Source organism: Halictus rubicundus, unplaced genomic scaffold (assembly GCF_050948215.1).
Source record: "Halictus rubicundus isolate RS-2024b unplaced genomic scaffold, iyHalRubi1_principal scaffold0031, whole genome shotgun sequence".
Classification (NCBI taxonomy): domain Eukaryota; kingdom Metazoa; phylum Arthropoda; class Insecta; order Hymenoptera; family Halictidae; genus Halictus; species Halictus rubicundus.
In genome coordinates, this window is record NW_027488572.1 from 1,432,470 (window position 1) to 1,504,558 (window position 72,089).

Here is a 72,089-nt window from a genome sequence, read left to right on the forward strand (position 1 = left end):
AGGATAGAGGATAGGATAGGATAGAGGATAGGATAGGATAGAGGATAGGATAGGATAGAGGATAGGATAGAGGATAGGATAGAGGATAGGATAGGATAGAGGATAGGATAGGATAGAGGATAGGATAGGATAGAGGATAGGATAGAGGATAGGATAGAGGGTTGGATAGGATAGAGGATATTATAGGATAGAGGATATGATGGGATAGCGGATAGGATATAATGGAGTATAGGATAGGAATGAGGATAGGATAGCGTTGAGGATAGGATAGGATAGAGGATAGGATAGGAAAGAGGATAGGATAGGATAGAGGATAGGTTAGGATAGAGGATTGGATAGTATAAAGGATAGGTGAGGATAGAGAATAGGATAGCATTGTGGATAGGATAGGATAGTGGATTGGATAGGATAGAGCAGACGATAGAGGATAGGATAGGATAGAGCAGACGATAGAGGATAGGATAGGATAGAGGATAGGGTAGGAGATTGGATAGGATAGAGGATAGGATAGGGTAGATGATATTATAGGCAAGAGGATAGGATATGATAGAGGATACGATATTATAGAGGATAGGATAGTATAGAGAATAGGATAGGATAGAGGATAGGTTAGCGTAGAGTATAGGGTAGGATAGAGGATAGGATAGGATAGAGGATAGGATAGGATAGAGGATAGGATAGGATAGAGGATAGGTTAGGATAGAGGATAGGATAGGATAGAGGATAGGATAGGATAGAGGATAGGATAGGATAGAGGATAGGATAGGATAGAGGATAGGATAGGATAGAGGATAGGATAGAGGATAGGATAGGATAGAGGATAGGATAGGATAGAGGATAGGATAGGATAGAGGATAGGATAGAGGATAGGATAGAGGATAGGATAGGATAGAGGATAGGATAGGATAGAGGATAGGATAGGATAGAGGATAGGATAGGATAGAGGATAGGATAGGATAGAGGATAGGATAGGATAGAGGATAGGATAGGATAGAGGATAGGATAGGATAGAGGATAGGATAGAGGATTGGTTAGTATAAAGGATAGGAGAGGATAGAGGATAGGATAGGTTAGAGGATAGGATAGAGGATAGGATAGGATAGAGGATATGATAGAGGATAGGATAGAGGATTGGATAGGATAGAGGATATTATAGGATAGAGGATATGATACGATAGCGGATAGGATATAATGGAGTATAGGATAGAAATGAGGATAGGATAGCGTTGAGGATAGGATAGGATAGAGGATAGGATAGGATAGAGGATAGGTTAGGATAGAGGATAGGATAGGATAGAGGATAGGATAGGATAGAGGATAGGATAGAGGATAGGATAGGATAGAGGATAGGATAGGATAGAGGATAGGATAGGATAGAGGATAGGATAGGATAGAGGATAGGATAGAGGATAGGATAGAGGATAGGATAGGATAGAGGATAGGATAGGATAGAGGATAGGATAGAGGATAGGATAGAGGATTGGATAGGATAGAGGATATTATAGGATAGAGGATATGATGGGATAGCGGATAGGATATAATGGAGTATAGGATAGGAATGAGGATAGGATAGCGTTGAGGATAGGATAGGATAGAGGGTAGGTTAGGATAGAGGATATGATAGGATAGAGGATAGGATAGGAAAGAGGATAGGATAGGATAGAGGATAGGTTAGGATAGAGGATTGGATAGTATAAAGGATAGGTGAGGATAGAGAATAGGATAGCATTGTGGATAGGATAGGATAGTGGATAGGATAGGATAGAGCAGACGATAGAGGATAGGATAGGATAGAGCAGACGATAGAGGATACGATAGGATAGAGGATAGGGTAGGAGATTTAATAGGATAGAGGATAGGATAGGGTAGATGATATTATAGGCAAGAGGATAGGATATGATAGACGATACGATATTATAGAGGATAGGATAGTATAGAGAATAGGATAGGATAGAGGATAGGTTAGGATAGAGTATAGGATAGGATAGAGGATAGGATAGGATAGAGGATAGGATAGGATAGAGGATAGGATAGGATAGAGGATAGGATAGGATAGAGGATAGGATAGGATAGAGGATAGGATAGGATAGAGGATAGGATAGGATAGAGGATAGGATGGGATAGGATAGAGGATAGGATAGGATAGAGGATAGGATAGGATAGAGGATAGGATAGGATAGAGGATAGGATAGGATAGAGGATAGGATAGGATAGAGGATAGGATGGGATAGGATAGAGGATAGGATAGAGGATTGGTTAGTATAAAGGATAGGAGAGGATAGAGGATAGGATAGGATAGAGGATAGGATAGAGGATAGGATAGGATAGAGGATATGATAGAGGATAGGATAGAGGATTGGATAGGATAGAGGATATTATAGGATAGAGGATATGATACGATAGCGGATAGGATATAATGGAGTATAGGATAGTAATGAGGATAGGATAGCGTTGAGGATAGGATAGGATAGAGGATAGGATAGGATAGAGGATAGGTTAGGATAGAGGATAGGATAGGATAGAGGATAGGATAGGATAGAGGATAGGATAGAGGATAGGATAGGATAGAGGATAGGATAGGATAGAGGATAGGATAGGATAGAGGATAGGATAGGATAGAGGATAGGATAGAGGATAGGATAGAGGATAGGATAGGATAGAGGATAGGATAGGATAGAGGATAGGATAGAGGATAGGATAGAGGATTGGATAGGATAGAGGATATTATAGGATAGAGGATATGATGGGATAGCGGATAGGATATAATGGAGTATAGGATAGGAATGAGGATAGGATAGCGTTGAGGATAGGATAGGATAGAGGATAGGATAGGATAGAGGGTAGGTTAGGATAGAGGATATGATAGGATAGAGGATAGGATAGGAAAGAGGATAGGATAGGATAGAGGATAGGTTAGGATAGAGGATAGGATATGATAGAGGATACGATATTATAGAGGATACGATAGTATAGAGAATTGGATAGGATAAAGGATAGGTTAGGATAGAGTATAGGATAGGATAGAGGATAGGATAGGATAGAGGATAGGATAGGATAGAGGATAGGATAGGATAGAGGATAGGATAGGATAGAGGATAGGATAGGATAGAGGATAGGATAGGATAGAGGATAGGATAGGATAGAGGATAGGATAGGATAGAGGATAGGATAGGATAGAGGATAGGATAGGATAGAGGATAGGATAGGATAGAGGATAGGATAGGATAGAGGATAGGATAGGATAGAGGATAGGATGGGATAGGATAGAGGATAGGATAGGATAGAGGATAGGATAGGATAGAGGATAGGATAGGATAGAGGATAGGATAGGATAGAGGATAGGATAGGATAGAGGATAGGATATGATAGGATAGAGGATCGGATAGGATAGAGGATAGGATAGGATAGAGGATAGGATAGGATAGAGGATAGGATGGGATAGGATAGAGGATAGGATAGGATAGAGGATAGGATAGGATAGAGGATAGGATAGGGTAGAGGATAGGATAGGATAGAGGATAGGATAGGATAGAGGATATGATAGGACAGAGGATAGGATAGGATAGATAATAGGATAGGATAGAGGATAGGATAGGATAGAGGATAGGATGGGATAGGATAGAGGATAGGATAGGATAGAGGATAGGATAGGATAGAGGATAGGATAGGATAGATAATAGGATAGGATAGAGGATAGGATAGGATAGTGGATAGGATGGGATAGGATAGAGGATAGGATAGGATAGAGGATCCTAACAGGGGGGAAGGCGCCACGTCGTCCGTTGCGTGGTGCCTTCGGATAGAGTAGGTACGGGAGGGGGCCGCGTCCCCCCCTGGGTGGTATGCTAAGGCGGGGGCACACCGGATTGACATGCGCGCGCAGAGCACGGGTGCCCCCAGGAGTCTAGGGACGGACGGGGAGGAGTTAGTGGGTATACTCGGCGTTGCACCAACCAGCCGAGGAGTCCCACATAACCCGGACCCCCCCCCCCCCCCGGGGGGTTCGGGTATCCGTAACGAGATTACCTCCTCGGAAAAAAAAAAAAAAATAGGATAGGATAGAGGATAGGATAGGATAGAGGATAGGATAGGATAGAGGATAGGATAGGATAGGATAGGGGATAGGATAGAGGATTGGTTAGTATAAAGGATAGGAGAGGATAGAGGATAGGATAGGATAGAGGATAGGATAGGAAAGAGGATAGGATAGGATAGAGGATAGGTTAGGATAGAGGATTGGATAGTATAAAGGATAGGTGAGGATAGAGAATAGGATAGCATTGAGGATAGGATAGGATAGTGGATAGGATAGGATAGAGCAGACGATAGAGGATAGGATAGGATAGAGGATAGGGTAGGAGATTGGATAGGATAGAGGATACGATAGGGTAGATGATATCATAGGCAAGAGGATAGGATATGATAGAGGATACGATATTATAGAGGATAGGATAGGATAGAGAATAGGATAGGATAGAGGATAGGTTAGGATAGGATAGGATAGAGGATATGATGGGATAGCGGATAGGATATAATGGAGTATAGGATAGGAATGAGGATAGGATAGCGTTGAGGATAGGATAGGATAGAGGATAGGATAGGATAGAGGGTAGGTTAGGATAGAGGATATGATATTATAGAGGATAGGATAGGAAAGAGGATAGGATAGGATAGAGGATAGGTTAGGATAGAGGATTGGATAGTATAAAGGATAGGTGAGGATAGAGAATAGGATAGCATTGTGGATAGGATAGGATAGTGGATAGGATAGGATAGAGCAGACGATAGAGGATAGGATAGGATAGAGCAGACGATAGAGGATACGATAGGATAGAGGATAGGGTAGGAGATTGGATAGGATAGAGGATAGGATAGGGTAGATGATATTATAGGCAAGAGGATAGGATATGATAGAGGATACGATATTATAGAGGATAGGATAGGATAGAGAATAGGATAGGATAGAGGATAGGATAGGATAGAGTATAGGATAGGATAGGATAGACGATAGGATAGGATAGAGGATAGGATAGGATAGAGGATAGGATAGGATAGAGGATAGGATAGGATAGAGGATAGGATAGGATAGAGGATAGGATAGGATACTATAGAGGATAGGATAGGATAGAGGATAGGATAGAGGATTGGATAGGATAGAGGACAGGAGACGATATAAGATAAGATAGGGGATTGGATAGGATAGAGGATAGGATAGGATAGAGGATAGGATAGGGGATTGGATAGGATAGAGGATAGGAGACGATGGAGGATAGGATAGGATAGAGGATAGGATAGGATAGAGCAGACGATAGAGGATAGGATAGGATCGAGGATAGGATAGGGGATTGGATAGGATAGAGGATAGGAGACGATGGAGGATAGGATAGGATAGAGGATAGGATAGGATAGACGATTGGATAAGATAGAGGATAGGTTAGGATAGAGGATAGGATAGGATAGGATAGAGGATAGGATAGGATAGAGGATAGGATAGGATAGAGGATAGGATAGGATAGAGGATAGGATAGGATAGAGGATAGGATAGGATAGAGGATAGGATAGGATAGAGGATAGGATAGGATACAGGATAGGATAGGATAGAGGATAGGATAGGATAGAGGACAGGATAGGATAGAGGATAGGATAGGATAGAGGATAGGATAGAGGATTGGTTAGTATAAAGGATAGGAGAGGATAGAGGATAGGATAGGATAGAGGATAGGATAGGATACGATAGAGGATAGGATAGGATAGAGGATAGGATAGAGGATTGGATAGGATAGAGGACCGGAGACGATATAAGATAAGATAGGGGATTGGATAGGATAGAGGATAGGATAGGATAGAGGATAGGATAGGGGATTGGATAGGATAGAGGATAGGAGACGATGGAGGATAGGATAGGATAGAGGATAGGATAGGATAGAGGATTGGATAGTATAAAGGATAGGTGAGGATAGAGAATAGGATAGCATTGAGGATAGGATAGGATAGTGGATAGGATAGGATAGAGCAGACGATAGAGGATAGGATAGGATCGAGGATAGGATAGGGGATTGGATAGGATAGAGGATAGGAGACGATGGAGGATAGGATAGGATAGAGGATAGGATAGGATAGACGATTGGATAAGATAGAGGATAGGTTAGGATAGAGGATAGGATAGGATAGGATAGAGGATAGGATAGGATAGAGGATAGGATAGGATAGAGGATAGGATAGGATAGAGGATAGGATAGGATAGAGGATAGGATAGGATAGAGGAAAGGATAGGATAGAGGATAGGATAGGATAGAGGATATGATAGAGGATAGGATAGAGGATTGGATAGGATAGAGGATATTATAGGATAGAGGATATGATACGATAGCGGATAGGATATAATGGAGTATAGGATAGTAATGAGGATAGGATAGGATAGAGGATAGGATAGGATAGAGGATAGGTCAGGATAGAGGATAGGATAGGATAGAGGATAGGATAGGATAGAGGATAGGATAGGATAGAGGATAGGATAGGATAGAGGATAGGATAGGATAGTGGATAGGATAGGATAGAGCAGACGATAGAGGATAGGATAGGATAGAGCAGACGATAGAGGATAGGATAGGATAGAGGATAGGATAGGATAGAGGATAGGATAGGATAGAGGATAGGATAGGATAGAGGATAGGATAGGATAGAGGATAGGATAGGATAGAGGATAGGATAGGATAGAGGATAGGATAGAGGATAGGATAGGATAGAGGATAGGATAGGTTAGAGGATAGGATAGGATAGAGGATAGGATAGGATAGAGGATAGGATAGGATAGAGCATAGGATAGGATAGAGGATAGGATAGGATAGAGGATAGGATAGGATAGAGGATAGGATAGGATAGAGGATAGGATAGGATAGAGGATGGGATAGAGGATAGGATAGAGGATTGGATAGGATAGAGGATATTATAGGATAGAGGATATGATGGGATAGCGGATAGGATAGGAATGAGGATAGGATAGCGTTGAGGATAGGATAGGATAGAGGATAGGATAGGATAGAGGGTAGGTTAGGATAGAGGATATGATAGGATAGAGGATAGGATAGAAAAGAGGATAGGATAGGATAGAGGATAGGTTAGGATAGAGGATTGGATAGTATAAAGGATAGGTGAGGATAGAGAATAGGATAGCATTGTGGATAGGATAGGATAGTGGATAGGATAGGATGGAGCAGACGATAGAGGATAGGATAGGATAGAGGATAGGGTAGGAGATTGGATAGGATAGAGGATAGGATAGGGTAGATGATATTATAGGCAAGAGGATAGGATATGATAGAGGATACGATATTATAGAGGATAGGATAGTATAGAGAATAGGATAGGATAGAGGATAGGTTAGGATAGAGTATAGGATAGGATAGAGGATAGGATATGATAGGATAGAGGATAGGATAGGATGGAGGATAGGATAGGATAGAGGATAGGATAGGATAGAGGATAGGATGGGATAGGATAGAGGATAGGATAGGAAAGAGTGTAGGATAGGATAGAGGATAGGATAGGATAGAGGATAGGATAGGATAGAGGATAGGATAGGATAGAGGATAGGATAGGATAGAGGATAGGATATGATAGGATAGAGGATAGGATAGGATAGAGGATAGGGTAGGATAGAGGATAGGATAGGATAGAGGATAGGATAGGATAGAGGATAGGATGGGATAGGATAGAGGATAGGATAGGATAGAGGATAGGATAGGATAGAGGATAGGATAGGATAGAGGATAGGATAGGATAGAGGATAGGATAGGATAGAGGATAGGATAGGATAGAGGATAGGATAGGATAGAGGATAGGATAGGATAGAGGATAGGATAGGATAGAGGATAGGATAGGATAGAGGATAGGATAGGATAGAGGATAGGATAGGATAGAGGATAGGATAGGATAGGATAGAGGATAGGATAGAGGATTGGTTAGTATAAAGGATAGGAGAGGATAGAGGATAGGATAGGATAGAGGATAGGATAGAGGATAGGATAGGATAGAGGATATGATAGAGGATAGGATAGAGGATTGGATAGGATAGAGGATATTATAGGATAGAGGATATGATACGATAGCGGATAGGATATAATGGAGTATAGGATAGTAATGAGGATAGGATAGCGTTGAGGATAGGATAGGATAGAGGATAGGATAGGATAGAGGATAGGTTAGGATAGAGTATAGGATAGGATAGAGGATAGGATAGGATAGAGGATAGGATAGGATAGAGGATAGGATAGGATAGAGGATAGGATAGGATAGAGGATAGGATAGGATAGATAATAGGATAGAGGATGGGATAGAGGATAGGATAGAGGATTGGATAGGATAGAGGATATTATAGGATAGAGGATATGATAGGATAGCGGATAGGATATAATGGAGTATAGGATAGGAATGAGGATAGGATAGCGTTGAGGATAGGATAGGATAGAGGATAGGATAGGATAGAGGGTAGGTTAGGATAGAGGATAGGATAGGATAGAGGATAGGATAGGAAAGAGGATAGGATAGGATAGACGATAGGTTAGGATAGAGGATTGGATAGTATAAAGGATAGGTGAGGATAGAGAATAGGATAGCATTGAGGATAGGATAGGATAGTGGATAGGATAGGATAGAGCAGACGATAGAGGATAGGATAGGATAGAGGATAGGGTAGGAGATTGGATCCCCGGGCGGAGAGGGCGACCGCTGCGCTCGGTCGCCTTCTCCCGAATCTCGGGGGACCCTGTGGACGGGTGCGTCGTCTGTTCGCGGTGGTGGTGCGAGTTTTGGTCCTGTACGGAGCCCCTGTATGGGCGCGCGATGTCTTGGCTAGGGGGCGCAGTGGCGGCACACGGTCGCTGCTGCGTCGCATCGAGCGCAGGCTGGCCATAGGCATCGTGCGGGGGTACCGCACCATTTCATACGCGACGGCGATGGTGATGTCGGGGCTGATCCCCCTCGAGCTGGAGGCCCGCGTGTTGGCGGATGTGCATACGCACTCCAGGGAACTCCGGCTCCGGGGGGTGGCCCCGGATCAGGCGCGGCTCATGGTGGATGAGCTCAGGCGACATGCTCGGCGGCACGCAGCCCGGGAGTGGCGCGATAGCCTTCCCGGGACGAGGGAGGGCGAGAGGCGGGCCGTTCGGGCCATCCTCCCGGTGTTCGATCAATGGAACGGGGGATGGATGGGGCATAGGGTCTCCTACCGTGTGACGCAGGTGTTGAGCGGGCACGGGTGCTTCGGCGACTACCTGTGTCGCATCGGGAGGGAGACCGAGGAGGCGTGTCACCACTGCGGCGAGCCGCGGGACACGGCGCAACACACTCTGGAGGAGTGTCCGGCATGGGGGGGAGAGCGCCGTGCCCTGCGGCGGGCGGTGGGCCACGACCTCTCGCTCCCGGCTGTCGTCGCTGCGGCAGCCGGTGGCAAAGAAGCGTGGAGGGGGTTCGCTTCCTTCTGCGAGCGGGTTATGCTGCGGAAGGAGGCTGCGGAACGGGATCGGGAGCGTAATCACGATCCCGGCCGAAGGGGGGGAGGCGGCGCAGGGTACGCCCCGGGGGCGTACCCCAGTTGCGACGCCTCTGACGCGAGCGGGGACGCCCTTGATGATCTCGAGGCGGGGGATCGGATATCCCCTTACACTCGGTCACCAACGGCGTCCCCGGAGGCCGCCGGGCATCTCGGGCGGGGGCCCGGATGCTCATCGGGCGGCCTAACAGGGGGGGAAGGCGCCACGTCGTCCGTTGCGTGGTGCCTTCGGATAGAGTAGGTACGGGAGGGGGCCGCGTCGCCCCCCTCCCCGGGTGGTATGCTAAGGCGGGGGCACACCGGATTGACATGCGCGCGCAGAGAACGGGTGCCCCCAGGAGTCTAGGGACGGACGGGGAGGAGTTAGTGGGTATACTCGGCGTTGCACCAACCAGTCGAGGAGTCCCACATAACCCGGACCATCCCCCCCCGGGGGGGTTCGGGTATCCGTAACGAGATTACCTCCTCGGAAAAAAAAAAAAAAATAGGGTAGGAGATTGGATAGGATAGAGGATACGATAGGGTAGATGATATCATAGGCAAGAGGATAGGATATGATAGGGGATACGATATTATAGAGGATAGGATAGGATAGAGAATAGGATAGGATAGAGGATAGGTTAGGATAGAGTATAGGGTAGGATAGAGGATAGGATAGGATAGAGGATAGGATAGGATAGAGGATAGGATAGGATAGAGGATAGGATAGGATAGAGGATAGGATAGGATAGAGGATAGGATAGGATAGAGGATAGGATAGGATAGAGGAAAGGATAGGATAGAGGATAGGATAGGATAGAGGATAGGATAGGATAGAGGATAGGATAGAGGATTGGTTAGTATAAAGGATAGGAGAGGATAGAGGATAGGATAGGATAGAGGATAGGATAGAGGATAGGATAGGATAGAGGATATGATAGAGGATAGGATAGAGGATTGGATAGGATAGAGGATATTATAGGATAGAGGACATGATACGATAGCGGATAGGATATAATGGAGTATAGGATAGTAATGAGGATAGGATAGCGTTGAGGATAGGATAGGATAGAGGATAGGATAGGATAGAGGATAGGTTAGGATAGAGGATAGGATAGGATAGAGGATAGGATAGGATAGAGGGTAGGATAGGATAGAGGATAGGATAGGATAGAGGATAGGATAGAGGATAGGATAGGATAGAGGATAGGATAGAGGATAGGATAGAGGATTGGATAGGATAGAGGATATTATAGGATAGAGGATATGAGAGGATAGCGGATAGGATATAATGGAGTATAGGATAGTAATGAGGATAGGATAGCGTTGAGGATTGGATAGGATAGAGGATATTATAGGATAGAGGATATGATACGATAGCGGATAGGATATAATGGAGTATAGGATAGTAATGAGGATAGGATAGCGTTGAGGATAGGATAGGATAGAGGATAGGTTAGGATAGAGGATAGGATAGGATAGAGGATAGGATAGGATAGAGGATAGGATAGGATAGAGGATAGGTTAGGATAGAGGATAGGATACGATAGAGGATAGGATAGGATAGAGGATAGGATAGGATAGAGTATAGAATAGGATAGAGCATAGGATAGGATAGGATTGAGGGTAGGATAGGATAGAGGATACGATAGGATAGAGGATAGGATAGGGGAGTGGATAGGATAGAGGACAGGAGACGATAGAAGATAAGATAGGGGATTGGATAGGATAGAGGAAAGGAGACGATAGAGATTGGATAGGATAGATGATATTATAGGAGAGAGGATAGGATATGATAGAGGATACGATATTATAGAGGATAGGACTGGATAGAGGATAGGATAGGATAGAGGATAGGATAGGATAGAGGATAGGATAGGGGATTGGATAGGATAGAGGATAGGAGACGATGGAGGATAGGATAGGATAGAGGATAGGATAGGATAGAGGATTGGATACTATAAAGGATAGGTGAGGATAGAGAATAGGATAGCATTGAGGATAGGATAGGATAGTGGATAGGATAGGATAGAGCAGACGATAGAGGATAGGATAGGATAGAGGATAGGGTAGGGGATTGGATAGGATAGAGGATAGGATAGGGTAGATGATATTATCGGCAAGAGGATAGGATATGATAGAGGATACGATAATATAGAGGATAGGATAGGATAGAGGATAGGATAGGATAGAGGATAGGGTAGGGGATTGGATAGGATAGAGGATAGGAGACGATGGAGGATAGGATAGAGGATAGGATAGGATAGAGGATAGGATAGGATAGAGGATAGGATAGGATAGAGGATAGGATAGGATAGAGGATAGGATAGGATAGATGATATTATAGGATAGAGGATAGAATATGATAGAGGATACGATATTATCCAGGATACGATAGGATAGAGGATTGGATAGGGGATTGGATAGGATAGAGGATAGGAGACGATAGAGGATAGGATAGGATAGAGGATAGGATAGGATAGAGGATAGGATAGGATAGGATAGAGGATAGGATAGGATAGATGATATTATAGGAAAGAGGATAGGATACGATAGAGGATACGATATTATAGAGAATAGGATAGGATAGAGTATCGGATAGGATAGGACAGAGGATAGGATAGGGGATTGGATAGGATAGAGGACAGGAGACGATAGAGGATAATATAGGATAGAGGATAGGATAGGATAGAGAATAGGATAGGATAGATGATATTACAGTCAAGAGGATAGAATATGATATAGGATACGATATTATAGAGGATAGGATAGGATAGAGGATAGGATCGGATAGAGGATAGGATAGGATAGAGGATAGGATAGGATAGAGGATATGATAGAGGATAGGATAGAGGATATTATAGGATAGAGGATATGATACGATAGCGGATAGGATATAATGTAGTATAGGATAGTAATGAGGATAGGATAGCGTTGAGGATAGGATAGGATAGAGGATAGGATAGGATGGAGGATAGGTTAGGATAGAGGATAGGATAGGATAGAGGATAGGATAGGATAGAGGATAGGATAGGATAGAGGATAGGATAGGATAGAGGATAGGATAGAGGATAGGATAGAGGATAGGATAGAGGATAGGATAGAGGATAGGATAGAGGATAGGATAGAGGATAGGATAGGATAGAGGATAGGATAGAGGATAGGATAGAGGATTGGATAGGATAGAGGATATTATAGGATAGAGGATATGATAGGATAGCGGATAGGATATAATGGAGTATAGGATAGGAATGAGGATAGGATAGCGTTGAGGATAGGATTGGATAGAGGATAGGATAGGATAGAGGGTAGGTTAGGATAGAGGATAGGATAGGATAGAGGATAGGATAGGAAAGAGGATAGGATAGGATAGAGGATAGGTTAGGATAGAGGATTGGATAGTATAAAGGATAGGTGAGGATAGAGAATAGGATAGCATTGTGGATAGGATAGGATAGTGGATAGGATAGGATAGAGCAGACGATAGAGGATAGGATAGGATCGAGGATAGGATAGGGGATTGGATAGGATAGAGGATAGGAGACGATGGAGGACAGGATAGGATAGAGGATAGGATAGGATAGAGGATTGGATAAGATAGAGGATAGGTTAGGATAGAGGATATGATACGATAGCGGATAGGATATAATGGAGTATACGATAGTAATGAGGATAGGATAGCGTTGAGGATAGGATAGGATAGAGGATAGGATAGGATAGAGTATAGGATAGGATAGAGGATAGGATAGGATAGAGGATAGGATAGAGGATTGGATAGGATAGAGGACAGGAGACGATATAAGATAAGATAGGGGATTGGATAGGATAGAGGATACGATAGGGGATTGGATAGGATAGAGGATAGGATATAATAGAGGATAGGATAGAGGATTGGATAGGATAGAGGATAGGAGACGATGGAGGATAGGATAGGATAGAGGATAGGATAGGATAGAGGATAGGATAGGATAGAGGATATGATAGAGGATAGGATAGAGGATTGGATAGGACAGAGGATATTATAGGATAGAGGATTGGATAGGACAGAGGATATTATAGGATAGAGGATATGATACGATAGCGGATAGGATATAATGGAGTATAGGATAGTAATGAGGATAGGATAGCGTTGAGGATAGGATAGGATAGAGGATAGGTTAGGATAGAGGATAGGATAGGATAGAGGATAGGATAGGATAGAGGATAGGATAGGATAGAGGATAGGTTAGGATAGAGGATAGGATACGATAGAGGATAGGATAGGATAGAGGATAGGATAGGATAGAGTATAGAATAGGATAGAGCATAGGATAGGATAGGATTGAGGGTAGGATAGGATAGAGGATAGGATAGTATAGAGGATAGGATAGGGGATTGGATAGGATAGAGGACAGGAGACGATAGAACATAAGATAGGGGATTGGATAGGATAGAGGAAAGGAGACGATAGAGATTGGATAGGATAGATGATATTATAGGAAAGAGGATAGGATATGATAGAGGATACGATATTATAGAGGATAGGACAGGATAGAGGATAGGATAGGATAGAGGATAGGATAGGATAGAGGATAGGATAGGGGATTGGATAGGATAGAGGATAGGAGACGATGGAGGATAGGATAGGATAGAGGATAGGATAGGGTAGAGGAATGGATACTATAAAGGATAGGTGAGGATAGAGAATAGGATAGCATTGAGGATAGGATAGGATAGTGGATAGGATAGGATAGAGCAGACGATAGAGGATAGGATAGGATAGAGGATAGGGTAGGGGATTGGATAGGATAGAGGATAGGATATTGTAGATGATATTATAGGCAAGAGGATAGGATATTATAGAGGATAGGATATTATAGAGGATAGGATAGGATAGAGGATAGGATAGGATAGAGGATAGGATAGGATAGAGGATAGGATATGATAGAGGAAACTATATTATAGAGAATAGGATAGGAGAGAGGATAGGATAGGATAGAGGATAGGATAGCAAAGCGGATAGGATAGGATAGGATACAGGATAGGATATCAAAGCGGATAGGATAGGATGTAGGATTATATAGGATAGAGGATAGGATAGGATAGAGGATAGGATAGGATAGATGATATTATAGGATAGAGGATAGAATATGATAGAGGATACGATATTATACAGGATACGATAGGATAGAGGATTGGATAGGGGATAGGATAGGATAGAGGATAGGAAACGATAGAGGATAGGATAGGATAGAGGATAGGATATGATAGAGAATAGGATAGGATAGATGATATTATAGGCAAGAGGATAGGATATGATAGAGGATAGGATAGGATAGAGGATAGGATAGGCTAGAGGATAGGATCAGATAGAGGATAGGATAGGAGAGAGGATAAGATAGGATAGAGGATAGGATAGCAAAGCGGATAGGATAGGATAGGATAGAGGATAGGATAGCAAAGCGGATGGGATAGGATGTAGGATTGGATAGGATAGAGGATAGGATAGGATAGAGGATAGGATAGGATAGGACAGAGGATAGGGGATTGGATAGGATAGAGGATAGGAGACGATGGAGGATAGGATAGGATAGAGGATAGGATAGGATAGAGGATAGGATAGAGGATTGGTTAGTATAAAGGATAGGAGAGGATAGAGGATATGATAGGATTGAGGATAGGATAGGATAGAGGATAGGATATGATAGAGGATAGGATAGGGGATTGGATAGGATAGAGGATTGGAGACGATGGAGGATAGGACAGGATGTAGGAGTGGATAGGATAGAGGATAGGATAGGATAGAGGATAGGGTAGGGGATTGGATAGGATAGAGGATAGGAGACGATGGACGATAGGATAGGATAGAGGATAGGATAGAGGATTGGTTAGTATTTAGGATAGGAGAGGATACAGGACAGGATAGGATTGAGGATAGGATAGGATAGAGGATAGGATAGGATAGAGGATATGCTAGGATAGAGGATAGGATAGGATAGAGGATAGGATAGGATAGAAGATAGGATAGGATAGAGGATAGGATAGGATAGAGGATAGGATAGGATAGAGGATAGGATAGGATAGAGTATAGAATAGGAAAGAGCATAGGATAGGATATGATTGAGGATAGGATAGGATAGAGGATAGGATAGGATAGAGGATAGGTTGGGGATTGGATAGGATAGAGGACAGGAGACGATAGAAGATAAGATAGGGGATTGGATAGGATAGAGGGCAGGTGACGATAGAGGATAAGATAGGGGATTTGCTAGGATAGAGGACAGGGGACGATAGAGATTGGATAGGATAGATGATATTATAGGATACAGGATAGGATAGGATAGAGAATAGGATAGGGGATTGGATAGGATAGAGGATAGGAGACGATGGAAGATAGGATAGGATGTAGGATTGGATAGGATAGAGGATAGGATACGATAGAGGATAGGATAGGATAGAGGATAGGATAGGCTAGAGGATAGGATAGGATAGAGAATAGGATAGGGTAGAGGATAGGATAGGATAGAGGATAGGATAGGATAGAGGATGAGAGCGAATCGAAATCTCACCGAGCAAACATCGTAAGAGAGTATAGAAACGCGAAAATTTCAACCGCACTCGCGAGTTTTACTTTAATTTATTCCTACTCGATAGAATTAGTATGAGTACATATAAAAGTAAAAAGTGAGTGGAAAGTTTAAAGTCAAAAGGATTATAAAAGCCGATAAGTGAATAAAGACGCGAGTTACACGGAAACCGGGTCAAAAGCCCCTCAGGGGCGGATAAACTGCTTTAATTCGAAATTAAATAATTGAATAACAATTGTATAATTCGTAAGAAAATAGCAGATCATTAAGTATAGAAACTCGAAAAACCAAACGCGAATACCTGAAAAAGAAAAAGAAAAGATTAAACTCTTAAAAGATAAAAACAGGAATACTTACGTGAAAAAAGATACTTTCAGCAAAATCCGGGTAACGGGAGTGCCGAAAAGCCGAAAAACTGCAACTCTTCGGGTAAAATAGCACCGTGCATCTACCTCGGGAACAGCTATACCTGAAAAGAAATAAAAAAGATTAGAAACTCGTTAAAAATAATAGAAATTTCAATTAGATTCGAAAAATTAATAATTAATTAAAACCAGTGAAAAAAGGTGTAGAAAAAACGACCAAGTACACTCGAGACATAGTTACCAAGAACTTTCAAGTGTCTAGTGACGTGAGAGAGAGAGAGAGAGAAAGACAAAGAACAATAGAGGATAGAGAACACCCGAAAGGCCCGGCGGTAAAGGTCCACACACAACGTGAGGGGTCGGTCTAACGGTCAATCTAAAAGTAAGGTAGGAATTAGAAAGAACTTATACCACAGAGGGATAGCCAGGGTAATAAGTACACCGGATATAAAGTTTTAGAATATCGGACAGAAACGGGTGGAACTCGAAAATAGGCCGATCATAATAAAATTTTAGGAGGGTCTATTTCGGAGGGTGGCGAGTCGAAGGGGGCCGGAAAGGAGAAGTTATTCTCCCCCCTGAAAACCTTTTTGCTCTACACCCACCCATTTCGGAGATATAGCGATTAGCAGGCTTATTTTACGGAATTTAGGGAAACGGACCAGACGAAAGTAAAGTGCTCGCCCGTACCTTTACAACGAGCCGCTGAACGCCGGAATCGGTTATAGTTTAAAATTAGCGTGCATACCGGGTGACCAAATAATTTCGGATCAGAAAAAATTCTGAGTATGTGGGTCGACTCGGTAGGAGTGTGTAAGGGGTGTTTTTGATCTGGGGAACGTAGTTCCCCAAGGCAAAAAATTTTTTCGAAACCCCCCCCCCCCCTTTTCGAGATAACAGCACTGACAAGGGGAAGGAGCCGATTTTCGAAAAAACTTTCAACGAGGCAAATTACGCATACAGCGAGGGCTTTACAACCATATAAGAATAAGTGGGGGTTAACTATCCAAAAACCCCCACTTCCCTCTTGCGAAATCCTGAATTTAGCAGAATTTTAGCATTCTTTAGCGTTTTTTCGTCACGTTCAGACGACTGCAGACAAGTCGAAGCGTTTTTAGAATTGTTCCCGTCGATCGCACGAGATTTTTCCAAAAATTCTAACAATTTTGCGAAATTCGTCAAATTTCCGAAGTTAGCAGGCAGAGAGAACTTTGCAGCCGTGAAGTAGATTTCTGCGGACCTCGGCGATTCTGTGCGATTTGTAGATAACATAGGTTAGGTTAATAGAAAAATTAGAATTACAACTGTTTGCGTTAGTTTTTTGGTTTTTAGTTGATAGGTTTAGCTAGTAAAGTATTAGAGTTTAGGTTTTAGATTTGTAATCCTAGTGTTAATCTCGAGTCTAGGTACTTTAAGTGTTAGTATATATAAAATAGATTAAGTCTAAGCGAATCGATTAGAGTAAATTAAATTAAGTACATGCGTAACCAGCGATAATAGATTTTTAACGATTTTTGTAGAAATTGAAAAGTCAAATAGAGGCAAATACCTTTAATTCTCCGTGTCTTCCGACTTACTGCCTTCCCCTACCTACAAATAATACAAATAAAATGTAATAAAATAAAATAAACAATAAAATACAATAGCTTAATAAAATTAAAAACAAGAAATCAGTAATAGAAATAGTATTAAAATCAAATCATAATAGCTTAGCTCTCTATTAGTAATAAAAAAGCAACAAATTGTCAGATAAATTACCCTTCAAAAGACAAGATAGTAGATAAAAACAAGATAGTAGTAGTTATACAAAATAAAATAAATAAAAAAGTTAGCAAAAATAATATACTAATAGCAGAAAAAGATACTAATAGCAGAAAACATTCGTAGTTAAAAGCTAAAATACAAAATTTAAAGTCTTATAGATACAAAAACAGAAAAAAAGGCATTAAGGAAAGAGAGGAAAGGTAAAGGGTAGGTTAAAAAACGCCGGGAAAACGATAGGTACTGAAGGGGAGAGACAGGGGGGGTTTAAGATACCGAACCGTAACGGCCGACCCCGAGCGAAAGCGAGAGGACAAAGTAAGAGACAGCCTAACACAATAACACGCTCCGAGGACGATAACGACCGCCACCACGGACACCCACAAACAAAGACACACATACAGCATTCACTTGACACATACGTTAGCACAAACAGAGAATACGGTTTCAAATCAATGCGACAGTAAAAGAAAAATAGCATACCGAAAAGAAAACGAAAGAAAGAGAGAACAAAATAAGTAAGAAGATGGATGAGGAAGAAAAGTTCCTCACACCAATGCAACCAGCAGCAAAAAGCAATGTCTTTAAGAAAAGCTCTAAAATAAAGCATAGCGCGGAAAAGGAAAAGGATAGATCCTTGATTAAAAGACCAAGAGAAAACGAAGAGGAAACCGACACAGACTCGGTAATCTCGGACGTAATCCTGGTCGGAAGTACGGCTTTAAAAAAGAAACGACTAGAAGATATAACTCTCTACGCAATCAACCAGACCGACGACGAAGAGAAGGATGAGGAAGACGACGTATTAAAACTAATAGGGCAACTAATAAAAATCCTCAAAAAAACTAAAAATTCAACACGCGAGGTTAAAAATTATTGTGCGGACCCACTAACGGAGGTAAAAAACGTGACGAAATGTCACGCCAGCCAAGCAGACAGACAACTCGAAGAGGCGATCACCAAGCTAAAAAATATTGAACTTTTAATAGAAAATAAACAACTCAAAAATAGTATACTGCATAGAGATATGGGAACCCAATGCTCCTTAGCTAAAAACGAAAATAATGTTCCACCGAAACCCGAAAAGCATAAAAAGACAGCAGAAGGACTGAAGAAAAGATTAATGTATGAAAGTGAAGCGGAAGAAGCAAGCGGCAAATTGAACAAGGAAATCGACCATGATAAAGAGAAAGAAAACGAATGGAAGACAGTCGAGAATAGAAATAAAAACGAGGAGAAGAAAGCTTTAAGGAAAAAGAAGAAAGAAGAGGAAGAAGCAGCAGAAGCAGAGAAAAGGAAACGGGAACAAGAAAAGGAACGAGAAAAAAGAAACAAGCTTCCTCCGCCTCCAAAATCGGAAGCTATAATCATTAAAACATCAGAAACAAGGACCTTCGCGGATTTATTTAAGCAACTAAAGGCCAATGCTGGAGATAGATTGAATGGAATTCATACAGTAAGAAAGTCCAGGGGAGGAGATCTCGTTATAGAGATGGAAAAGGGTACCACTGGCGGAGATCTGGAAAAATTCGCGAAGGACACCCTAGGGGGAGAGTGCAAAATCAGGAGAATGGCCCCCAAGGTAGTGTACGAAATAAAAGATCTCGATCCAACAATCGACAGAGGGGAACTCCAGGAGGAACTCGAAAAAATTCTAGGAATTCAGAAGGATGAAATAGAGGTAAAAAATATCCGATTCGGATACGGAGGAACTCGGATGGCCATAGTTGCCCTTCCGGCTAAAATATTGGAAAAATTGGGACAGGAAAATAAATTAAAAATCGGCTTTACAAACTGCAGAGTCAAAAGGACTCAGAACATTCTAAGATGCTACAAGTGCCACGCTTTCGGGCACTTATCGTACAACTGCACGTTAGATCTGAAGGGTCAAGAACTCTGCAGGAGATGCGGGGCAATAGGACACCAAATTAATGGCTGTGAGGCAATAAGATGCTGTGTCCTCTGCATCCGAGAAGGGATACACGCATCGAAGGCCGAACATGTTGCGGGGGCGGTAAACTGCCCGCAATATAAAAAATTTTTGGAGCAATCAGCTAGGAGTAACGCATAAAATTCAATTTAAAATTATTGCAAATTAATCTGAACCATTGTAGGCTCGCTCACTGCTTGCTAACACAAACAGTCGCAGAAACGGGGGTGGACATCGTTCTGATTTCAGAGCCACTTTACAATCCAGGAAACTGGATTTACTCAACTGGAAGTTCAGCAGCAATCTGGGTCACTAATACAAACGGCTTTAAAAGACAAGAGGACGGAGACAGGGTACAGGAAGACTACGTTGCGGTAAGAATTGATAACCTCACGATAGTAAGTACCTACATTTCTCCAAATATCTCTACGGATCTGTACACATACAAAATAAAGAAACTAATGCAGTTTGTCGACCAGGAACGCCTGAAAGGAAAAAGAATTTTGTTAGGAGGAGACTTTAATGCTAAATCCCCAGCCTGGGGATCTGTAGAACAGAATCTTAAAGGAACTATAGTATTGGAAGAAATGCTAAGGATAAACATCTTCCCCTGTATCCCTGAGGGAGGACACACCTTTGAGAGAGGGAAATCCACCTCAAATCTGGATTTCATAGCAACTACCCGGGACCTACAAGAAAAAGACAACAAAATCATTAATAAAGTACTTAATAAAGAAACAGCATCCGATCACAAATACTTGTTCACAGAGATTCAAACTAAGGACGAGATGCAAAGGAACAAGGGAAGTCAAAGCAATAAATGGAAATTAACGAGAACAGGACTCCTCAGGCTGGGGACGGCGCTGCAAAGATCTATCATAGAGGAAGGACTCAACGAAGCAAACTATTTTAATAAAGACGAGGAAACTAAGTTTCTAAACAATATTTATAAAATCTGCGACGAAGAGCTAGATAAACCCGAATCAACGCATAGAAAGGTTAAAAGTAATATCTGGTGGACTCCTGAGTTAAAGAAAGAAAGAGATAAAACCCAGAAACTTAGAAGGTCAGTCCAAAAAGCGAGGAGGAAGGGTAAGGACGACGAAAGGGAGGCCTTAACCTTCCTATACAAACGAGCTAAGAAGAACCTACAAAGACTAATTTCCAAACAGAAAGAGATATCATGGAACGAACTATGCGAAACTATTAATAAGGACATATGGGGCAAGCCCTATAAAATAATCATAAGACAGGTTAAAAAAGACAATCCTCCAGCCTCTCTCTCAGCAGAGTGTGCAGCAAACGTGATGGAGGGATTATTCCCACAAGATTTTAGACAACCTGACGAGCAACCAAGTGGAAACAACGGAAGCAAGAACAATGAGACAGAAAGGGAAAATAGCCTGAGAAACCAAGAGGAGACAATCGGAAGAAACATACCCGAGGTTACCTCGGAAGAAATCATAGCTGCTTCCAAATTGCTGAAATCCGGAAAAGCCCCGGGAAAAGACGGTATGCAACCTGAAATTATAAAACTATTAGCAGAAACAAGGCCGGACAGATTTGCTGCCCTCTTCAAGGGCATTCTAATTAGAGGGAGTATACCACAGCAATGGAAAGTAGCAAGAACAATTCTTCTTAGAAAAGAAGGTAAGGACCCTTCCTCCCACTCTGCCTACAGACCAATTTGTATTCTAGATGCTGTGGCCAAGCTCCTGGAATATGTCATCCGGGCGAGATTACATGGAGAGCTAGGAGAAAGACCTTTCAGCTCAAATCAATTCGGATTCACTAAGGGAACATCAACCATACATGCAATGGAAATCGTCAGGAAAGCGGCAATTGAGGCCTCGGCAAAAAACAGATTTGCGGTCATGATCGCCCTTGACGTAAAAAACGCCTTTAACTCTTTGAGCTGGAAGGCAATCGACAACGAATTAAAAAACAGGAAAGTATCCGAGTATCTCGTCCGGATAATAAGTGACTATTTCAGGGGCAGAATGGTAGAATACGAAGCATCGGAAAAATCAATAGAACTGAATATGAAAATGGGAGTCCCTCAAGGCTCAGTCCTCGGCCCTTTTTTGTGGAATTTGGTGTACGATGGACTTCTAAATAGATCGACACCGCCGATGACACAAAAGATTGCCTTCGCAGACGACTTGGCCATTATTATTCAGGCTTCTACCACCAATAGACTCAAGCTTAGAGCAGAAGAAATCGCTGAGGACACCAAACAGTGGATGACCACGGCCGGACTGTCGGAAGACAAAACAGAAATCATGTGGCTGAATTGTAAATATGTTGACCCGAACCTTTGTTTCAGAATAGGAGACGCTGAGATAATACCGAAGAATGAATTGAAATACCTCGGAATAATCTTCGAATCCAATAAAAGTTTTAAAAAACAAATCGAGAAGGCAACTAATAAGGCCATAAGAACGATGTCTGCCCTCAGCAGGATTATGACAAATAAAATGAAGACTAGACAAACAGGAAGAAAGCTGTACTTTATGACTATGGAATCGATCGTGTTATACGGAGCACCAATATGGGCCGAAGCTGCGGAAAAAATTTTCTTTAGAAGATTACTCAGAAAAACGCAAAAAATGGGGCTTACAAGAGTAGTAGCAGCCTATAGATCGGTACCGTTAGAAACTTTAGCAGTCTTAGCGGGGATCCCCCCCTGGGATCTCAAAGTATTGGAAAGAAGAAGAATCTTCGAGGAAGAAAAAGATATGACGTCATTTTTGAGAGAACATGGGCCTAACGCCGCGGAGAATAGAGGACAAAATCCACCACCAACTACTGGCATAGAGGAAGAAACTACGGAAGAAATCGTTGAATTAGCAATTTCCAGGTTCAAAAAACAAATCAGGAAACAAAATAAAGAAATCACTCTCCAAAAGTGGCAAGATGAATGGAACCACAACGTTGTAGGCCGATGGACACACAAACTTATTCCTGATATAGATAAATGGGTAAATAGGAAACACGGCGAGTTGAACTTTTACCTAACACAAGCCCTTACCGGGCACGGAGTCTTTAATTTGTTTAGAAAACGCATTGGCAAAACCGAATCAGATGAGTGCTGGTTCCATCCGGGAACCACTGACACACCGGAACACACTATTGTCTCATGCCAGAGATGGACGGAGGAGAGGAAGCCGCTCTTGGAAGCCCTACGAACCGATGCGGAATCTCTGTCTACGGAGAAAATAATGGACGGTATCCTAGAGAGCGAACCTACTTGGAAAATATTTATGGTCCTCTGCAGAAACATCCTAAGCACGAAGGAAGAAGAGGAAAGAAGAAGAGAGAAAGAGCTGATAGACAATCTGATAATAAGAGGTACAGACGAAGATCTGGAATCTGCCGATGCCGAAATCATGGGAGACCTCTAGATAAGTATTAATCAGATCCTAATTTGCGACTAGTAAAAATAAATATTAGAAAGTATGATACTCGCTAAAATAAATGTAATCTCTCTGTGTTGCAGCGCTTCCCGGGGGGGGGGGGGGACCGAGGAGCGGAGGACATCGCGGGAAAAGGAGGCCTCAATAGACGGTGGAGGATGCCGAAGGTCAACCGACGCCTGTGAAGAAGCGAATACGCGGGACCAGGCTAGGGCGACAACAAGGAGATCAACCACCGCTAAGTAGAGGGAGAAACTTCCAAGCTCAACGCAGACAACCCTTCAGCATCTCGGCTCCCCCCCCCTGGCCCCTCCACACTCCCCCGGGGACGCTGTAGCACGGAGCAGACGGTGGAAGGCATTGAAGCTAAAGGACCAGCGGCGTATTACTTGCGGCTCCGGTTGCAGCTTCCTAGGCGCCACTTACCGACTCCGGGCAGAGCGCGACACCGCGAAAAGTAGGATAAAGTAGGAATCGCGCGAGAAAGCGAAGATAGCGGGCGAGAAGTGACAAGGTAAATCAGGGGCATACTCCCAGCGGCGTATTGCTTAGCACTAAGCGACAAGATGGCGGACGACGCTATCAACACGTGGCGAATTGTATTTTATTAAATTATAAGGGTTAGGGGAACTTTTAACGTGCCAGATTGTAAACCCGACGTTTTTTGGAAACGGCGAATTTTTTGATATAGAAAAAACAACTGAAAAGGGTCTATTTTAAAAGATATTTTCAAGAGGGGGGGGGGGGCTAAAAAATTAAGATGAAAATAAAAATTTGCACCTTTCTAAACGCCCGCCAAAAATTTGACCAGATAAAATATTAAAAATCTTGATTTTATAGCTAAAAGAAATTTCGTGGAGCACAGAATACGCGGCTCAGGCCACGGTAATAGTATAATATGTACATAGTCGTTTCCAGAACACGGGCGGGTAGCACGAAGAAAGTTTATTAGGAGGAAAGTATTAACCGGATAGCATAGAATATATTTTAAAATTAGACAGTTAGGCAATATACTAACCGAAAATAGAAGAAGAAATAGGACACTTGCCCCTCTGTTTCCATACCACAAGGGTAAAACTGGAAAAAATCATAAGACGAGGACGTTAACGATAGAACAACTCAGGTCAAAGCAATCAAAATATCAAAATTTTGAAATGATGGGGTTACTCGAGTTCAACTACATTGTCTCGGCGTAACACAACACACCACGACCGAAAAACGCTCGGAGAAACGGGTAGGGAGGGGGAAAGTCACCGAGGCCTCCCGTGCCTCAGGATTGAATTTGAAAAGCAGAGCGAATCGAAATCTCACCGAGCTAACATCGTAAGAGAGCATAGAAACGCGAAAATTTCAACCGCACTCGCGAGTTTTACTTTAATTTATTCTTACTCGAAATAATAAGTATGAGTATATATAAAAGTAAAAAGTGAGTGGAAAATTCAAAACCAAAAGGACTATAAAGCCAAAACGCGAATAAAGACGCGATTCACGCGGAGTTCGGGTTAAAAACCCCTCAGGGGCGGATAAACTCCTAAGAGGAAAATAACTTGAAAGAAAATAGCAGATCATCAACTATAGAATCTCGAAAAACCAAACGCGAACATCTGAAAAAGAAAAAGAAAAGATTAAACTCTTAAAATTAAATCGGGTACACTTACGTGAAAATAAGATACTTCCAGCAAAATCCGGGAAACGGGAGTGCCGAAAAACTGCATATACCTGAAAAGAAAGAAATAGAAAAAGACTAGAAGTTTTTAAAAATAGTAGAGATGTCAATTAAATTTTAAAAATAAATAAATAATTAAAACCGGTGAAATAACAGTGTTAGAAAACGAACAATTACACTCGATAGATTAATACCAAGTGGACTATAAAAGCAGTTTAGAATTTCCAAGTGTCAAGTGACGAGAGAGATAGAGAGAAAATACATAGAACAAGAGAGGATAGAGAACACCCGAAAGGCCAAGCCGAGAAGTTCACACAACGTGAGGGGTCGGTCGGACGGTGTTACCTAAAGTAAGGTAGGAACTAGAAGAGTTAAAACCGCAGAGGGATAACCAGTAGTAATTATACACCGGATATAAAGTCTTAGGAGAAAGAGATAGAACTCGGGTAAAATACAAAAATAGGCCGATCTCAATAAAATTTTAGGGCCGCCCATTTCGAAGGGTGGCGAGTCGAAGGGGGTCGGAAAGGAGAAGTTATTCTCCCCCCCGAAAACTTTTTTGCTCTGCACCCACCCATTTCGGAGATATAGCGATTAGCAGGCTTATTTTACGGAAATTAGGGAAACGGACCAGACGAAAGTAAAGTGCTCGCCCGTACCGTTACAACGAGCCGCTGAACGCCGGAATCGGTGAAAGTTGAAAATTAGCGTGCATACCGGGTGACCAAATAATTTCGGATCCTAAAAAATCTGAGTACGTGGGTCGACTCGTTAGGGGAATCTAAGGGGTGTCTGTGATCTGGGGAACGCGGTTCCCCAAGGCAAAAAATTTGTCGAAACCCCCCCCCCCTTTTCGAGATAACAACACGGACAAGGGGAAGGAGCTGATTCTCGAAAAAACTTTCAACGAGGCAAGTTACGCATTCAACGAGGGCTTTACAAACATATAAGAATAAGTGGGGGTCAACTATCCAAAAACCCCCACTTCCCTCTTGCGAAATCCAGAAATTAGCAGAATTTTAGCATTTCTTAGCGATTTTTCGTCACTTTCAGACGATTTTAGATAATTCGAAGCGATTTTAGAATTTTTCCCGTCGATCGCACGAGATTTCTTCAAAAATTCTTACAATTTTGCGAATTTCGTCAAATTTTCGTAGCTAGTAGGTAGAGAGAATATCGTAGCCGCTAAGTAGATTTCTGCGGACCTCGGCGATTCTGTGCGAATTTTAGATAAGATAGGTTAGGTTAATAGAAAAAATTAGAATTACAACTGTTTGTGTTGGTTTTTTTGGTTTTTGGTTAATAAGGTTTAGCTAGTAAATTTTTAGAGTTTAGGTTTTAGATTTGTAATCTTAGGGTTAATCTCGAGTTTAGTTACTTTAAGTGTTAGTATATATAAAATAGATTAAGTTTAAGCGAATCGATTAGATTAAATTAAATTAAGTACATGCGCGACCAGCGATAATAGATTTTTAACGATTTTGTAGAAATTGAAAAGTTAAATAGAGGCAAATACCTTTAAAAAAAAAAAAAAAAAAAAGGATAGCGGATAGGATATAATGGAGTATAGGATAGGAATGAGGATAGGATAGCGTTGAGGATAGGATAGGATAGAGGATAGGATAGGATAGAGGGTAGGTTAGGATAGAGGATAGGATAGGATAGAGGATAGGATAGGAAAGAGGATAGGATAGGATAGAGGATAGGTTAGGATAGAGGATTGGATAGTATAAAGGATAGGTGAGGATAGAGAATAGGATAGCATTGAGGATAGGATAGGATAGTGGATAGGATAGGATAGAGCAGACGATAGAGGATAGGATAGGATAGAGGATAGGGTAGGAGATTGGATAGGATAGAGGATACGATAGGGTAGATGATATCATAGGCAAGAGGATAGGATATGATAGAGGATACGATATTATAGAGGATAGGATAGGATAGAGAATAGGATAGGATAGAGGATAGGTTAGGATAGAGTATAGGATAGGATAGAGGATAGGATAGCATAGAGGATAGGATAGGATAGAGGATAGGATAGGATAGAGGATAGGATAGGATAGAGGATAGGATAGGATAGGTCAGTGGATAGGATAGGATAGAGGATAGGATAGGATGGAGGATAGGATAGGATAGAGGATAGGATAGGATAGAGGATAGGATAAGATAGAGGATAGGTTAGGATAGAGGATATGATAGAGGATAGGATAGCGGATTGGATAGGATAGAGGATATTATAGGATAGAGGATATGATACGATAGCGGATAGGATATAATGGAGTATAGGATAGTAATGAGGATAGGATAGCGTTGAGGATAGGATAGGATAGAGGATAGGATAGGATAGAGGATAGGTTAGGATAGAGGATAGGATAGGATAGAGGATAGGATAGGATAGAGGATAGGATAGGATAGAGGATAGGATAGGATAGAGGATAGGATAGGATAGAGGATAGGATAGAGGATAGGATAGAGGATAGGATAGGATAGAGGATAGGATAGAGGATAGGATAGAGGATAGGATAGAGGATTGGATAGGATAGAGGATATTATAGGATAGAGGATATGATAGGATAGCGGATAGGATATAATGGAGTATAGGATAGGAATGAGGATAGGATAGCGTTGAGGATAGGATAGGATAGAGGATAGGATAGGATAGAGGGTAGGTTAGGATAGAGGATAGGATAGGATAGAGGATAGGATAGGAAAGAGGATAGGATAGGATAGAGGATAGGTTAGGATAGAGGATTGGATAGTATAAAGGATAGGTGAGGATAGAGAATAGGATAGCATTGAGGATAGGATAGGATAGTGGATAGGATAGGATAGAGCAGACGATAGAGGATAGGATAGGATAGAGGATAGGGTAGGAGATTGGATAGGATAGAGGATACGATAGGGTAGATGATATCATAGGCAAGAGGATAGGATATGATAGAGGATACGATATTATAGAGGATAGGATAGGATAGAGAATAGGATAGGATAGAGGATAGGTTAGGATAGAGTATAGGATAGGATAGAGGATAGGATAGCATAGAGGATAGGATAGGATAGAGGATAGGATAGGATAGAGGATAGGATAGGATAGAGGATAGGATAGGATAGGATAGTGGATAGGATAGGATAGAGGATAGGATAGGATAGAGGATAGGATAGGATAGAGGATAGGATAGAGGATTGGTTAGTATAAAGGATAGGAGAGGATAGAGGATAGGATAGGATTGAGGATAGGATAGGATAGAGGATAGGATAGGGGATTGGATAGGATAGAGGATGGGAGACGATGGAGGATAGGATAGGATAGAGGATAGGATAGGATAGAGCATTGGATAGTATAAAGGATAGGTGAGGATAGAGAATAGGATAGCATTGAGGAGAGGATATGATAGTGGATAGGATAGGATAGAGCAGACGATAGAGGATAGGATAGGATCGAGGATAGGATAGGGGATTGGATAGGATAGAGGATAGGAGACGATGGAGGATAGGATAGGATAGAGGATAGGATAGGATAGAGGATTGGATAGTATAAAGGATGGGTGAGGATAGAGAATAGGATAGCATTGAGGATAGAATAGGATAGTGGATAGGATAGGATAGAGCAGACAATAGAGGATAGGATAGGATAGAGGATATGATAGGATAGAAGATAGGATAGGATAGAGGATAGGATAGGATAGAGGATAGGATAGCATAGAGGATAGGATAGGATAGAGGATAGGATAGGATAGAGGATAGGATAGGATAGAAGATTGGATAGGATGGAGGATAGGATAGGATAGAGGATAGGATAGGATAGAGGATGGGGACCGAGGGGATATGGGCTTAGTAGTGGTGACTCGGATCCACTACTAGGTATGCCACAGTGGTGGCGGTCATATCCCTAAAATCCTCTACGCTCCACCTCCTCGTGGTGGTCCCTGGGAACACACATAGTTTTGTGTTGCTAACGGAGCGAGGGGTATTCCGCGGGAAGTAGTCCTAATGACGTGTGAGGCGATGCCGGCGGGATCTTCGGATCCTGGCAGGGCCTCCCTTGCCGGTAAGGCTCACACGGAGGGATGAAAAACCGCGGAATGGGTCCTGCGATAACGACCGGGGAGGTCGCCGCAGGGCCCTTGCCGTAAACCGGTGGTCATGTTTTACCGGAATGGTGGTCTTGCCTTAACCGGCCGGGCCGCGAGGATGATAACCTCTATAAAAAATCCCCCACCCTAAGCTTGGTGCGCGGTGAGAGGGTACGCCCTTGTTACAGGGCGTGGCTGGTGGGGTACATCAGCCACTAGCGCACCAACGTCTGGATACCTGGCGAACTCCAGCGGAAATTAGCCTTACCCGGGCAAGGAGGCTCTGCCCGGGCGGACGTGTTTTTTCCTGCCAATCTCGTGGGACCAGAAATGGAAACAAATAACGAAAAAAATCTCGATGTTGTGGGGGAGGCTGCCGATACGGCAGCAGCGACGGTGGGGGAAGAGACGGCAGCGGTCACTGCCGGGGAGGGGATGGCAGCGGTTACTGCCGGGGAGGACGCGGTCGTGGTCATCGCGGACGAGGACTCGGATGGGGATGAAACAATCATCTCCATCTCGAGCTCCGTCGGCTCGATCGTGACGCGCGGGGGCGCGGAGAAGCGGGGCGCGACATCTGGGGTCTCTGACCCTAAGCGTGCCCGGTTAGAGGGGGGGCAGCACACCCGCGGCGGGTCGGTGTCGCGGACGGACCCCGGGGAGGGCTCGTCGGGGACGCCCATCATGGATCTGGCCCTCGGCGGCCGCGCCGAGAGGAGTCAGAAGAGGAGGGTCGGTGACCTCATCGAGCTGGGTGGGAGGATGCCGACAGCGCAGCTAGTAGGGGAGGTGGAGGAGGCGATGTTGAGGGTGGAGAGAGTCTCCACCGTCTCAAGGGGCCTCAAGGGGGACCTGGCTAAAGACTTGCGGGATTGTTCTGCAGTCGCCAGGGCCCACTGCACCACCTTGATGCAGCGGTGCTTTACCGGGATGGCGTGGCAGGGGAGCCAGGAGGTGGCCCGTCTCCGCGAGCAGAACGCGGCCCTCGCGAAGGAGGCGGGTGACCTCCGGTCGAGGCTCCGGTCAATGGAGGCCGGGCGGCGGGCGAACACCGACAGCGGTCGCCGGGCGGGACATGCGCCAATAGGGGAAGCGCCCCCCGCCTCCTCGACAGCGGGGGTCCGTACGCGGGGGACGGAGGCGATGGGGTCGTCGGGGGAGGGAGTGGGAGTTTTGGACTCCGAAGCCCTGCTTCTCCGGGTCGGCGCGCTGATAACGGCCAGGAACCGGGAGCTAGAGGCCCGGATGGAGGAGCGGTTCCGGACGATTCTGGCCGGGTTGGCCCCGGCCCTCCGGGCGGAGGGTAAATCGGCGCGCGAGGCGACGCCGGTGGCTTCTCTGCCGGCGACGTCTGTCACCAAGGGGACTGGACCGGTGGTCGTGTCCAACGTGAGGGTGGTGCCCCCCGTTGTCATTCCGCCACCGGTCGTCCCGGCCTCGTGGATGGAGGTGACGAGCAAGGCGGCGAAGAGGGCCAAGAAGAAGATGGCCGCGGAGGAGGCTGCGGCGAGAGCAGTCGCGGCCGAGGCAGCTGCCGCCGCTTCACGGCTGCAGGCTGCGAGGGAGCCGAGGGCGGCGGGCGGCGCACGAGTGCAGGGCGGCGCGAGCGCGGCGAAGCCCGCCGCCGGGAGGGACGGTGGCCTGGGACGCACCCCCAGAACCGGAGCAGTGGCCATCACCATCCCCGAGAGCTGCAAGCTCACTTATTCGGAGGTGATGGCCAGGGCAAAAGAGAGGGTGGACCTCAAGGCTATCGGGATCGAGTCGGGGGTGCTTCCCAGGCGGTCGAAAACCGGCGGGATCCTCCTGGAGGTCAGGGGCACGGGGTGCCAGGAGAAGGCACGGGCCCTCTCCGGGAGGATCGCCGAGGCGCTTGGGGGGACCGGGGTTAAGGTCTCGGGGACGTAGCGGTGGCGCTGGCGGTGGCGGGGGGGTGTTCCGCGGCGAAGTTCCGGGTCGGCGAGATCCGCAGACCCGCCTCGGAGCAGGCGCTGGGCTTCTGTTGGGCCCGGGGCCCCCTCGCGGCCGTCAAGAAAGTGGTGGCGGGAGGCCGGCTGCTGGTCGGCTGGTCCTCGGCCCGCGTCGAGGCGCTGAGGGAGCAGCCCCTCCAATGCTTCCGTTGCTTGGAGACGGGGCACACGCGGGCGACATGCAAGAGCGCGGTCGACAGAGGCGCGTTGTGCTACCGCTGCGGGGCGGCGGAGCACCGGGCTTCGGTCTGCAAGGCCGCCCCCAGGTGTCCGCTCTGCGCGGACCTGGGGAGACCATCGGGCCATAGATTCGGGGCCAAAGCGTGTGCCCCGGCTCCCAAGAGGGGCCACGCGGCGACGAAAGAGAAGGGCGCGTCTGGGGCTGCATCCGCGCAGCGGCCGCAGACGGCGCCGGGGGCCCGGCCCTCCCAGGGAGGGGACTCTGCAGAGCCCATGTTAGAGTAGGTACTTTTAATCCTACTCCGGTTCTGCAGGCGAACCTCAACCACTCGCGCGCGGCACAGGACCTGTTTGTCCAAGCCGTGCGCGAGTGGGGGGCTGGGCTGGCAGTTGCGGCGGAGCCGTACGCAATCCCCGAACACCCCTTCTGGGTGGGGGACGAGATCGGCTCCGTAGTAATAGTGGCGGGAAGCCGCCCCGGGTCCCCGTCGGTCTCCCTTCTGGAGCGGGGCGAGGGATTCGTGGCGGTGCAATGGGGGGACATCGCGGTTGTCGGGATCTACATCTCGCCGAGCTGTGGCCTCGATCAATTTCGGGGGTTCCTGGGCGGGCTGAACAGCTGCATCGCGCGGTGCAGCGCCCGCCCGGTTCTCGTTTTGGGAGACTTCAATGCCCACGCGGTATCGTGGGGGAGTCCCAGGACGACCACTAGGGGTAGCGAGGTGTTAACCTGGGCGGCCGGCCTGGATCTCCGGTTGATTAACCGGGGATCCACGCCGACGTGCGTGCGTCCGCAGGGGGTCTCGATTGTCGACCTGACATGGGGGACTCCCTCGGCCGTGCGCCGGGTGTCGGGATGGAGGGTGGCCGAGGAGATAGAGATTGCGTCAGACCATACGCCCATCGTCATGGACGTGTGGCCCACCCTCCACGCGCGGGATTCCCGGCCGGGCCGGGGGGACCGACGGCCGCGATGGGCCTTGAAGCGGCTGGACGCGGACGCGTTCGGGGCCGCGGTAGCCGCGGCGACATGGACGGGGCCGGCCCTGTCCGAGCTGGCGCCTGCGCAAGGGGCGAGGCGGCTGCGGGAGGTAATGACGGCGGTGTGCGACACCGCCATGCCCCGCAGCCGGTTCGCCCCCAGGAGGGCGGCGTACTGGTGGTCCGCCGGCATTGCGGAGCTCCGGCGTGCCTGCAATGCCGCGCGGCGTCGGTACGGCCGAGCGCGTAGAAGGCGCGACGACGAGGAGGCGACGGCGAGGCTCGGCGGGGAGTACCGAGCCGCACTCGGGGTTCTCCGCAGGGCTATCGCGCGGGCCAAGGCCGACGCGTGGTCGGAGCTCGTCGGCATGGTGGACTCCGATCCATGGGGGCGCCCGTACAAGCTTGTCATGAACAAGCTGCGCGCGTGGGCGCCTCCGGTGACGGAGTCGATGGACCCCCACCTGCTCGAGGGAGTGGTGGCGTCCCTCTTCCCGCGAGAGGGGGGACAACTGCGCCGCTCCCATTGGGAACAGGAGCCTCTCTCCTGGTCCGCAGAGTGGGAGGTGTCGGCTGGCGAGCTGGGTGAGGCGATGGCCAGGGCGCGGCGGGTGGGCCGCAAGGCCCCGGGCCCGGACGGGGTGCCGGGCCGCGCGTTGGTCTTGGCCCTGGAGGGGGGACTCGCCGCCGAACTCCGGCAGCTGTATAACGGCTGTCTGAGGGAGGGGGTGTTCCCCACGGAGTGGAAGTCGGGCAGGTTGGTCCTCCTTCCGAAGGGGGGCAAGTCCCGGGACTCGCCCTCAGGGTACCGGCCAATTTGTCTGCTGGACGAGGCGGGGAAGTTGTTCGAGCGCGTACTCGTTGGACGCCTCGTCCGGCACCTGTCGGCGGGAGGGGTCCCCGATCTGAGCGGGGTTCAATTCGGCTTCCGGGAGGGTCTCTCCACCGTCGACGCTATTCGGCGGGTGAGGGCTCTCTCGGAGGCCTGTACGAGGGGGGGCGGTGTTGCGTTGGCGATATCCTTGGATATCGCTAACGCGTTCAACACCATCCCCTGGGATCGGATAATGGAGGCCCTGGTCTTCCACCGGGTGCCTCTGTATCTCAGAAGGGTGATCGGGAGCTATCTCTCCGACAGGGGTATAGAGTATCCCGGCCGGTACGGGATGGTGCGCAGGGGCGTCGTGCGCGGGGTTCCGCAGGGCTCGGTGTTGGGCCCGTTGCTGTGGAATCTTGCGTACGATCGCGTCCTGCGGGAGGAGATGCCTCCCGGGGTCAGCCTGACGTGTTACGCCGACGACACGCTGGTATTGGCCACCGGGAGGTATGCGAAGGAGGCCACCTGCCTGGCGGAGCGCGGCGCGTGGCGCGCGGTGCGCGCGATCCGGTCGCTGGGCCTAGAGGTGTCCGTCGAGAAAACCAGGGCCATGTGGTTTCTCCGCTCGGCCCGGTTGGCGGCGCCTCCCCAGTGCTGGATCTGCGTGGGGGAGGGGATGGTCAGGGTCGGGTCCCAGATGCGGTACCTGGGACTCGAGCTTGACGGCCGGTGGCGTTTTGACCGCCACCTTGAGTCGCTGGCGCCCCGGGCGGAGAGGGCGACCGCTGCGCTCGGGCGCCTTCTCCCGAATCTCGGGGGACCCTGTGGACGGGTGCGTCGTCTGTTCGCGGTGGTGGTGTGAGTTTTGGTCCTGTACGGAGCCCCTGTATGGGCGCGCGATGTCTTGGCTAGGGGGCGCAGTGGCGGCACACGGTCGCTGCTGCGTCGCATCGAGCGCAGGCTGGCCATAGGCATCGTGCGGGGGTACCGCACCATTTCATACGCGACGGCGATGGTGATGTCGGGGCTGATCCCCCTCGAGCTGGAGGCCCGCGTGTTGGCGGATGTGCATACGCACTCCAGGGAACTCCGGCTCCGGGGGGTGGCCCCGGATCAGGCGCGGCTCATGGTGGATGAGCTCAGGCGACATGCTCGGCGGCACGCAGCCCGGGAGTGGCGCGATAGCCTTCCCGGGACGAGGGAGGGCGAGAGGCGGGCCGTTCGGGCCATCCTCCCGGTGTTCGATCAATGGAACAGGGGATGGATGGGGCATAGGGTCTCCTACCGTGTGACGCAGGTGATGAGCGGGCACGGGTGCTTCGGCGACTACCTGTGTCGCATCGGGAGGGAGACCGAGGAGGCGTGTCACCACTGCGGCGAGCCGCGGGACACGGCGCAACACACTCTGGAGGAGTGTCCGGCATGGGGGGGAGAGCGCCGTGCCCTGCGGCGCGCGGTGGGCCACGACCTCTCGCTCCCGGCTGTCGTCGCTGCGGCAGCCGGTGGCGAGGAGGCGTGGAGGGGGTTCGCTTCCTTCTGCGAGCGGGTTATGCTGCGGAAGGAGGCTGCGGAACGGGATCGGGAGCGTAATCACGATCCTGGCCGAAGGGGGGGGGGAGGCGGCGCAGGGTACGCCCCGGGGGCGTACCCCCGTTGCGACGCCTCTGACGCGAGCGGGGACGCCCTTGATGATCTCGAGGCGGGGGATCGGATATCCCCCTACACTCGGTCACCAACGGCGTCCCCGGAGGCCGCCGGGCATCTCGGGCGGGGGCCCGGATGCTCATCGGGCGGCCTAACAGGTGGGGAAGGCGCCACGTCGTCCGTTGCGTGGTGCCTTCGGATAGAGTAGGTACGTGAGGGGGCCGCGTCGCCCCCCCCCGGGTGGTATGCTAAGGCGGGGGCACACCGGATTGACATGCGCGCGCAGAGCACGGGTGCCCCCAGGAGTCTAGGGACGGACGGGGAGGAGTTAGTGGGTATACTCGGCGTTGCACCAACCAGCCGAGGAGTCCCACATAACCCGGACCATCCCCCCCCCCCCCGGGGGGGTTCGGGTATCCGTAACGAGATTACCTCCTCGAAAAAAAAGAAAAAAAAAAAAAATAGGATAGGATAGAGGATAGGATAGGATAGAGGATAGGATAGGATAGAGGATAGGATAGCATAGAGGATAGGATAGGATAGAGGATAGGATAGGATAGAGGATAGGATAGGATAGAGGATAGGATAGGATAGAGGATAGGATAGGATAGAGGATAGGATAGAGGATAATTTAGTATAAAGGATAGGAGAGGATAGAGGATAGGATAGGATAGAGGATAGGATAGAGGATAGGATAGGATAGAGGATATGATAGAGGATAGGATAGAGGATTGGATAGGATAAAGGATATTATAGGATAGAGGATATGATACGATAGCGGATAGGATATAATGGAGTATAGGATAGTAATGAGGATAGGATAGCGTTGAGGATAGGATAGGATTGAGGATAGGATAGGATAGAGGATAGGTTAGGATAGAGGATAGGATAGGATAGAGGATAGGATAAGATAGAGGATAGGATAGGATAGAGGATAGGATAGGATAGAGGATAGGATAGGATAGAGGATAGGATAGGATAGAGGATAGGATAGAGGATAGGATAGAGGATTGGATAGGATAGAGGATATTATAGGATAGAGGATATGATAGGATAGCGGATAGGATATAATGGAGTATAGGATAGGAATGAGGATAGGATATCGTTGAGGATAGGATAGGATAGAGGATTGGATAGGATAGAGGGTAGGTTAGGATAGAGGATAGGATAGGATAGAGGATAGGATAGGAAAGAGGATAGGATAGAATAGAGGATAGGTTAGGATAGAGGATTGGATAGTATAAAGGATAGGTGAGGATAGAGAATAGGATAGCATTGTGGATAGGATAGGATAGTGGATAGGATAGGATAGAGCAGACGATAGAGGATAGGATAGGATAGAGCAGACGATAGAGGATAGGATAGGATAGAGGATAGGGTAGGAGATTGGATAGGATAGAGGATAGGATAGGATAGAGGATAGGGTAGGAGATTGGATAGGATAGAGGATAGGATAGGGTAGATGATATTATAGGCAAGAGGATAGGATATGATAGAGGATACGATATTATAGAGGATAGGATAGTATAGAGAATAGGATAGGATAGAGGATAGGTTAGGATAGAGTATAGGATAGGATAGAGGATAGGATAGGATAGAGGAGAGGATAGGATAGAGGATAGGATAGGATAGAGGATAGGATAGGATAGAGGATAGGATAGGATAGGATAGAGGATAGGATAGGATAGAGGATAGGATAGGATAGAGGATAGGATAGCATAGAGGATAGGATAGGATAGAGGATAGGATAGGATAGAGGATAGGATAGGATAGAGGATACGATAGGATAGGATAGAGGATAGGATAGGATAGAGGATAGGATAGGATAGAGGATAGGATAGGATTGAGGATAGGATAGGATAGAGCATAGGATAGGATAGGATTGAGGGTAGGATAGAGGATAGGATAGGATAGAGGATAGGATAGGGGATTGGATAGGATAGATGACAGGAGACGATAGAAGATAGGATAGGGGATTGGATAGGATAGAGGAAAGGAGACGATAGAGATTGGATAGGATAGATGATATTATAGGAAAGAGGATAGGATATGATAGAGTATACGATATTATAGAGGATAGGACAGGATAGAGGGTAGGATAGGATAGAGGATAGGATAGGATCGAGGATAGGATGTGGGATTGGATAGGATAGAGGATAGGAGACGATGGAGGATAGGATAGGATAGAGGATAGGATAGGATAGACGATTGGATAAGATAGAGGATAGGTTAGGATAGAGGATAGGATAGGATAGGATAGAGGATAGGATAGAGGATAGGATAGGATAGAGGATAGGATAGGATAGAGGATAGGATAGGATAGAGGATAGGATAGGATAGAGAATAGGATAGGATAGAGGATAGGATAGAGGATTGGTTAGTATAAAGGATAGGAGAGGATAGAGGATAGGATAGGATAGAGGATAGGATAGAGGATAGGATAGGATAGAGGATATGATAGAGGATAGGATAGAGGATTGGATAGGATAGAGGATATTATAGGATAGAGGATATGATACGATAGCGGATAGGATATAATGGAGTATAGGATAGTAATGAGGATAGGATAGCGTTGAGGATAGGATAGGATAGAGGATAGGATAGGATAGAGGATAGGTTAGGATAGAGGATAGGATAGGATAGAGGATAGGATAGGATAGAGGATAGGATAGGATAGAGGATAGGATAGGATAGAGGATAGGATAGGATAAAGGATAGGATAGGATAGAGGATAGGATAGGATAGAGAATAGGATAGGATAGAGGATAGGATAGAGGATTGGTTAGTATAAAGGATAGGAGAGGATAGAGGATAGAATAGGATAGAGGATAGGATAGACGATAGGATAGGATAGAGGATATGATAGAGGATAGGATAGAGGATTGGATAGGATAGAGGATATTATAGGATAGAGGATATGATAGGATAGCGGATAGGATATAATGGAGTATAGGATAGGAATGAGGTTAGGATAGCGTTGAGGATAGGATAGGATAGAGGATAGGATAGGATAGAGGGTAGGTTAGGATAGAGGATAGGATAGGATAGAGGATAGGATAGGAAAGAGGATAGGATAGGATAGAGGATAGGTTAGGATAGAGGATTGGATAGTATAAAGGATAGGTGAGGATAGAGAATAGGATAGCATTGTGGATAGGATAGGATAGTGGATAGGATAGGATAGAGCAGACGATAGAGGATAGGATACGATAGAGCAGACGATAGAGGATAGGATAGGATAGAGGATAGGGTAGGAGATTGGATAGGATAGAGGATAGGATAGGGTAGATGATATTATAGGCAAGAGGATAGGATATGATAGAGGATACGATATTATAGAGGATAGGATAGTATAGAGAATAGGATAGGATAGAGGATAGGTTAGGATAGAGTATAGGATGGGATAGAGGATAGGATAGGATAGAGGATAGGATAGGATAGAGGGTAGGATAGGATAGAGGATAGGATAGGATAGAGAATAGGATAGGATAGAGGATAGGATAGGATAGAGGATAGGATAGGATAGAGGATAGGATAGGATAGAGGATAGGATAGGATAGAGAATAGGATAGGATAGAGGATAGGATAGGATAGAGGATAGGATAGGATAGAGGATAGGATAGAGGATTGGTTAGTATAAAGGATAGGAGAGGATAGAGTATAGGATAGGATAGAGGATAGGATAGGATAGAGGATAGGATAGGATAGAGGATAGGATAGGATAGAGGATAGGATAGGATAGAGGATAGGATAGGATAGAGGATAGGATAGGATAGGATAGAGGATAGGATAGGATAGAGGATAGGATAGGATAGAGGATAGGATAGGATAGAGGATAGGATAGGATAGAGGATAGGATAGTGTAGAGGATAGGATAGGATAGAGGATAGGATAGGATAGAGGATAGGATAGGATAGAGGATAGGATAGGATAGAGGATAGGATAGGATAGAGGATAGGATAGGATAGAGGATAGGATAGGATAGAGGATAGGATAGGATAGAGGATAGGATAGGATAGAGGATAGGATAGGATAGAGGATAGGATAGGATAGAGGATAGGATAGAGGATTGGTTAGTATAAAGGATAGGAGAGGATAGAGGATAGGATAGGATAGAGGATAGGATAGAGGATAGGATAGGATAGAGGATATGATAGAGGATAGGATAGAGGATTGGATTGGATAGAGGATATTCTAGGATAGAGGATATGATACGATAGCGGATAGGATATAATGGAGTATAGGATAGTAATGAGGATAGGATAGCGTTGAGGATAGGATAGGATAGAGGATAGGATAGAATAGAGGATAGGTTAGGATAGAGGATAGGATAGGATAGAGGATAGAATATGATAGAGGATAGGATAGGATAGAGGATAGGATAGAGGATAGGATAGGATAGAGGATAGGATAGGATAGAGGATAGGATAGGATAGAGGATAGGATAGGATAGAGGATAGGATAGGATAGAGGATAGGATAGGATAGAGGATAGGATAGGATAGAGGATAGGATAGGATAGAGGATAGGATAGGATAGAGGATAGGATAGAGGATTGGTTAGTATAAAGGATAGGAGAGGATAGAGGATAGGATAGGATAGAGGATAGGATAGAGGATAGGATAGGATAGAGGATATGATAGAGGATAGGATAGAGGATTGGATTGGATAGAGGATATTCTAGGATAGAGGATATGATACGATAGCGGATAGGATATAATGGAGTATAGGATAGTAATGAGGATAGGATAGCGTTGAGGATAGGATAGGATAGAGGATAGGATAGAATAGAGGATAGGTTAGGATAGAGGATAGGATAGGATAGAGGATAGAATATGATAGAGGATAGGATAGGATAGAGGATAGGATAGAGGATTGGATAGGATAGAGGATATTATAGGATAGAGGATATGATAGGATAGCGTATAGGATATAATGGAGTATAGGATAGGAATGAGGATAGGATAGGATAGAGGATAGGATAGGATAGAGGGTAGGTTAGACGATTGGATAGGATAGAGGATATGATACGATAGCGGATAGGATATAATGGAGTATAGGATAGTAATGAGGATAGGATAGCGTTGAGGATAGGATAGGATAGAGGATAGGATAGGATAGAGGATTGGATAGGATAGAGGATAGGATAGGAAAGAGGATAGGATAGGATAGAGGATAGGATAGAGGATAGGTTAGGATAGAGGATAGGATAGGATAGAGGATAGGTTAGGATAGAGGATAGGATAGAGGATAGGATAGGATAGAAGATAGGATAGAGGATAGGATAGAGGATTGGATAGGATAGAGGATATGATAGGATAGCGGATAGGATATAATGGAGTATAGGATAGGAATGAGGATAGGATAGCGTTGAGGATAGGATAGGATAGAGGATAGGATAGGATAGAGGATAGGATAGGATAGAGGATAGGATAGGAAAGAGGATAGGATAGGATAGAGGATAGGATAGAGGATAGGTTAGGATAGAGGATAGGATAGGATAGAGGATAGGTTAGGATAGAGGATAGGAGACGATGGAGGATAGGATAGGATAGAGGATAGGATAGGATAGAGGATTGGATAAGATAGAGGATAGGTTAGGATAGAGGATAGGATAGGATAGGATAGAGGATAGGATAGGATAGAGGATAGGATAGGATAGAGGATAGGTTAGGATAGAGGATTGGATAGTATAAAGGATAGGTGAGGATAGAGAATAGAATAGGATAGAGCATAGGATAGGATATGATTGAGGGTAGGATAGGATAGAGGATAGGATAGGATAGAGGATAGGATAGGGGATTGGATAGGATAGAGGACAGGAGACGATAGAAGATAAGATAGGGGATTGGATAGGATGGAGGAAAGGAGACGATAGAGATTGGACAGGATAGATGATATAATAGGAAAGAGGATAGGATATGATAGAGGATACGATATTATAGAGGATAGGACAGGATAGAGGATAGGATAGGATAGAGGATAGGATAGGATAGAGGATAGGATAGTATAGACGATAGGATAGGATAGAGGATAGGATAGAGAATAGGATAGAGGATAGGATAGGATAGAGGATATGATAGAGGATAGGACAGACGATTGGATAGGATAGAGGATATGATACGATAGCGGATAGGATATAATGGAGTATAGGATAGTAATGAGGATAGGATAGCGTTGAGGATAGGATAGGATAGAGGATAGGATAGGATAGATGATAGGTTAGGATAGAGGATAGGATAGGATAGAGGATAGGATAGGATAGAGGATAGGATAGGATAGAGGATAGGATAGGATAGAGGATAGGATAGAGGATAGGATAGGATAGAGGATAGGATAGGATAGAGGATAGGATAGGATAGAGGATAGGATAGGAAAGAGGATAGGATAGGATAGAGGACGGGATAGAGGATAGGATAGGATAGAAGATAGGATAGAGGATAGGATAGAGGATTGGATAGGATAGAGGATATTATAGGATAGAGGATATGATAGGATAGCGGATAGGATATAATGGAGTATAGGATAGGAATGAGGATAGGATAGCGTTGAGGATAGGATAGGATAGAGGATAGGATAGGATAGAGGATAGGTTAGGATAGAGGATAGGATAGGATAGAGGATAGAATATGATAGAGGATAGGATAGGATAGAGGATAGGATAGAGGATTGGATAGGATAGAGGATATTATAGGATAGAGGATATGATAGGATAGCGTATAGGATATAATGGAGTATAGGATAGGAATGAGGATAGGATAGGATAGAGGATAGGATAGGATAGAGGGTAGGTTAGGATAGAGGATAGGATAGGATAGAGGATAGGATAGGAAAGAGGATAGGATAGGATAGAGGATAGGTTAGGATAGAGGATTGGATAGTATAAAGGATAGGTGAGGATAGAGAATAGGATAGCATTGAGGATAGGATAGGATAGTGGATAGGATAGGATAGAGCAGACGATAGAGGATAGGATAGGATAGAGGATAGGGTAGGAGATTGGATAGGATAGAGGATACGATAGGGTAGATGATATCATGGGCAAGAGGATAGGATATGATAGAGGATACGATATTATAGAGGATAGGATAGGATAGAGAATAGGATAGGATAGAGGATAGGTTAGGATAGAGTATAGGATAGGATAGAGGATAGGATAGCATAGAGGATAGGATAGGATAGAGGATAGGATAGGATAGAGCATAGGATAGGATAGAGGATAGGATAGGGTAGAGGATAGGATAGGATAGAGGATAGGATAGGATAGAGGATAGGATAGGATAGAGGATAGGATAGAGGATAGGATAGAGGATAGGATAGGACAGAGGATAGGATAGGATAGAGGATAGGATAGAGGATAGGATAGAGGATTGGATAGGATAGAGGATATTATAGGATAGAGGATATGATAGGATAGCGGATAGGATATAATGGAGTATAGGATAGGAATGAGGATAGGATAGCGTTGAGGATAGGATAGGATAGAGGATAGGATAGGATAGAGGGTAGGTTAGGATAGAGGGTAGGATAGGATAGAGGATAGGATAGGAAAGAGGATAGGATAGGATAGAGGATAGGTTAGGATAGATGATCGGATAGTATAAAGGATAGGTGAGGATAGAGAATAGGATAGCATTGTGGATAGGATAGGATAGTGGATAGGATAGGATAGAGCAGACGATAGAGGATAGGATAGGATAGAGCAGACGATAGAGGATAGGATAGGATAGAGGATAGGGTAGGAGATTGGATAGGATAGAGGATAGGATAGTGTAGATGATATTATAGGCAAGAGGATAGGATATGATAGAGGATACGATATTATAGAGGATAGGATAGTATAGAGAATAGGATAGGATAGAGGATAGGATAGGATAGAGGATAGGATAGGATAGAGGATAGGATAGGATTGAGGATAGGATAGGATACAGGATAGGATGGGATAGAGGATAGGATAGGATAGAGGATAGGTTAGGATAGAGGATAGGATAGGATAGAGGATAGGATAGGATAGAGGATAGGATAGGATAGAGGATGGGATAGGATAGAGTATAGAATAGGATAGAGCATAGGATAGGATAGGATTGAGGGTAGGATAGGATAGAGGATAGGATAGGATAGAGGATAGGATAGGGGATTGTATAGGATAGAGGACAGGAGACGATAGAAGATAAGATAGGGGATTGGATAGGATGGAGGAAAGGAGACGATAGAGATTGGATAGGATAGATGATATAATAGGAAAGAGGATAGGATATGATAGAGGATACGATATTATAGAGGATAGGACAGGATAGAGGATAGGATAGGATAGAGGATAGGATAGGATAGAGGATAGGATAGGATAGAGGATAGGATAGAGGATAGGATAGGATAGGATAGAGGATAGGATAGAGGATAGGATAGGATAGAGGATATGATAGAGGATAGGATAGACGATTGGATAGGATAGAGGATATTATAGGATAGAGGATATGATACGATAGCGGATAGGATATAATGGAGTATACGATATTAATGAGGATAGGATAGCGTTGAGGATAGGATAGGATAGAGGGTAGGTTAGGATAGAGGATAGGATAGGATAGAGGATAGGATAGGAAAGAGCATAGGATAGGATAGAGGATAGGTTAGGATAGAGGATTGGATAGTATAAAGGATAGGTGAGGATAGAGAATAGGATAGCATTGTGGATAGGATAGGATAGTGGATAGGATAGGATAGAGCAGACGATAGAGGATAGGATAGGATAGAGCAGACGATAGAGGATAGGATAGGATAGAGGATAGGGTAGGAGATTGGATAGGATAGAGGATAGGATAGGGTAGATGATATTATAGGCAAGAGGATAGGATATGATAGAGGATACGATATTATAGAGGATAGGATAGTATAGAGAATAGGATAGGATGGAGGATAGGTCAGGATAGAGTATAGGATAGGATAGAGGATAGGATAGGATAGAGGATAGGATAGGATAGAGGATAGGATAGGATAGAGGATAGGATAGTATAGACGATAGGATAGGATAGAGGATAGGATAGAGGATAGGATAGGATAGAGGATATGATAGAGGATAGGATAGACGATTGGATAGGATAGAGGATATGATACGATAGCGGATAGGATATAATGGAGTATAGGATAGTAATGAGGATAGGATAGCGTTGAGGATAGGATAGGATAGAGGATAGGATAGGATAGATGATAGGTTAGGATAGAGGATAGGATAGGATAGAGGATAGGATAGGATAGAGGATAGGATAGGATAGAGGATAGGATAGGATAGAGGATAGGATAGGATAGAGGATAGGATAGAGGATAGGATAGGATAGAAGATAGGATAGAGGATAGGATAGAGGATTGGATAGGATAGAGGATATTATAGGATAGAGGATATGATAGGATAGCGGATAGGATATAATGGAGTATAGGATAGGAATGAGGATAGGATAGCGTTGAGGATATGATAGGATAGAGTATAGGATAGGATAGAGGATAGGATAGGATAGAGGATAGGATAGGATAGAGGATAGGATAGGAAAGAGGATAGGATAGGATAGAGGATAGGATAGAGGATAGGTTAGGATAGAGGATAGGATAGGATATAGGATAGGTTAGGATAGAGGATAGGAGACGATGGAGGATAGGATAGGATAGAGGATAGGATAGGATAGAGGATAGGATAGGATAGAGGATAGGATGGGATAGAGGATAGGATAGGATAGAGGATAGGATAGGATAGAGGATAGGATAGGATAGAGGATAGGATAGAGGATTGGTTAGTATAAAGGATAGAGGATAGGATAGAGGATAGGATAGAATAGAGGATATGATAGAGGATAGGATAGAGGATTGGATAGGATAGAGGATATTATAGGATAGAGGATATGATACGATAGCGGATAGGATATAATGGAGTATAGGATAGTAATGAGGATAGGATAGCGTTGAGGATAGGATAGGATAGAGGATAGGATAGGATAGAGGATAGGTTAGGATAGAGGATAGGATAGGATAGAGGATAGGATAGGATAGAGGATAGGATAGGATAGAGGAGAGGATAGGATAGAGGATAGGATAGGATAGAGGATAGGATAGAGGATAGGATATAATGGAGTATAGGATAGGAATGAGGATAGGATAGCGTTGAGGATAGGATAGGATAGAGGATAGGATAGGATAGAGGATTGGATAGGATAGAGTATAGAATAGGATAGAGCATAGGATAGGATAGGATTGAGGGTAGGATAGGATAGAGGATAGGATAGAAAAGAGGATAGGATAGGGGATTGGATAGGATAGAGGACAGGAGACGATAGAAGATAAGATAGGGGATTGGATAGGATAGAGGATATTATAGGATAGAGGATATGATAGGATAGCGGATAGGATATAATGGAGTATAGGATAGGAATGAGGATAGGATAGCGTTGAGGATAGGATAGGATAGAGGATAGGCTAGGATAGAGGATAGGATAGGATAGAGGATAGGATAGGATAGAGGATAGGATAGGATAGAGGATAGGATAGGATAGAGGATAGGATAGGATAGAGGATAGGATAGAGGATAGGATAGGATAGAGGATATGATAGAGGATAGGATAGAGGATTGGATGGGATAGAGGATTGGATAGGATAGAGGATATTATAGGATAGAGGATATGATACGATAGCGGATAGGATATAATGGAGTATAGGATAGTAATGAGGATAGAATAGCGTTGAGGATAGGATAGGATAGAGGATAGGATAGAGGATTGGTTAGTATAAAGGATAGGAAAGGATAGAGGATAGGATAGAGGATTGGTTAGTATAAAAGATAGGAGAGGATAGAGGATAGGATAGGATAGAGGACAGGATAGGGGATTGGATAGGATATAGGACAGGAGACGATAGAAGATAAGATAGGGGATTGGATAGGATAGAGGAAAGGAGACGATAGAGATTGGATAGGATAGATGATATAATAGGAAAGAGGATAGGATATGATAGAGGATACGATATTATAGAGGATAGGAGAGGATAGAGGATAGGATAGGATAGAGGATAGGATAGGATAGAGGATAGGATAGGGGATTGGATAGGATAGAGGACAGGAGACGATAGAAGATAAGATAGGGGATTGGATAGGATAGAGGAAAGGAGACGATAGAGATTGGATAGGGTAGATGATATAATAGGAAAGAGGATAGGATATGATAGAGGATACGATATTATAGAGGATAGGACAGGATAGAGGATAGGATAGGATAGAGGATAGAATATGATAGAGGATAGGATAGGATAGAGGATAGGATAGAGGATTGGATAGGATAGAGGATATTATAGGATAGAGGATATGATAGGATAGCGTATAGGATATAATGGAGTATAGGATAGGAATGAGGATAGGATAGGATAGAGGATAGGATAGGATAGAGGGTAGGTTAGGATAGAGGATAGGATAGGATAGAGGATAGGATAGGAAAGAGGATAGGATAGGATAGAGGATAGGTTAGGATAGAGGATTGGATAGTATAAAGGATAGGTGAGGATAGAGAATAGGATAGCATTGAGGATAGGATAGGATAGTGGATAGGATAGGATAGAGCAGACGATAGAGGATAGGATAGGATAGAGGATAGGGTAGGAGATTGGATAGGATAGAGGATACGATAGGGTAGATGATATCATGGGCAAGAGGATAGGATATGATAGAGGATACGATATTATAGAGGATAGGATAGGATAGAGAATAGGATAGGATAGAGGATAGGTTAGGATAGAGTATAGGATAGGATAGAGGATAGGATAGCATAGAGGATAGGATAGGATAGAGGATAGGATAGGATAGAGCATAGGATAGGATAGAGGATAGGATAGGGTAGAGGATAGGATAGGATAGAGGATAGGATAGGATAGAGGATAGGATAGGATAGAGGATAGGATAGAGGATAGGATAGAGGATAGGATAGGACAGAGGATAGGATAGGATAGAGGATAGGATAGAGGATAGGATAGAGGATTGGATAGGATAGAGGATATTATAGGATAGAGGATATGATAGGATAGCGGATAGGATATAATGGAGTATAGGATAGGAATGAGGATAGGATAGCGTTGAGGATAGGATAGGATAGAGGATAGGATAGGATAGAGGGTAGGTTAGGATAGAGGGTAGGATAGGATAGAGGATAGGATAGGAAAGAGGATAGGATAGGATAGAGGATAGGTTAGGATAGATGATCGGATAGTATAAAGGATAGGTGAGGATAGAGAATAGGATAGCATTGTGGATAGGATAGGATAGTGGATAGGATAGGATAGAGCAGACGATAGAGGATAGGATAGGATAGAGCAGACGATAGAGGATAGGATAGGATAGAGGATAGGGTAGGAGATTGGATAGGATAGAGGATAGGATAGTGTAGATGATATTATAGGCAAGAGGATAGGATATGATAGAGGATACGATATTATAGAGGATAGGATAGTATAGAGAATAGGATAGGATAGAGGATAGGATAGGATAGAGGATAGGATAGGATAGAGGATAGGATAGGATTGAGGATAGGATAGGATACAGGATAGGATGGGATAGAGGATAGGATAGGATAGAGGATAGGTTAGGATAGAGGATAGGATAGGATAGAGGATAGGATAGGATAGAGGATAGGATAGGATAGAGGATGGGATAGGATAGAGTATAGAATAGGATAGAGCATAGGATAGGATAGGATTGAGGGTAGGATAGGATAGAGGATAGGATAGGATAGAGGATAGGATAGGGGATTGTATAGGATAGAGGACAGGAGACGATAGAAGATAAGATAGGGGATTGGATAGGATGGAGGAAAGGAGACGATAGAGATTGGATAGGATAGATGATATAATAGGAAAGAGGATAGGATATGATAGAGGATACGATATTATAGAGGATAGGACAGGATAGAGGATAGGATAGGATAGAGGATAGGATAGGATAGAGGATAGGATAGGATAGAGGATAGGATAGAGGATAGGATAGGATAGGATAGAGGATAGGATAGAGGATAGGATAGGATAGAGGATATGATAGAGGATAGGATAGACGATTGGATAGGATAGAGGATATTATAGGATAGAGGATATGATACGATAGCGGATAGGATATAATGGAGTATACGATATTAATGAGGATAGGATAGCGTTGAGGATAGGATAGGATAGAGGGTAGGTTAGGATAGAGGATAGGATAGGATAGAGGATAGGATAGGAAAGAGCATAGGATAGGATAGAGGATAGGTTAGGATAGAGGATTGGATAGTATAAAGGATAGGTGAGGATAGAGAATAGGATAGCATTGTGGATAGGATAGGATAGTGGATAGGATAGGATAGAGCAGACGATAGAGGATAGGATAGGATAGAGCAGACGATAGAGGATAGGATAGGATAGAGGATAGGGTAGGAGATTGGATAGGATAGAGGATAGGATAGGGTAGATGATATTATAGGCAAGAGGATAGGATATGATAGAGGATACGATATTATAGAGGATAGGATAGTATAGAGAATAGGATAGGATGGAGGATAGGTCAGGATAGAGTATAGGATAGGATAGAGGATAGGATAGGATAGAGGATAGGATAGGATAGAGGATAGGATAGGATAGAGGATAGGATAGTATAGACGATAGGATAGGATAGAGGATAGGATAGAGGATAGGATAGGATAGAGGATATGATAGAGGATAGGATAGACGATTGGATAGGATAGAGGATATGATACGATAGCGGATAGGATATAATGGAGTATAGGATAGTAATGAGGATAGGATAGCGTTGAGGATAGGATAGGATAGAGGATAGGATAGGATAGATGATAGGTTAGGATAGAGGATAGGATAGGATAGAGGATAGGATAGGATAGAGGATAGGATAGGATAGAGGATAGGATAGGATAGAGGATAGGATAGGATAGAGGATAGGATAGAGGATAGGATAGGATAGAAGATAGGATAGAGGATAGGATAGAGGATTGGATAGGATAGAGGATATTATAGGATAGAGGATATGATAGGATAGCGGATAGGATATAATGGAGTATAGGATAGGAATGAGGATAGGATAGCGTTGAGGATATGATAGGATAGAGTATAGGATAGGATAGAGGATAGGATAGGATAGAGGATAGGATAGGATAGAGGATAGGATAGGAAAGAGGATAGGATAGGATAGAGGATAGGATAGAGGATAGGTTAGGATAGAGGATAGGATAGGATATAGGATAGGTTAGGATAGAGGATAGGAGACGATGGAGGATAGGATAGGATAGAGGATAGGATAGGATAGAGGATAGGATAGGATAGAGGATAGGATGGGATAGAGGATAGGATAGGATAGAGGATAGGATAGGATAGAGGATAGGATAGGATAGAGGATAGGATAGAGGATTGGTTAGTATAAAGGATAGAGGATAGGATAGAGGATAGGATAGAATAGAGGATATGATAGAGGATAGGATAGAGGATTGGATAGGATAGAGGATATTATAGGATAGAGGATATGATACGATAGCGGATAGGATATAATGGAGTATAGGATAGTAATGAGGATAGGATAGCGTTGAGGATAGGATAGGATAGAGGATAGGATAGGATAGAGGATAGGTTAGGATAGAGGATAGGATAGGATAGAGGATAGGATAGGATAGAGGATAGGATAGGATAGAGGAGAGGATAGGATAGAGGATAGGATAGGATAGAGGATAGGATAGAGGATAGGATATAATGGAGTATAGGATAGGAATGAGGATAGGATAGCGTTGAGGATAGGATAGGATAGAGGATAGGATAGGATAGAGGATTGGATAGGATAGAGTATAGAATAGGATAGAGCATAGGATAGGATAGGATTGAGGGTAGGATAGGATAGAGGATAGGATAGAAAAGAGGATAGGATAGGGGATTGGATAGGATAGAGGACAGGAGACGATAGAAGATAAGATAGGGGATTGGATAGGATAGAGGATATTATAGGATAGAGGATATGATAGGATAGCGGATAGGATATAATGGAGTATAGGATAGGAATGAGGATAGGATAGCGTTGAGGATAGGATAGGATAGAGGATAGGCTAGGATAGAGGATAGGATAGGATAGAGGATAGGATAGGATAGAGGATAGGATAGGATAGAGGATAGGATAGGATAGAGGATAGGATAGGATAGAGGATAGGATAGAGGATAGGATAGGATAGAGGATATGATAGAGGATAGGATAGAGGATTGGATGGGATAGAGGATTGGATAGGATAGAGGATATTATAGGATAGAGGATATGATACGATAGCGGATAGGATATAATGGAGTATAGGATAGTAATGAGGATAGAATAGCGTTGAGGATAGGATAGGATAGAGGATAGGATAGAGGATTGGTTAGTATAAAGGATAGGAAAGGATAGAGGATAGGATAGAGGATTGGTTAGTATAAAAGATAGGAGAGGATAGAGGATAGGATAGGATAGAGGACAGGATAGGGGATTGGATAGGATATAGGACAGGAGACGATAGAAGATAAGATAGGGGATTGGATAGGATAGAGGAAAGGAGACGATAGAGATTGGATAGGATAGATGATATAATAGGAAAGAGGATAGGATATGATAGAGGATACGATATTATAGAGGATAGGAGAGGATAGAGGATAGGATAGGATAGAGGATAGGATAGGATAGAGGATAGGATAGGGGATTGGATAGGATAGAGGACAGGAGACGATAGAAGATAAGATAGGGGATTGGATAGGATAGAGGAAAGGAGACGATAGAGATTGGATAGGGTAGATGATATAATAGGAAAGAGGATAGGATATGATAGAGGATACGATATTATAGAGGATAGGACAGGATAGAGGATAGGATAGGATAGAGGATAGGATAGGATAGAGGATAGGATAGGATAGAGGATAGAATAGGATAGAGGATAGGATACGATAGAGGATAGGATAGAGGATATGATAGAGGATAGGATAGAGGATTGGATAGGATAGAGGATTGGATAGGATAGAGGATTGGATAGGATAGAGGATATTATAGGATAGAGGATATGATACGATAGCGGATAGGATATAATGGAGTATAGGATAGTAATGAGGATAGGATAGCGTTGAGGATAGGATAGCGTTGAGGATAGGATAGGATAGAGGATAGGATAGAGGATTGGTTAGTATAAAGGATAGGAGAGGATAGAGGATAGGATAGGATTGAGGATAGGATAGGATAGAGGATAGGATAGGATAGAGGATAGGATAGGATAGAGGATAGGATAGGATAGAGGATACGATATTATAGAGGATAGGACAGGATAGAGGATAGGATAGGATAGAGGATAGGATAGGATACAGGATAGGATAGGATAGAGGATAGGTTATGATAGAGGATAGGATAGGATAGAGGATAGGATAGGATAGAGGATAGGATAGGATAGAGGATAGGATAGGATAGAGGATAGGATAGGATAGAGGATAGAGGATAGGATAGGATAGAGGATGGGATAGGATTGAGTATAGAATAGGATAGAGCATAGGATAGGATAGGATTGAGGGTAGGATAGGATAGATTATATGATACGATAGCGGATAGGATATAATGGAGTATAGGATAGTAATGAGGATAGGATAGCGTTGAGGATAGGATAGGATAGAGGATAGGATAGAGGATTGGTTAGTATAAAGGATAGGAGAGGATAGAGGATAGGATAGGATTGAGGATAGGATAGGATAGAGGATAGGATAGGATAGAGGATAGGATAGGATAGAGGATAGAATAGGATAGAGGATAGGATACGATAGAGGATAGGATAGAGGATATGATAGAGGATAGGATAGAGGATTGGATAGGATAGAGGATTGGATAGGATAGAGGATTGGATAGGATAGAGGATATTATAGGATAGAGGATATGATACGATAGCGGATATGATACGATAGCGGATAGGATATAATGGAGTATAGCATAGTAATGAGGATAGGATAGCGTTGAGGATAGGATAGGATAGAGGATAGGATAGAGGATTGGTTAGTATAAAGGATAGGAGAGGATAGAGGATAGGATAGGATTGAGGATAGGATAGGATAGGATTGAGGATAGGATTGAGGATAGGATAGGATAGAGGATAGGATAGGATAGAGGATAGGATAGGATAGAGGATAGGATAGGATAGAGGATACGATATTATAGAGGATAGGACAGGATAGAGGATAGGATAGGATAGAGGATAGGATAGGATAGAGGATAGGATAGGATAGAGGATAGTATAGGATAGAGGATAGGATAGGATAGAGGATAGGATAGGATAGAGGATAGGATAGGGTAGAGGATAGGATAGGATAGAGGATAGGATAGGATAGAGGATAGGATAGGATAGAGGATAGGATAGGATAGAGGATCGGATAGGATAGAGGATAGGATAGGATAGAGGATAGGATAGGATAGAGGATAGGATAGGATAGAGGATAGGATAGGATAGAGGATAGGATAGGATAGAGGATAGGATAGAGGATTGGTTAGTATAAAGGATAAGAGAGGATAGAGGATAGGATAGGATTGAGGATAGGATAGGATAGAGGATAGGATAGGATTGAGGATAGGATAGGATAGAGCATAGGATAGGATAGGATTGAGGGTAGGATAGGATAGAGGATAGGATAGGATAGAGGATAGGATAGGGGATTGGATAGGATAGATGACAGGAGACGATAGAAGATAAGATAGGGGATTGGATAGGATAGAGGAAAGGAGACGATAGAGATTGGATAGGATAGATGATATAATAGGAAAGAGGATAGGATACGATAGAGGATACGATATTATAGAGGATAGGACAGGATAGAGGATAGGATAGGATAGAGGATAGGATAGGATAGAGGATAGGATAGGATAGAGGATAGAATAGGATAGAGGATAGGATACGATAGAGGATAGGATAGAGGATATGATAGAGGATAGGATAGAGGATTGGATAGGATAGAGGATTGGATAGGATAGAGGATTGAATAGGATAGAGGATATTATAGGATAGAGGATATGATACGATAGCGGATAGGATATAATGGAGTATAGCATAGTAATGAGGATAGGATAGCGTTGAGGATAGGATAGGATAGAGGATAGGATAGAGGATTGGTTAGTATAAAGGATAGGAGAGGATAGAGGATAGGATAGGATTGAGGATAGGATAGGATAGAGGATAGGATAGGATTGAGGATAGGATAGGATAGAGGATAGGATAGGATAGAGGATAGGATAGGATAGAGGATAGGATAGGATAGAGGATACGATATTATAGAGGATAGGACAGGATAGAGGATAGGATAGGATAGAGGATAGGATAGGATACAGGATAGGATAGGATAGAGGATAGGTTAGGATAGAGGATAGGATAGGATAGAGGATAGGATAGGATAGAGGATAGGATAGGATAGAGGATGGGATAGGATAGAGGATAGGATAGGATAGAGGATCGGATAGGATAGATGATATAATAGGAAAGAGGATAGGATATGATAGAGGATACGATATTAAAGAGGATAGGACAGGATAGAGGATAGGATAGGATAGAGGATAGGATAGGATAGAGGATAGGATAGGATAGAGGATACGATATTATAGAGGATAGGACAGGATAGAGGATAGGATAGGATAGAGGATAGGATAGGATACAGGATAGGATAGGATAGAGGATAGGTTAGGATAGAGGATAGGATAGGATAGAGGATAGGATAGGATAGAGGATAGGATAGGATAGAGGATGGGATAGGATAGAGGACAGGATAGGATAGAGGATCGGATAGGATAGAGGATAGGATAGGATAGAGCATAGGATAGGATAGAGGAAAGGAGACGTTAGAGATTGGATAGGATAGATGATATAATAGGAAAGAGGATAGGATATGATAGAGGATACGACATTAAAGAGGATAGGACAGGATAGAGGATAGGATAGGATAGAGGATAGGATAGGATAGAGGAAAGGAGACGATAGAGATTGGATAGGATAGATGATATAATAGGAAAGAGGATAGGATATGATAGAGGATACGACATTAAAGAGGATAGGACAGGATAGAGGATAGGATAGGATAGAGGATAGGTTAGGATAGAGTATAGGATAGGATAGAGGATAGGATAGAGGATAGGATAGGATAGAGGATAGGATAGGATAGAGGATAGGATAGGATAGAGGATAGGATAGGATAGAGGATAGGATAGGATAGGATAGAGGATAGGATAGTATAGAGGATAGGAGAGGATAGAGGATAGGATAGGATAGAGGATAGGATAGGATAGAGGATAGGATAGGATAGAGGATAGGATAGGATAGAGGATTGGTTAGTATAAAGGATAGGAGAGGATAGAGGATAGGATAGGATAGAGGATAGGATAGGATAGAGGATAGGATAGGATAGAGGATAGGATAGGATAGAGGATAGGATAGGATAGAGGATAGGATAGGATAGAGGATGGGATAGGATAGAGTATAGAATAGGATAGAGCATAGGAGAGGATAGGATTGAGGGTAGGATAGGATAGAGGATAGGATACGATAGAGGATAGAATAGGATAGAGGATAGGATAGGATAGAGGATAGGATAGGATAGAGGATAGGATAGGATAGAGGATAGGTTAGGATAGAGGATAGGATAGGATAGATTATAGGATAGGATAGAGGATAGGATAGGATAGAGTATAGAATAGGAAAGAGCATAGGATAGGATAGGATTGAGGATAGGATAGGATAGAGGATAGGATAGTATAGAGGATAGGTTAGGATAGAGGATAGGATAGGATAGAGGATAGGATATCATAGAGGATAGGATAGGATAGAGGATAGGAGAGGATAGCGGATAGGTTAGGATAGAGGATAAGATAGGATAGAGGATAGGATAGGATAGAGGATAGGTTAGGATAGAGGATAAGATAGGATAGAGGATAGGATAGGATAGAGGATAGGATAGAGGATTGGTTAGTATAAAGGATAGGAGAGGATAGAGGATAGGATAGGATTGAGGATAGGAAAGGATAGAGGATAGGATAGGATATAGGATAGGATAGGATAGAGGATAGGATAGGATAGAGGATAGGATAGGGGATTGGATAGGATAGAGGACAGGAGACGATAGAAGATAGGATAGGGGATTGGATAGGATAGAGGAAAGGAGACGATAGAGATTGGATAGGATAGATGATATTATAGGAAAGAGGATATGATAGGATAGCGGATAGGATATAATGGAGTATAGGATAGGAATGAGGATAGGATAGCGTTGAGGATAGGATAGGATACAGGATAGGATAGGATAGAGGATAGGATAGGATAGAGTATAGAATAGGATAGAGCATAGGATAGGATAGGATTGAGGGCAGTATAGGATAGAAGATAGGATAGGATAGAGGATAGGATAGGGGATTGGATAGGATAGAGGACAGGAGACGATAGATGATAAGATAGGGGATTGGATAGGATAGAGGATAGGATAGGATAGAGGATAGGATAGGGGATTGGATATGATAGAGGATAGGAGACGATGGAGGATAGCATAGGATAGAGGATAGGATAGGATAGAGGAATTGATAGTATAAAGGATAGGTGAGGATAGAGAATAGGATAGCATTGAGGATAGGATAGGATAGTGGATAGGATAGGATAGAGCAGTCGATAGAGGATAGGATAGGATAGAGGATAGGGTAGGGGATTGGATAGGATAGAGGATAGGATAGGGTAGATGATATTATAGGCAAGAGGATAGGATATGATAGAGGATACGATATTATAGAGGATAGGATAGGATAGAGAATAGGATACGATAGAGGATAGGATAGAGGATAGGATAGAGGATTGGTTAGTATAAAGGATAGGAGAGGATAGAGGATAGGATAGGATTGACGATAGGATAGGATAGAGGATAGGATAGGATAGAGGATAGGATAGGATAGAGGATAGGATAGGATAGAGGATACGATATTATAGAGGATAGGCCAGGATAGAGGATAGCGGATAGGATATAATGAAGTATAGGATAGGAATGAGGATAGGATAGGTTTCAGGATAGGATAGGATAGAGGATAGGATAGAGGATTGGATAGGATAGAGGATATGATAGGATAGCGGATAGGATATAATGGAGTATAGGATAGGTATGAGGATAGGATAGGTTTCAGGATAGGATAGGATAGAGGATTGGATAAGACAGAGGATAGGTTAGGATAGAGGATAGGATAGGTTAGGATAGAGGATAGAATAGGATAGAGGATAGGATAGGATTGAGGATAGGATAGGATAGAGGATAGGATAGGATAGAGGATAGGATAGGATAGAGGATAGGATAGGATAGAGGATACGATATTATAGAGGATAGGACAGGATAGAGGATAGGATAGGATAGAGGATAGGATAGGATACAGGATAGGATAGGATAGAGGATAGGTTATGATAGAGGATAGGATAGGATAGAGGATAGGATAGGATAGAGGATAGGATAGGATAGAGGATAGGATAGGATAGAGGATAGGATAGGATAGAGGATAGAGGATAGGATAGGATAGAGGATGGGATAGGATTGAGTATAGAATAGGATAGAGCATAGGATAGGATAGGATTGAGGGTAGGATAGGATAGATTATATGATACGATAGCGGATAGGATATAATGGAGTATAGGATAGTAATGAGGATAGGATAGCGTTGAGGATAGGATAGGATAGAGGATAGGATAGAGGATTGGTTAGTATAAAGGATAGGAGAGGATAGAGGATAGGATAGGATTGAGGATAGGATAGGATAGAGGATAGGATAGGATAGAGGATAGGATAGGATAGAGGATAGAATAGGATAGAGGATAGGATACGATAGAGGATAGGATAGAGGATATGATAGAGGATAGGATAGAGGATTGGATAGGATAGAGGATTGGATAGGATAGAGGATTGGATAGGATAGAGGATATTATAGGATAGAGGATATGATACGATAGCGGATATGATACGATAGCGGATAGGATATAATGGAGTATAGCATAGTAATGAGGATAGGATAGCGTTGAGGATAGGATAGGATAGAGGATAGGATAGAGGATTGGTTAGTATAAAGGATAGGAGAGGATAGAGGATAGGATAGGATTGAGGATAGGATAGGATAGGATTGAGGATAGGATTGAGGATAGGATAGGATAGAGGATAGGATAGGATAGAGGATAGGATAGGATAGAGGATAGGATAGGATAGAGGATACGATATTATAGAGGATAGGACAGGATAGAGGATAGGATAGGATAGAGGATAGGATAGGATAGAGGATAGGATAGGATAGAGGATAGTATAGGATAGAGGATAGGATAGGATAGAGGATAGGATAGGATAGAGGATAGGATAGGGTAGAGGATAGGATAGGATAGAGGATAGGATAGGATAGAGGATAGGATAGGATAGAGGATAGGATAGGATAGAGGATAGGATAGGATAGAGGATCGGATAGGATAGAGGATAGGATAGGATAGAGGATAGGATAGGATAGAGGATAGGATAGGATAGAGGATAGGATAGGATAGAGGATAGGATAGGATAGAGGATAGGATAGAGGATTGGTTAGTATAAAGGATAAGAGAGGATAGAGGATAGGATAGGATTGAGGATAGGATAGGATAGAGGATAGGATAGGATTGAGGATAGGATAGGATAGAGCATAGGATAGGATAGGATTGAGGGTAGGATAGGATAGAGGATAGGATAGGATAGAGGATAGGATAGGGGATTGGATAGGATAGATGACAGGAGACGATAGAAGATAAGATAGGGGATTGGATAGGATAGAGGAAAGGAGACGATAGAGATTGGATAGGATAGATGATATAATAGGAAAGAGGATAGGATACGATAGAGGATACGATATTATAGAGGATAGGACAGGATAGAGGATAGGATAGGATAGAGGATAGGATAGGATAGAGGATAGGATAGGATAGAGGATAGAATAGGATAGAGGATAGGATACGATAGAGGATAGGATAGAGGATATGATAGAGGATAGGATAGAGGATTGGATAGGATAGAGGATTGGATAGGATAGAGGATTGAATAGGATAGAGGATATTATAGGATAGAGGATATGATACGATAGCGGATAGGATATAATGGAGTATAGCATAGTAATGAGGATAGGATAGCGTTGAGGATAGGATAGGATAGAGGATAGGATAGAGGATTGGTTAGTATAAAGGATAGGAGAGGATAGAGGATAGGATAGGATTGAGGATAGGATAGGATAGAGGATAGGATAGGATTGAGGATAGGATAGGATAGAGGATAGGATAGGATAGAGGATAGGATAGGATAGAGGATAGGATAGGATAGAGGATACGATATTATAGAGGATAGGACAGGATAGAGGATAGGATAGGATAGAGGATAGGATAGGATACAGGATAGGATAGGATAGAGGATAGGTTAGGATAGAGGATAGGATAGGATAGAGGATAGGATAGGATAGAGGATAGGATAGGATAGAGGATGGGATAGGATAGAGGATAGGATAGGATAGAGGATCGGATAGGATAGATGATATAATAGGAAAGAGGATAGGATATGATAGAGGATACGATATTAAAGAGGATAGGACAGGATAGAGGATAGGATAGGATAGAGGATAGGATAGGATAGAGGATAGGATAGGATAGAGGATACGATATTATAGAGGATAGGACAGGATAGAGGATAGGATAGGATAGAGGATAGGATAGGATACAGGATAGGATAGGATAGAGGATAGGTTAGGATAGAGGATAGGATAGGATAGAGGATAGGATAGGATAGAGGATAGGATAGGATAGAGGATGGGATAGGATAGAGGACAGGATAGGATAGAGGATCGGATAGGATAGAGGATAGGATAGGATAGAGCATAGGATAGGATAGAGGAAAGGAGACGTTAGAGATTGGATAGGATAGATGATATAATAGGAAAGAGGATAGGATATGATAGAGGATACGACATTAAAGAGGATAGGACAGGATAGAGGATAGGATAGGATAGAGGATAGGATAGGATAGAGGAAAGGAGACGATAGAGATTGGATAGGATAGATGATATAATAGGAAAGAGGATAGGATATGATAGAGGATACGACATTAAAGAGGATAGGACAGGATAGAGGATAGGATAGGATAGAGGATAGGTTAGGATAGAGTATAGGATAGGATAGAGGATAGGATAGAGGATAGGATAGGATAGAGGATAGGATAGGATAGAGGATAGGATAGGATAGAGGATAGGATAGGATAGAGGATAGGATAGGATAGGATAGAGGATAGGATAGTATAGAGGATAGGAGAGGATAGAGGATAGGATAGGATAGAGGATAGGATAGGATAGAGGATAGGATAGGATAGAGGATAGGATAGGATAGAGGATTGGTTAGTATAAAGGATAGGAGAGGATAGAGGATAGGATAGGATAGAGGATAGGATAGGATAGAGGATAGGATAGGATAGAGGATAGGATAGGATAGAGGATAGGATAGGATAGAGGATAGGATAGGATAGAGGATGGGATAGGATAGAGTATAGAATAGGATAGAGCATAGGAGAGGATAGGATTGAGGGTAGGATAGGATAGAGGATAGGATACGATAGAGGATAGAATAGGATAGAGGATAGGATAGGATAGAGGATAGGATAGGATAGAGGATAGGATAGGATAGAGGATAGGTTAGGATAGAGGATAGGATAGGATAGATTATAGGATAGGATAGAGGATAGGATAGGATAGAGTATAGAATAGGAAAGAGCATAGGATAGGATAGGATTGAGGATAGGATAGGATAGAGGATAGGATAGTATAGAGGATAGGTTAGGATAGAGGATAGGATAGGATAGAGGATAGGATATCATAGAGGATAGGATAGGATAGAGGATAGGAGAGGATAGCGGATAGGTTAGGATAGAGGATAAGATAGGATAGAGGATAGGATAGGATAGAGGATAGGTTAGGATAGAGGATAAGATAGGATAGAGGATAGGATAGGATAGAGGATAGGATAGAGGATTGGTTAGTATAAAGGATAGGAGAGGATAGAGGATAGGATAGGATTGAGGATAGGAAAGGATAGAGGATAGGATAGGATATAGGATAGGATAGGATAGAGGATAGGATAGGATAGAGGATAGGATAGGGGATTGGATAGGATAGAGGACAGGAGACGATAGAAGATAGGATAGGGGATTGGATAGGATAGAGGAAAGGAGACGATAGAGATTGGATAGGATAGATGATATTATAGGAAAGAGGATATGATAGGATAGCGGATAGGATATAATGGAGTATAGGATAGGAATGAGGATAGGATAGCGTTGAGGATAGGATAGGATACAGGATAGGATAGGATAGAGGATAGGATAGGATAGAGTATAGAATAGGATAGAGCATAGGATAGGATAGGATTGAGGGCAGTATAGGATAGAAGATAGGATAGGATAGAGGATAGGATAGGGGATTGGATAGGATAGAGGACAGGAGACGATAGATGATAAGATAGGGGATTGGATAGGATAGAGGATAGGATAGGATAGAGGATAGGATAGGGGATTGGATATGATAGAGGATAGGAGACGATGGAGGATAGCATAGGATAGAGGATAGGATAGGATAGAGGAATTGATAGTATAAAGGATAGGTGAGGATAGAGAATAGGATAGCATTGAGGATAGGATAGGATAGTGGATAGGATAGGATAGAGCAGTCGATAGAGGATAGGATAGGATAGAGGATAGGGTAGGGGATTGGATAGGATAGAGGATAGGATAGGGTAGATGATATTATAGGCAAGAGGATAGGATATGATAGAGGATACGATATTATAGAGGATAGGATAGGATAGAGAATAGGATACGATAGAGGATAGGATAGAGGATAGGATAGAGGATTGGTTAGTATAAAGGATAGGAGAGGATAGAGGATAGGATAGGATTGACGATAGGATAGGATAGAGGATAGGATAGGATAGAGGATAGGATAGGATAGAGGATAGGATAGGATAGAGGATACGATATTATAGAGGATAGGCCAGGATAGAGGATAGCGGATAGGATATAATGAAGTATAGGATAGGAATGAGGATAGGATAGGTTTCAGGATAGGATAGGATAGAGGATAGGATAGAGGATTGGATAGGATAGAGGATATGATAGGATAGCGGATAGGATATAATGGAGTATAGGATAGGTATGAGGATAGGATAGGTTTCAGGATAGGATAGGATAGAGGATTGGATAGGATATAGGATAGGATAGAGGATAGGATAGGATAGAGGATAGGATAGAGGATAGGATAGGATAGAGGATATGATAGAGGATAGGATAGAGGATTGGATAGGATAGAGGATATTATAGGATAGAGGACATGATACGATAGCGGATAGGATACAATGGAGTATAGGATAGTAATGAGGATAGGATAGCGTTGAGGATAGGATAGGATAGAGGATAGGATAGCGTTTAGGATAGGATAGGATAGAGGATAGGATAGGATAGAGGATAGGTTAGGATAGAGGATAGGATAGGATAGAGGATAGGATAGGATAGAGGATAGGATAGGATAGAGGATAGGTTAGGATAGAGGATAGGATAGGATAGAGGATAGGATAGGAAAGAGGATAGGATAGGATAGAGGATAGGTTAGGATAGAGGATAGGATAGGATAGAGGATATGATAGGATAGCGGATAGGATATAATGGAGTATAGGATAGGAATGAGGATAGGATAGCGTTGAGGATAGGATAGGATAGGATAGGATAGAGGATAGGAGAGGATAGAGGATAGGTTAGGATAGAGGATAAGATAGGATAGAGGATAGGATAGGATAGAGGATAGGATAGAGGATTGGTTAGTATAAAGGATAGGAGAGGATAGAGGATAGGATAGGATTGAGGATAGGATAGGATAGAGGATAGGATAGGGGATTGGATAGGATAGAGGACAGGAGACGATAGATGATAAGATGGGGGATTGGATAGGATAGAGGATAGGATAGGATAGAGGATAGGATATTATAGAGGATAGGACAGGATAGAGGACAGGATAGGATAGAGGATAGGATAGGATACAGGATAGGATAGGATAGAGGATAGGATAGGATAGAGGATAGGTTAGGATAGAGGATAGGATAGGATAGGATTGAGGGTAGGATAGGATAGAGGATAGGATAGGATAGAGGATACGATAGGGATTGGATAGGATAGAGGATATTATAGGATACAGGATATGATAGGATAGCGGATAGGATATAATGGAGTATAGGATAGGAATGAGGATAGGATAGCGTTGAGGATAGGATAGGATAGAGGATAGGATAGGATAGAGGATAGGTTAGGATAGAGGATAGGATAGGATAGAGGATAGGATAGGAAAGAGGATAGGATAGGATAGAGGATAGGTTAGGATAGAGGATAGGATAGGGGATTGGATAGGATAGAGGACAGGGGACGATAGATGATAAGATAGGGGATTGGATAGGTTAGGATAGAGGATAGGATAGGATAGAGGATAGGATAGGATAGAGGATAGGATAGGATAGAGGATAGGATAGGATAGAGGATAGGATAGGATAGAGGATGGGATAGGATAGAGTATAGAATAGGATAGAGCATAGGATAGGATAGGATTGAGGGTAGGATAGGATAGAGGATAGGATAGGATAGAGGACAGGATAGGGGATTGGATAGGATATAGGACAGGAGACGATAGAAGATAAGATAGGGGATTGGATAGGATAGAGAAAAGGAGACGATAGAGATTGGATAGGATAGATGATATAATAGGAAAGAGGATAGGATATGATAGAGGATACGACATTAAAGAGGATAGGACAGGATAGACGATAGGATAGGATAGAGGATAGGATAGGATATAGGATAGGATAGAGGATAGGATAGGATAGAGGATAGGATAGAGGATAGGATAGGATAGAGGATATGATAGAGGATAGGATAGAGGATTGGATAGGATAGAGGATATTATAGGATAGAGGACATGATACGATAGCGGATAGGATACAATGGAGTATAGGATAGTAATGAGGATAGGATAGCGTTGAGGATAGGATAGGATAGAGGATAGGATAGCGTTTAGGATAGGATAGGATAGAGGATAGGATAGGATAGAGGATAGGTTAGGATAGAGGATAGGATAGGATAGAGGATAGGATAGGATAGAGGATAGGATAGGATAGAGGATAGGTTAGGATAGAGGATAGGATAGGATAGAGGATAGGATAGGAAAGAGGATAGGATAGGATAGAGGATAGGTTAGGATAGAGGATAGGATAGGATAGAGGATATGATAGGATAGCGGATAGGATATAATGGAGTATAGGATAGGAATGAGGATAGGATAGCGTTGAGGATAGGATAGGATAGGATAGGATAGAGGATAGGAGAGGATAGAGGATAGGTTAGGATAGAGGATAAGATAGGATAGAGGATAGGATAGGATAGAGGATAGGATAGAGGATTGGTTAGTATAAAGGATAGGAGAGGATAGAGGATAGGATAGGATTGAGGATAGGATAGGATAGAGGATAGGATAGGGGATTGGATAGGATAGAGGACAGGAGACGATAGATGATAAGATGGGGGATTGGATAGGATAGAGGATAGGATAGGATAGAGGATAGGATATTATAGAGGATAGGACAGGATAGAGGACAGGATAGGATAGAGGATAGGATAGGATACAGGATAGGATAGGATAGAGGATAGGATAGGATAGAGGATAGGTTAGGATAGAGGATAGGATAGGATAGGATTGAGGGTAGGATAGGATAGAGGATAGGATAGGATAGAGGATACGATAGGGATTGGATAGGATAGAGGATATTATAGGATACAGGATATGATAGGATAGCGGATAGGATATAATGGAGTATAGGATAGGAATGAGGATAGGATAGCGTTGAGGATAGGATAGGATAGAGGATAGGATAGGATAGAGGATAGGTTAGGATAGAGGATAGGATAGGATAGAGGATAGGATAGGAAAGAGGATAGGATAGGATAGAGGATAGGTTAGGATAGAGGATAGGATAGGGGATTGGATAGGATAGAGGACAGGGGACGATAGATGATAAGATAGGGGATTGGATAGGTTAGGATAGAGGATAGGATAGGATAGAGGATAGGATAGGATAGAGGATAGGATAGGATAGAGGATAGGATAGGATAGAGGATAGGATAGGATAGAGGATGGGATAGGATAGAGTATAGAATAGGATAGAGCATAGGATAGGATAGGATTGAGGGTAGGATAGGATAGAGGATAGGATAGGATAGAGGACAGGATAGGGGATTGGATAGGATATAGGACAGGAGACGATAGAAGATAAGATAGGGGATTGGATAGGATAGAGAAAAGGAGACGATAGAGATTGGATAGGATAGATGATATAATAGGAAAGAGGATAGGATATGATAGAGGATACGACATTAAAGAGGATAGGACAGGATAGACGATAGGATAGGATAGAGGATAGGATAGGATATAGGATAGGATAGAGGATAGGATAGGATAGAGGATAGGATAGAGGATAGGATAGGATAGAGGATATGATAGAGGATAGGATAGAGGATTGGATAGGATAGAGGATATTATAGGATAGAGGACATGATACGATAGCGGATAGGATACAATGGAGTATAGGATAGTAATGAGGATAGGATAGCGTTGAGGATAGGATAGGATAGAGGATAGGATAGCGTTTAGGATAGGATAGGATAGAGGATAGGATAGGATAGAGGATAGGTTAGGATAGAGGATAGGATAGGATAGAGGATAGGATAGGATAGAGGATAGGATAGGATAGAGGATAGGTTAGGATAGAGGATAGGATAGGATAGAGGATAGGATAGGAAAGAGGATAGGATAGGATAGAGGATAGGTTAGGATAGAGGATAGGATAGGATAGAGGATATGATAGGATAGCGGATAGGATATAATGGAGTATAGGATAGGAATGAGGATAGGATAGCGTTGAGGATAGGATAGGATAGGATAGGATAGAGGATAGGAGAGGATAGAGGATAGGTTAGGATAGAGGATAAGATAGGATAGAGGATAGGATAGGATAGAGGATAGGATAGAGGATTGGTTAGTATAAAGGATAGGAGAGGATAGAGGATAGGATAGGATTGAGGATAGGATAGGATAGAGGATAGGATAGGGGATTGGATAGGATAGAGGACAGGAGACGATAGATGATAAGATGGGGGATTGGATAGGATAGAGGATATGATAGGATAGAGGATAGGATATTATAGAGGATAGGACAGGATAGAGGACAGGATAGGATAGAGGATAGGATAGGATACAGGATAGGATAGGATAGAGGATAGGATAGGATAGAGGATAGGTTAGGATAGAGGATAGGATAGGATAGGATTGAGGGTAGGATAGGATAGAGGATAGGATAGGATAGAGGATACGATAGGGATTGGATAGGATAGAGGATATTATAGGATACAGGATATGATAGGATAGCGGATAGGATATAATGGAGTATAGGATAGGAATGAGGATAGGATAGCGTTGAGGATAGGATAGGATAGAGGATAGGATAGGATAGAGGATAGGTTAGGATAGAGGATAGGATAGGATAGAGGATAGGATAGGAAAGAGGATAGGATAGGATAGAGGATAGGTTAGGATAGAGGATAGGATAGGGGATTGGATAGGATAGAGGACAGGGGACGATAGATGATAAGATAGGGGATTGGATAGGTTAGGATAGAGGATAGGATAGGATAGAGGATAGGATAGGATAGAGGATAGGATTGGATAGAGGATAGTTTAGGATAGAGGATAGGATAGGATAGAGTATAGAATAGGATAGAGCATAGGATAGGATAGGATAGAGGGCAGGATAGGGGATTGGATAGGACATAGGACAGGAGACGATAGAAGATAAGATAGGGGATTGGATAGGATAGAGGAAAGGAGACGATAGAGATTGGATAGGATAGATGATATAATAGGAAAGAGGATAGGATATGATAGAGGATACGACATTAAAGAGGATAGGACAGGATAGAGGATAGGATAGGATAGAGGATAGGATAGGATATAGGATAGGATAGCGGATAGGATAGGATAGAGGATAGGATAGAGGATAGGATAGGATAGAGGATATGATAGAGGATAGGATAGAGGATTGGATAGGATAGAGGATATTATAGGATAGAGGATATGATACGATAGCGGATAGGATATAATGGAGTATAGGATAGTAATGAGGATAGGATAGCGTTGAGGATAGGATAGGATAGAGGATAGGATAACGTTGAGGATAGGATAGGATAGAGGATAGGATAGGATAGAGGATAGGTTAGGATAGAGGATAGGATAGGATAGAGGATAGGATAGGATAGCGGATAGGATATAATGGAGTATAGGATAGGAATGAGGATAGGATAGCGTTGAGGATAGGATAGGATAGGATAGGATAGATGATAGGAGATGATAGAGGATAGGTTAGGATAGAGGATAAGATAGGATAGAGGATAGGATCGGATAGAGGATAGGATAGAGGATTGGTTAGTATAAATGATAGGAGAGGATAGAGGATAGGATAGGATTGAGGATAGGATAGGATAGAGGATAGGATAGGATGGCGGATAGGATAGGATAGAGGATAGGATAGAGGATTGGTTAGCATAAAGGATAGGAGAGGATAGAGGATAGGATAGGATAGAGGATAGGATAGAGGATATTATAGGAAAGAGGATAGGATACGATAGAGGATAAAATAGGGGATAGGATACGATAGAGGATAGGATAGAGGATAGGATACGATAGAGGATAGAATAGGATAGAGGATAGGATAGGATAGAGGATAGGATAGGATAGAGGATAGGATAGGATAGAGGATAGGTTAGGATAGAGGATAGGATAGGATAGATTATAGGATAGGATAGAGGATAGGATAGGATAGAGTATAGAATAGGAAAGAGCATAGGATAGGATAGGATTGAGGATAGGATAGGATAGAGGATAGGATAGGATAGAGAATAGGATAGGATAGAGGATAGGATAGGATAGAGGATAGGATAGAGTATAGGATAGAGGATTGGATAGGATAGAGGATATTATAGGATAGAGGATATGATAGGATAGCGCATAGGATATAATGGAGTATAGGATAGTAATGAGGATAGGATAGGGTTGAGGATAGGATAGAGGATAGGACAGAGGATAGGATAGGATAGAGGATAGGATAGGATAGAGGATAGGATAGGATAGAGGATAGGATAGAGGATTGGATAGGATAGAGGATAGGATAGGATTGAGGATAGGATAGGATAGGATAGAGGATAGGATAGGATAGAGGATAGGATAGGATGGAGGATAGGATAGGATAGAGGATAGGATAGAGGATTGGTTAGTATAAAGGATAGGAGAGGATAGAGGATAGGATAGGATTGAGGATAGGATAGGAGAGTGGATAGGATAGAATAGAGCAGATGATAGAGGATAGGATAGGATAGAGGATAGGATAGGATAGAGAATAGGATAGGATAGAGGATAGGATAGGATAGAGGATAGGATAGAGTATATTATAGGACAGAGGATAGGATACGATAGAGGATAAAATAGGGGATAGGATAGGATAGAGGATAGGATACGATAGAGGATAGGATAGGATAGAGGATAGGATACGATAGAGGATAGGATAGGATAGAGGATAGGATATGATAGAGGATAGGATAGGATAGAGGATAAGATAGGATAGAGGATAGGTTAGAATAGAGGATAGGATAGGATAGAGTATAGGATAGGATAGAGGATAGGATAGGATAGAGTATAGAATAGGAAAGAGCATAGGATAGGATAGGATTGAGGATAGGATAGGATAGAGGATAGGATAGAGGATTGGTTAGTATAAAGGATAGGATAGGATAGAGGACAGGAGACGATAGATGATAAGATGGGGGATTGGATAGGATAGAGGATAGGATAGGATAGAGGATAGGATATTATAGAGGATAGGACAGGATAGAGGACAGGATAGGATAGTGGATAGGATAGGATACAGGATAGGATAGGATAGAGGATAGGATAGGATAGAGGATAGGTTAGGATAGAGGATAGGATAGGATAGGATTGAGGGTAGGATAGGATAGAGGATAGGATAGGATAGAGGATACGATGGGGACCGAGGGGATATGGGCTTAGTAGTGGTGACTCGGATCCACTACTAGGTATGCCACAGTGGTGGCGGTCATATCCCTAAAATCCTCTACGCTCCACCTCCTCGTGGTGGTCCCTGGGAACACACATAGTTGTGTGTTGCTAACGGAGCGAGGGGTATTCCGCGGAAAGTAGTCCCAATGATGTATGAGGCGATGCCGGCGGGATCTTCGGATCCTGGCAGGGCCTCCCTTGCCGGTAAGGCTCACACGGAGGGATAAAAAACCGCGGAATGGGTCCTGCGATAACGACCGGGGAGGTCGCCGCAGGGCCCTTGCCGTAAACCGGTGGTCATGTTTTACCGGAACGGTGGTCTTGCCTTAATCGGCCGGGCCGCGAGGATGATAACCTCTATAAAAATCCCTAATGCCCTAAGCTTAGGTGCGCGGTGAGAGGGTACGCCCTGGCTACAGGGCGCGGCTGGTGGGGTACATCAGCCACTAGCGCACCATCTCTGGATACCTGGCGAACTCCAGTTGAAATTAGCCTTACCCGGGCAAGGAGGCTCTGCCCGGGCGGACGTGTTTTTTCCTGCCAATCTCGTGGGACCAGATATGGAATCGTATAATAAAAACCTTGATGTTGTGGGGGAGGCTGCCGATACGGCAGCAGCTGCGGCGGGGGAAGAGACGGCAGCGGTCACTGACGGGGAGGGGATGGCAACGATTACTGCCGGGGAGGACGCGGTCGTGGTCATCGCGGACGAGGACTCGGATGGGGATGAAACAATCATCTCCATCTCGAGCTCCGTCGGCTCGATCGTGACGCGCGGGGGCGCGGAGAAGCGGGGCGCGACATCTGGGGTCTCTGACCCCAAGCGTGCCCGGTTAGAGGGGGGGCAGTACACCCGCGGCGGGTCGGTGTCGCGGACGGACCCCGGGGAGGGCTCGTCGGGGACGCCCACCATGGATCTGGCCCTCGGCGGCCGCGCCGAGAGGAGTCAGACGAGGAGGGTGGATGACCTCATCGAGCTGGGTGGGAGGATGCCGACAGCGCAGCTAGTAGGGGAGGTGGAGGAGGCGATGTTGAGGGTGGAGAGAGTCTCCACCGTCTCAAAGGGCCTCAAGGGGGACCTGGCTAAAGACTTGCGGGATTGTTCTGCAGTCGCCAGGGCCCACTGCACCACCTTGATGCAGCGGTGCTTTACCGGGATGGCGTGGCAGGGTAGCCAGGAGGTGGCCCGCCTCCGCGAGCAGAACGCGGCCCTCGCGAAGGAGGCGGGTGACCTCCGGGCGAGGCTCCGGTCAATGGAGGCCGGGCGGCGGGCGAACACCGACAGCGGTCGCCGGGCGGGACATGCGCCAATAGGGGAAGCGCCCCCCGCCTCCTCGACAGCGGGGGTCCGTACGCGGGGGATGGAGGCGATGGGACCGTCGGGGGAGGGAGCGGGAGTTTTGGACTCCGAAGCCCTGCTTCTCCGGGTCGGCGCGCTGATAACGGCCAGGAACCGGGAGCTAGAGGCCCGGATGGAGGAGCGGTTCCGGACGATTCTGGCCGGGTTGGCCCCGGCCCTCCGGGCGGAGGGTAAATCGGCGCGCGAGGCGACGCCGGTGGCTTCTCTGCCGGCGACGTCTGTCACCAAGGGGACTGGACCGGTGGTCGTGTCCAACGTGAGGGTGGTGCCCCCCGTTATCATTCCGCCACCGGTCGTCCCGGCCTCGTGGATGGAGGTGACGAGCAAGGCGGCGAAGAGGGCCAAGAAGAAGATGGCCGCGGAGGAGGCTGCGGCGAGAGCAGCCGCGGCCGAGGCAGCTGCCGCCGCTTCACGGCTGCAGGCTGCGAGGGAGCCGAGGGCGGCGGGCGGCGCACGAGTGCAGGGCGGCGCGAGCGCGGCGAAGCCCGCCGCCGGGAGGGACGGTGGCCTGGGACGCACCCCCAGAACGGCAGCAGTGGCCATCACCATCCCCGAGAGCTGCAAGCTCACTTATTCGGAGGTGATGGCCAGGGCAAAAGAGAGGTTGGACCTCAAGGCTATCGGGATCGAGTCGGGGGTGCTTCCCAGGCGGTCGAAAACCGGCGGGATCCTCCTGGAGGTCAGGGGCACGGGGTGCCAGGAGAAGGCACGGGCCCTCTCCGGGAGGATCGCCGAGGCGCTTGGGGGGACCGGGGTTAAGGTCTCCCAGGCGGTCAAGCGCGGCGAGGTGCGCGTGGCGGGCCTGGACGACTCGGTGTCGCCCGGGGACGTAGCGGCGGCGCTGGCGGCGGCGGGGGAGTGTTCCGCGGCGGAGTTCCGGGTCGGCGAGATCCGCAGACCCGCCTCGGAGCAGGCGCTGGGCTCCTGTTGGGCCCAGGGCCCCCTCGCGGCCGTCAAGAAAGTGTTGGCGGGAGGCCGGCTGCTGGTCGGCTGGTCCTCGGCCCGCGTCGAGGCGCTGAGGGAGCGGCCCCTCCAATGCTTCCGTTGTTTGGAGACGGGGCACACGCGGGCGACATGCGAGAGCGCGGTCGACAGAGGCGCGATGTGCTACCGCTGCGGGGCGGCGGAGCACCGGGCTTCGGCCTGTAGGGCCGCCCCCAGGTGTCCGCTCTGCGCGGACCTGGGGAGACCATCGGGCCATAGATTCGGGGCCAAAGCGTGTGCCCCGGCTCCCAAGAGGGGCCGCGCGGCGACGAAAGAGAAGGGCGCGTCTGGGGCTGCATCCGCGCAGCGGCCGCAGACGGCGCCGGGGGCCCGGACCTCCCAGGGAGGGGACTCTGCAGAGCCCATGTTAGAGTAGGTACTTTTAATCCTACTCCGGTTCTGCAGGCGAACCTCAACCACTCGCGCGCGGCACAGGACCTGTTTGTCCAAGCCGTGCGCGAGTGGGGGGCTGGGCTGGCAGTTGCGGCGGAGCCGTACGCAATCCCCGAACACCCCTTCTGGGTGGGGGACGAGATCGGCTCCGTAGTAATAGTGGCGGGAAGCCGCCCCGGGTCCCCGTCGGTCTCCCTTCTGGAGCGGGGCGAGGGATTCGTGGCGGTGCAATGGGGGGACATCGCGGTTGTCGGGATCTACATCTCGCCGAGCTGTGGCCTCGATCAATTTCGGGGGTTCCTGGGCGGGCTGAACAGCTGCATCGCGCGGTGCAGCGCCCGCCCGGTTCTCGTTTTGGGAGACTTCAATGCCCACGCGGTATCGTGGGGGAGTCCCAGGACGACCACTAGGGGTAGCGAGGTGTTAACCTGGGCGGCCGGCCTGGATCTCCGGTTGATTAACCGGGGATCCACGCCGACGTGCGTGCGTCCGCAGGGGGTCTCGATTGTCGACCTGACATGGGGGACTCCCTCGGCCGTGCGCCGGGTGTCGGGATGGAGGGTGGCCGAGGAGATAGAGATTGCGTCAGACCATACGCCCATCGTCATGGACGTGTGGCCCACCCTCCACGCGCGGGATTCCCGGCCGGGCCGGGGGGACCGACGGCCGCGATGGGCCTTGAAGCGGCTGGACGCGGACGCGTTCGGGGCCGCGGTAGCCGCGGCGACATGGACGGGGCCGGCCCTGTCCGAGCTGGCGCCTGCGCAAGGGGCGAGGCGGCTGCGGGAGGTAATGACGGCGGTGTGCGACACCGCCATGCCCCGCAGCCGGTTCGCCCCCAGGAGGGCGGCGTACTGGTGGTCCGCCGGCATTGCGGAGCTCCGGCGTGCCTGCAATGCCGCGCGGCGTCGGTACGGCCGAGCGCGTAGGAGGCGCGACGACGAGGAGGTGACGGCGAGGCTCGGCGGGGAGTACCGAGCCGCGCTCGGGGTTCTCCGCAGGGCTATCGCGCGGGCCAAGGCCGACGCGTGGTCGGAGCTCGTCGGCACGGTGGACTCCGATCCATGGGGGCGCCCGTACAAGCTTGTCATGAACAAGCTGCGCGCGTGGGCGCCTCCGGTGACGGAGTCGATGGACCCCCACCTGCTCGAGGGAGTGGTGGCGTCCCTCTTCCCGCGAGAGGGGGGACAACTGCGCCGCTCCCATTGGGA